Consider the following 70,312-nt stretch of genomic DNA (forward strand, 5'->3'; position numbering starts at 1 on the left):
GGTCAAAACTTAGTTGTATTTGCTGGAACAATTATATCAAGAACCAGATAGCTTCAAGTGACTTTGAAGGTATAGTGCAGGTAGGATGTCCGTTATGTTTAAAATTCTCTTAGTCTTTCGTTGACTTTTATATAATGCTAACTCCAAGTCTTGTTAGGTTTGGGATGTTACAAGAGGCCAAGTGTTTGGAGAAATGAGGGAGCATGAGAAGCGCGTATGGTCTGTGGACTTTTCACTTGTGGATCCAACAAAGTTGGCTAGTGGAAGCGATGATGGTGCAGTGAAGCTGTGGAATATCAATCAGGCAATTCTATTCTTGCACTTGGTGTATGTCAGCTTTTAACTATTTGCATCACGGTCATCAAATTGACATTATCATGGTAACCTCATACCTAAGTTATTTCAATCATATGATTGTTATTGCAGGTTGGAAGCATTGGTACCATCAGAACAAAGGCAAATGTGTGCTCTGTTCAGTTCCAACCTGATTCTGCATGCTCACTAGCAATTGGTTCAGCAGATCATAATATCTATTGCTATGATCTTCGCAACACGAGAATGCCATTTTATACATTAGTTGGTCACACAAAGACTGTGAGCTATGTGAAGTATTTACATGCATCAAATATTGTATCTGCATCCACTGACAACTCATTGAAGCTCTGGGACTTGTCTACAAGTACATCGAGGATACTGGACAACCCTCTTCAGACCTTCACAGGGCATATAAATGTAAAGGTATGCTGACCTGTTAAAGATTGGATCTTTAATTAGATATATCATAGCTCTCTGTTTTGCTATATGCAATGAATACGTTTTATTTTCATGGATCCTAGGATCGTTGAAAATATCACTTGGTTATCTACAATTTATTATCTTCTCTTTGTAAGCATTGATATAATGATATGCTCTCCTTTATCCCATTAACAGTAAATTTTAGCATATTTATGTTAGGAGCCCTTGGATTTTCAAAATCTTGTTTCTTCATAATGTTACCAGCGTAAGTTGATCTTCGTTGGTTGTTTTCGATCATTTCAAGACTCCTAGCATGAGATGGAGCAACATTTCTCATCTTGTATGGCATCTTCAAGATGTTCATCCTCTACTAGCATTGCAGGCATGCAGATTTGCAACATCACTTGCATTTGTGGCATTACAACTCCATCAAAGGATGTCAATGATACCGTCATTTGCATGTAACTGTTGTGGCCTAGAACTATCATGCACTATTATAATGGTTGTTATAAAACAAAATTGATGCCAAAATATATTGAAAGAAAATTTCAATTAAAATATTGATCAGCTGTAATGTATGTTAGTAGCTGCTATAGCAACAGATAACAACTCATATTAGTCCTACTACAGTATCATGTACGTTTATTATTTATTGTTAGTATAATTAATATAACACAATTTATCTAACAGAAGATTATTGTGATAATTATTGACAATGGTAATAGTACATTGGGATTTAATTGCTCTTATGTTGTTGCAGCAATTGTTCACATGTTTAACGACTGTTATTAAGTTATTATATAATGTATATAGCAGAAACAAAGTGCCAAAATTATTATACTGGCCTTTCTAATATAACAATCATTATAACTCCAATTTTGAATGCAAAGAAACAATCAACCACTGCCGCATTCTCATCCAGGAAATAGTAATTATATCTGAATATTCAACTGCTAGTGCCACCATCCCCCTCTCTCCCCCCCACCGGATATCCTTCCAAAGTTGTTTTCCCCATTGACCGCCAAACCCTCAAAACAAAATCTAAAAATTGTTTCTATTCTAAATGACACCTTCTAGAACTAATGGGTTGTGTACTTTTACAATTGTCTATAGTTGGTTGAGTTCAAGTGAGTGGGAACATTCATGCAGCGCCCCAGTTCTCAAGTTTTTGTTTGATAATCTATTGCTACTTTTTCAGTCTAAACATTTTCCCTGTCACTAATATTGATATCCTTTGAAATAATTAGATTGTGGCCTATGCTAATGTTCCTGCTACTAACTCATCTGTTAAAAAAATTGGAAAAAAAATCATAACTAACAACTGCTACTATATTGTTAAAATTTGAAGTTATTCTTCTTGTTTTTAAGTTTTACTTAGTTTGCTTTAGTTTAGCTTCTTTGTTTGATACATGAAGTTTTGACTCACCATGCTTTGCTTGCTTTACCATTTTTTTTTAACATTCTTTTCACCTGGACTGTACAAAATCCTATATAATGAAAGACATTTTTGTCTCAATACCACCAAATTGAATGCACAGCATTTTCTGATATTTGTTTTATTTATGCGCAATAGTATTTTTGTCCTGGTGGAACTACTTGCACGCATCTTTTTTCAAGTCAAACCTTTTGATATGCAAGTAGTACCTATTTATTTTTCTAGTAGAGTTTTTTGGCATATTGTACCAAGATTCTGCCAATGCTGTGTATTAAACCTTTTCCCTATTTGCAAATTGTCCCAGATAAAGCTATATTTATTTGCAGGAAACTCTTAGTGTTAGCATGCCATCTCCTCTATGGACCATGGACCCTAGTTAACCAAAGATGGTAAATGATGATTTTACCTTTGGTTATTCTCAACCAAGCTCCACCACGAACAGTTAAACTCAAAAAAATTTTAGGGTTCACTCAATTAGAGAACGGGTTTCCCGTTCCCCTAGTTTAGTATTTAGGGTTCACCTGGCTCCACTCAACTTCCACACCCCCCCCCCTTCTTCTCTCACCTCCTCGACCGACAAAACTCCTCTCAACTTGTGGGCATCACCATCAGAGCTTGTGGGCTCTGCCTCTGATTTTCTCAAGTAGTAGTGGTGTGAATAATATTAATGGCATAGGCACGATATCTAGAGCTCAGACGAGCTCGTGAGCCTTAGCAAGCCGGTAGTGGTGTTGCTGTTCTATAGCGATGGGGATCTCATGGATGACTTCCAACTCCAGGACCATCTCTCCTTACCTAGTGACCCCACTGCCTTCGCTGCCCAGGTCTGTGTCTCCAAACCCGACCATGCCCTTTAGATCAACCCAAAGGTGGTGACCATTCCATCCAGATGTTGCTGAGTGCTAAAGCTTGAGTGGAGGTGGAGAGGGCATGCATTTATGTTACTCCCTGGGTGGCATAGTGGTGTTTGTGTGTGTGTGTGTGTGTTGCGGGTGAGGGGTATTGCATGAACGATGCTAGTTGCCAATTCCTTCACCGGGTCTTGATGACACCGCTATCACTGCCATGGTATGCATCGACAGCTGAAAGATAGACCCCATCGTTGAGGAGTAGTGCCGAGAGCTGCTTCTTAGGTCCAAATCCTATAGATTGGGTGGCGCCTCCAGCTCATGGCCTTAACCTTCCCTTACTCCCCAACTAGATTAGTGCCGACCTCGCCTTTTCATCATCCATCAAATGCAGCAGAATGAAAGCCAAAGGTAGCTCCTTTACATGAATACACTTCAATTTTCCCATTTCCCTTATCTCAAATTGATCTACAAGCCTAGGGTAATCAAAGTTCCCATATGGCGGTTGCAGCGGCAACAAAAGGAGGCCTCTCTCTGTCCACCTAAACGCTAGCAAGAAGGAAAGAAGGGAGAAGAAAAGTAGAGGGAAAGAGGGGAAGAAGCCCTAACACCTTGAAGCAAAGAGAGAGCTAGCAACCGAACCCGCTAATGTGAAGAAGAACCCTAGATAGGGACTCCCCTCCAAAGTAATTTGGAGAGTATTTTGGTGTCTCAACCCTCAACAGTCTCCACTAACGCCAAGATTAATGGCTTTTTTGGGGTCTGTTGATGGAACTGTATTTCAAGGTACATATTGCAAGTAAGTATAGCTTTTTTGGATCAATTTGCATATAGGGATAAGGGGAGGTTTAACACCCAATATTGGCAAAATGTCGAGTGTGGTATGCAAAACACCCTTTTTAATAATATATAATTATTTTGTCAGTCTTTAAAGCATTCTTCTTGCAATACATTTGTTTTCTTTCTTTGATTCGTTTGATTCTTTTTCTACTGTTCCAGAATTTTGTTGGCCTATCTATATTTGATGGATACATTGCTACGGGCTCGGAAACCAATGAGGTATGCATTTTATGTTTCCACTCTATTTACCTAGTGCGAGTGGATGGTCAAATTATTTCTAAATAAAATCTATTCAGTGCAATATTTAGGTTAGTGATCCTTTATAGTATGTGATGAATAAGATATGACTTTAACAATTAAGACAGTAGGCTGCTTTATGCTCACACATATGCTCATCACTGGATTGAATGAGATGAAAATCATAAAAAAATGACTAGAAATCTATTCTGGGAGAAGAGACAATTTTGAGTTGTAAGAACTAATAAAACAACAGTGAGGGAAATATATGTGTTTCCCCAGAAGTGATGTACAATTTGCAGAAAAATATGAATGAATGCAGAAAAGCTACTTGAATGGCTCAGTGATCAACAAACATATGTTTCTTACAATCTCTTTTCCCTTTTCTTGTCCCTCTCTCTCTCTCTCTCTCTCTCTCTCTGCTTGACCAGTTTCAAGTTGTTGCCATTTGATTTAAAATTGCCAATTTCTGTGGTACAATCTTACGGCCTTCGTGCATGGATGTGACTTTATTGCCTATGTTGCTTGTCATGAATGACCAGGCAATCCAAGCTAAATTGAATACAGTTATTTTTCCAATAAATTTCAAGAAACAGCATGATCGCTAACGAATACACAAGTAATGTCATACAAGTACAACTTGAAGCATGATCCCTGTAGGTCTGAACATGCTTCAAAACGATGAAATGGTGTTTTGTTTTTTTGCCATTTGTCAAAGGCATTTTAGGAAACAAACAGTTTAGTCTAATTATGAAGACAGAACATTCAAAGACCACCTGGCTGGAAGATTCCTTATTTCTGCCATATGAAAGGGACATATTTCATGATTTTCTTATGCTATCGCATTGAATTTGCGTGTTATTCGGGTATGTCTGCACTCTGCTTCTGCTCCGATAACTAAGGAATTTGGTAGCTTTGACATTGAGAAATTATGTCTATACACTTTTCTGAAAATATGAGCACCATTTTGGATATCAAATATACATTCTCAGATTCTCACAGTTAACTGCCCAGTGCCCATTCCTTTGTGTTTCCTTCCTGTATCGATCATCTTTTCTACTGTTTTCGATCAGGTTTTTGTCTATCACAAAGCCTTTCCTATGCCAGTCTTGTCGTACAAATTCAGTATGACAGACCCCATATCAGGCCAGGAGGTTGATGACGCATCGCAGTTCATTTCGTGCGTCTGCTGGCGTGGTCAATCTTCTTCCACCTTGCTTGCTGCAAATTCTAGTGGGAACATCAGACTCTTGGAGATGGTATGACTCCAAAATTACAAGTGGATCACATATCAGGGGAAATGCTTGTGTCAGCACAATGATGTTTATCCTCTGAAAGTTCACAGGTCAGCAGAAGTAATCAGTAATTCAAAAGCATGGATATCTGTTGTGAAGTTCTTCAATTTGGTGGTTCCTTAATGATATTATAGGGGAAGCTGATAGCAGATGTAACATATAAAGCTAAGGAAAAAAAAGAGAGAGACGGAGGGAAATGATATGTGTAAATCATTGGTCTGGTTTGGGGTATATACCATTAGTCCATCAAATGGGGCCTTTTTACTCCAAACTACATTGTTTTTCTTTGCATGACCTTTCCATTCGACTGCCATCGGTGGTGAATGGGGTTTATGTTAATTAATCAATTAAACTAAGCCTGGTTTCCTGCTGCAAGACATGGAAAGCTGTGGTCGCGGAGCTTGGACTGTGAAGTACATCTGCCTCTATATCCTTTTCTTTAGTAAACCTTGTACAGTGTAGTGCTTGATGCCATCTTTGGCATATTCGCAAACTTTTGATCTCGAGTTGATTAGGAACGGCATCTGCTTGGGAATCACATGGCACATAGCATAATTCGTTTGCTTTTGGGGAATGAAAGAAGTTATCCTTTTTCGACCAAAGTTTCGCACTTATCTGTACCCCAAAGATGCTTGATTTAAAGTTGTTAGAGAACAAAGTTGGGAATGTCTCATCTGCTGTATCTATGATCGGTCGGAAGTTATGCGATTCCGGCCTTCTTGCTGGATGTCTTTAAGAGCTCGTTTGGTTCGCGGGAAAAGAGGGGGGGGGGGGAGTGGTTAACGGGAAAGTAATAGAATGTCTTTTGTTTGGTTGGAGTTTTCAAAGGAGAGAGACGGGAAAGTTATATTTCCATAGAAATATGATTTCCACATTTCATGGAAAAGTCTTTTCCATGAGGCGGGAATCACTTCATTTTTATTTTTTTCTAAAAAGATCCTTAAACATTAAAGAGGCATTAAAGATCTATTTTTTATTAAGGGTATAATAGGAATTATGCATAACTTTCCTAGGAAAGTAGATGGTCAACCAAACATAAACACTTTGGAAATCTATCACTTTTCCATGGTTAACCAAACATGCCAAAAGTATTTTCCTAGGCATTCTCTTCCTAGAAATCTGCTTCCCACGAACCAAACGAGCCTTAACATTCTGTTCAACTTACATCTCAATAATGTGTTTGTGAAAGTAGGCAAAAGATGGTTATAGTTTATCAAGTTGGTAATTTTTTCTTTGATCTTTATGCTAGAAGTTTGAGTTCTTTCCTTAACCGGACTTTGATGGGTTGAGCATACTTGGTGGTGGGTTTTCTGTTCTGTAGTCTATTACCTAATCCTCAATGGATAAAAAATAAAAAAAATAATCAGCAAGAATGAATGCATGTGATCTCATAATATCAAAATTATTATTTATCTTTTAAAAACTTTTCTAAGAAAATATATTAATGGCAAAGTAGATTAAGTATCATCATAAAATATGGTCAAATTGTCGGATCTTTTGTTTGTATGTATGTGTCTTTAATTGATCGTATTTCTTTTCAAATTCAATCCTAATTCATTAAAAACAATTGGATAAGCATGCGCATTACTTAATAGGACCTTTACAAGGAGATTATCAAATATGTTCGTAGGTCGCCTCATTATATGTTAAAATGATATAAAGATAATTTAACAAGAAGTTGCAAACCTACGCATGAAGTGGATGCCACCCGCTGAAAACGTCTCATACATCTATAAGAAAAATGATATGGGAAAATTGGTTTGGCCAACCCACCAAATTGAGAGCTGTTTATTTGAATATATAGAGCTACAAAAATTGTCTTCAGCGAATGTAGAGGTTACAACTTGTCATCTAATATAAACAATATTATATAACGTTGCTATTGTTACAACATAAAGAAAAACTGTGCAGGAAACTTTGTAGAAGACTTTGTAGCTGAATCGTTGATATAGTTGGAAGAATTCAAATGTGGTGGTCTAACAACATCCTTATCCAGTGTTTAGAATATGAGTTCTTTGATTATCTTTATTGTAATGAACACAAGTAGATGAGCAACTTGAATTATCGGGATTTTCATAAGTAAAGTGGATCGGCAACTTGGAAAGGTTTACTTGATCACCACTATCCTGTCTGCCAGTAATTAAAAATAAATAAATAAATTTAACTTGTAAACTATATTATTAAGATTACGATTCTTAAATTGGAAAATAAATACAATATTGGCATTTAACTCCTGTGTCACAAAACATATGTCTAAAAGCCATATATATATATATATATATATATATATATATATATATATATATATATATATATATATATATATATATATATATATATATATATATATATATATATGAGGAGAACAAGTGGGAGTTTCATCAATCATTTCACCAAAATGTTGGATGATTTCTCATGTTAAACCATTAATGGTGGAACCAATAAGCTGCGGTCCATTTTTGCAACGCTGGCTTAAGTTATATCACTCGAGTACTCGAAATTTTGTGCTTGGACTTTGTCAGATTGTTGAATGTAATCTTCGGCTCTCCCCCGTCACCATGGATTCGCATAATATTTTACTCGAAATTAGGTTGCTCACTTGAAACAAAAATAAACTCAATAAGTAGAAAAAATATTTTGATATCATAACTATTAAAATTATTATAATATAAAATATAAAGAGTATACTTTAATCGAATGAAGTTTGGGCGTCTACATTAGGGGCTCGTTTGGTTCGCGGAAAAAAAAGGAAGAAAAGTGTGGTCAACGAAAAAGTAATGAGATGTCTCTTATTTGGTTGGAGTTTTTAAAGAAAGAGACAAGAAAGTTATATTTCCATATAAATATGATTCACATATTTCATGAGAAAGTGTTTTCCATAAGAAATATGGAAAAGTTAATTTTCTATGAGCCAGAAATCACTCTATTTTTATTTTTTTCTAAAAAGGTCCTTCATCATTAAAAAGGCATTAAAGACCTAATTTTTATTAAGAGTATAATAAGAAGTACACATAACTTTCTCAGGAAAGTAGATGGTCAATCAAAATAAGTATTCTGGAAATATGTCATTTTTCTATGATCAACCAAATATGTCAAAAATATTTTTTTACATATTTTTTTAAATCTAAATTTTAAAAATTATATTTTTAGAAGAAAAAGTATTTTCTGCGGACCAAACAAGCCCTAAATGATATGATTTTAACCGAGGCTGGTTTCCACACCGAAATAAGACACAGATCGCTAAGCTAATCCGCGCTGCTCTCTGGGTGGTGCGGTGGGCCCCCTGAAAAAAACAGGGTGCAGGCGCCGCGGAATTGTTCACGAGCTCAGACGCCCCTTCTCGACGGTTCCACCCACCCGAACCTTGGCCTACGTACCTCCGCAAAGGGCCAAAACCTGACACCAAACCTGCGGGCTAATTAATGGGCGAGAGAGAGCGACAAAAGAATCGCTTTCTCTGCTGCTCTTCCTACCGTCTGATCCTGATCAAACGGATAAAACTCAACTCCTTGGATGTGCCTATCTCTTCCTGTGGGCTTCCTGTGGGCTTCCTGTGGGCGGGTGACCCTGACCCACCAAAACAAATGCGGTCCATTTTCCTCACAGGCAGAGATATGATTACAAGCCGACATGGTGGGGGCCCAGCTCATCAGGCCATGTCTTTGGATAAAGATGACACGGTGTACGGTGTACACCGTTCGAACTAGGCCCACTTTTCGAACATTCAGGATTTGAACCACCATCTCCAGCTTTTATATTAATTGATTTTTATTTTTAATCCCATGCATATTTGTTTTTGTTTTTTTTATGCAGCCTTTATCTACATCAGTCGTGGGATCCTCCACTATATTATTCGCTTCCATGTGAAGCTCAAAAGAAATCACGCTCTTGAACAAGTCTCAAGAAGTAGGTGCCCGTCGTCACAGAAATGTTATCCTCGGATCCACTCAATCATCATATCCCTTTTTTTTTTTTTTTTTTTAAGGTGGATGCTATCAGCACCCGCCTTCCATGCATATTCGTTTGGTGTAGGTTTATCATCTTCATCTATCAAAAAAGCCAGCCCACTGTTTTTGGTCTTCCAGATAAAGGTTGATTTCTAACGTTGGTCCTGCGTCCCAGTTTTACTATCCTAAGCTGGCGAACCATGAATTCTAAAGCTTGTCTTATGATGAGGTGTATTGAGCGTCCAAATTTGAGAAACACTGAATACTTGAAGACTCTTGAGACAACCAAGCAATCATGTTATTGAACTCAAAGCATACTAAGCAGACAAATTCTCATGGTTATACTCCAGTCGTCTGGTCGTAGCATCCATCATGGAGGTTTGATGATGGAGCCTTGAAAATTGTTTATCTAGACATTTAATTTGCTCAGATAATTTTTGAAAGAGTTGGTGAAGCAAAATCTTATATCTTTAAAATATCAAAAATAAAACCTAGATTGTTTCTCGTTTATCGTCTTGTGATTAGAACCTGATCAACATATCATTTTTCAATTCAAAACTTTGCTCCATAGAATAGTTCACATAATCTGTTCGACATCTTCAAATCAAGTAACTCTCCCTAGATCAAGTACTCCTCCGGAAACAAAAATGAAGCAGCTCCTTGCCTCGGCAGTGCTGGTCGAACTTAGTTATTGTGGCTCCGTCGCCCAAGCTACCCATAGCCTGAGCGGCTGAGCCCGTTTAATCCAGCAGCAAAAAGGTCAAGATAGTATTCAATATTAAAGAAAGTTAAAAAGGCTATATTATAAGTCCCATCCAGCCTTCCTTCCTATGGCCAACCTATCGATTTGGACGACCTCGGTTCGTCTCACCGTCGAGTGACCTGACCGCTAAGATAGAGATGACGACCACCACCGCCAAAAAAAAAAAAAAAAAAAAAAAGAAAGAGAAAAATCTCCATAGAACACCTTAATATCCTTTAAATAATTTCCAATAATTCTACAGGGCACAAGTTTGGTACCAAAACGTTTCCCTGCACAGCCGCGCCTAGCGTGCACCAACGTCGCCATGCACGCAATGATTTCTTCTTCCACGAGAGTGTGCGTGTCCGCTTGCCACGTCAAATGCCAGCAATGCAGGGAACTGAGTTGGCGACTCGTAGGCATATCTGCGACCGAGCAGATGAGTCCGACAAAACTGGGTGATGATAGAGAGTGGGGCCCATGGCTAATAATTGAGAAGCGGACGCGGTAACCGACGTGGATCCGCGCTGTCGTAGACCCTCATCCGAACTACTATCGGACTCGATTCCCTACCGAGTCCGGGTATTTTTCTACGCAATTCTTCGCCGCCGCGTGGCTCCTGAGCTGTCACCCGCATGTTCGCGGCGGCCCGTTCGTCCACGTTGTCCCTCGGGCCCCCGTTCCTCCTTATCGCCTCGTATAAAAACTCTTCCATCTCGGCCCCGGAGTCGGACTTGATCCGAGAAGGAGAGGGTGGGTGTTATATAGATATTATTATTATTATAGAGCTTTTTCAGGAGAAGGGCGTTAATGGAGGAAAAGGTGGCCATGAGAGAGAGGGAGTGGATACACGGTGGAGTGAGCCTTTCTGCAATGGTGTTGGGGTTCTTTGAAGAAGGGGGAGGAAATGAACTGGGCCGCGACCCATTCGAGGGTGATGGTGAATGCAGCGATGAAGAGGATGGCGGAGATGGCTCGGAAAGTAATGCTCGAGAAAACAAGGCTTTCTGGAAGACCCAACACCAGCTCCTCCAAGTAAGTTCGATGATCCATGCTTCTTCGCTTTAAATTTTGCAGAGAAAATTTATATATATGTATATGTCCGTGTGTATATCTGTATATTAGATTTTTATAAAAATATTATCAATTATTTGAAAGAAATGATTGTTAAATTATTTATAGGTTCGACAAAAAAACCTTTGAGATTGTGAACAAAAAAGCTCCTCTCATGCAAGAGCGATGGAGCTGTTTGTTTGCTCAAATGTGTTTTTATGTTGATGATATCTTTTGAGGATATATATATATATATATATATATATATATATATATATATATATATATATATATATATATATATATATATATATATATATATATATATATATATATATATATATATATATATATATATATATATATATAGAGAGAGAGAGAGAGAGAGAGAGAGAGAGAGAGAGAGAGAGAGAGACATCTACCGAATTTAAGCACAGAATTGCTATAACAAAAACAATTTAGAGTTGGTGAGATTGGTTACTATAATTTATAGAGAAAATTTTATTGCATATTTATCAATTTTTGGTCAAGTCTTTCGTGTCATTTTATTTTCTCAACCAAGATATCAACAGAGAGAGAGAGAGAGAGAGAGAGAGAGAGAGGGAAGGTGCCATCAATTGACAGACAGGCTTACTGTTATAGCCTTCGTATGTAAAAGCTATGGGTTCTTCTGTTTTCTTTTCTTTTATTTATTATCTTTGGATTTGAATACTGATCTAATTAGATATAGTTGTACTAATGGATTGCAATAGGAGGGCTTGTCCCGGGATAGCTTGGCGGAAGCGAAGGTACGGATGTCTACAGAGGATGCCGTGAAGAAGATGCAATCCATGGGACTTGTCTGCATCTGCCCGAATCGAATGGCCAAGGGATGCCGGAATTGTGCACTAAGGCACATCACCGAAAGGCTCCGGGAAGCAGGATATAACAGCGCCCTTTGCAAGTCCAAGTGGAGTCGGTCCCTGGATATCCCTTCAGGTAATTGGGAATATTCTCCTCTTCTTTCGGATCATCATGACAAGTCCAGATCATTCACATCAAGTTTGTGCTACCCCACCACATGATAGAAAGTGACAAAGTTACAATCTTTACAAACAGGTTAGGGAGATTTTTAACTAGCCAGGGTTGGATCAGACCCAGGTTTCCACAAAAAAAGTGACTTACTCGGAGAGCAATTCGCAAATATTCCATTAGCTAGGTATATATTTGGAATGCGTACCTGTCTCGGAGATTATGTTATGACGATATAGCATCGCATGTATCATTTCCCCATGACTACACGATACAAAGTAACAAAGTTAAGTGGGTGTATAGTGATCAAAGTATCACAAGCACAAAGTTGATAAGTTCGCAATGAGCTTTTGGGTATGCGTCCAAGCTTTGAATATTATTATCTTAGTGCATTTCAGATACGTTGTCTCGCCAATTCAGAATATTAGCACTTCGGATGCGACGGTATTTGACATATTATTGATTGTACGTCCACAGGGGAACACAGCTACGTAGACGTGGTGATGGAGGCAAAGAACGGCAGAAGGAACCCAATTAGAGTAGTCATAGAGCTGAACCTCCGTGCGGAGTTTGAGATGGCGAGAGCCAGCGAGGAATACAACCAGCTTGTAAACTGCCTTCCGGAGGTCTTCGTTGGCAAGTCGGAGAAGCTAAAGAATGCGATCAAGATCATGTGCTCGGCGGCGAAGAAGTGCATGAAGGATAACAAGATGCACTTGGGGCCATGGAGGAAGCACAAGTACATGCAGTCTAAATGGCTCGGAACACCCGAGAGGATGGACCCTGGCCCTGGGGCGCCGTTCCTCCCAACGGCGGCGTCCGACCGGCAACCAAAGCTTAGAGCTTCCATGCTGACCTTTGACTTGCACCGCACTGCTGTGGAAGTCATTTGACTTCTCTCGTCGCCTCGTCTGCTTACAGTTTCGGCATGCTTGTTATCCTGAGAGTTGTAAATAGGTTGAGAAAAGGAAATTAGTAGAACTGTCGGCAGACTTCTTGAGTTGCCCAAACCAAGCACTAGAGCAACGTTGTACAATTCCAAGAGTAATGACCAAGGCAAGCATCCATGTTAAATTAAACCAAGTGGTGACAGCTGACTTTAAGGCTTCATCAAGCCCAATGGGCCTAGTCCAAACGATCTGGACAAGCTTGGGCCAAGCTTGGCATTCTTGGGGGAATTGTACATGTCAACGACAGCGTTGATATCATTTTTTTTTTGTTTGTTTTTGAGGAAGCCGGTGAAACAACGTTGATATCTTATCCAAGAATACCCCAAGTTTTATGCAAAGTCCGAAGTAAGTTCACATGGAATGAATCATGAGCGAGGAAGGACGGCGTAGCTAGGGTAAGATAAGATGCATGCCCGATGTAGCTGTTTCCAATGTAAAAATGTAGGGTTAATATTTTTTTTTTCTCATGCTTCTATGGACCATATCATATCTCAAGGGGTTTAACTGAGATACTAAATCTTGGTTTCAGTGAGGGAGGGTGTTATGCAATGGCCCTTGCCTATTGAGTATCGTATCGACTAATATCGATCGAGTTATATTACTATCTTGATGACTCAAAACAGTCTTATGACTTTATTTCGGACTAACTCATACGACCTTCCTAGTTCGCCAATTTCATACTGCTACTGGAAGCAATTTGTTATGTGCAGGATGTTCTATGATAAAAGTGGCCGAGTTAAAGCGCTTCATCCAGTGTGGAGCCAACTTTGATCAATTTGCACTTGCTTCAGTCATTTGAGTTGGAATAACCTTAGATGCTATTGCTAATGAGCGGCGCAGGAGGTTATATGAATGGTTCGATTAGAACAATACTTGGCCTGGTTTTATTAGGAAGCGACCTACTCCTATTAAATTTGAATGGCATGGGTTTTTGAGGGAGACCCCAATTCCCTGCATTGACCATTAAGCTATTCTCGACAGTATCCTGCTTAGACTCCAGAGCAAGTCTGATACTTTTTGCACAGCTATTGAATCAAATGTTTTTGCATGGCAACTTTCCCTACACCTTCCGCGAAAAAAAGTGAATCCGAGATGCTGTTTTCTTGTTCCATATCCAACTGAATTTTATTGTGATTCTCTCTTTCTTTTTCTTCTTCTTTTTTGTTGATACAGAGGAGACCCACGGCCCAAAGAGAGAAGCAGAGGAAGTATCAGCCAACAAAATGTTGAGAAATCCTGCCGGGGCTGAGAGATGGTCCTGGTACGAAACCTCATGAGAACTGATTGCCTGAGCGGTGCCGAAACAGATGGGAGGCTTGGAAATTTGTAGCAACAAACTTCCACTGCCAAATATCCTGCAAAAGTGGGCTAACCTGCACTTTGGAATAAGGTGAATTGAGCCAGGAGATAACAGTAGATGAATCTCCTTCAACCCACACCTGCAAAGCTTTATAAGTGTGTATGGCTGTGTGAATAAGATACTGAGATTTTTGGAACTAGTTTGCCTGCTGCTGATATCAACCGACCACTGCAGCCTTATCATCCATTACAGAGCCACCAAAGTTAAACTTTTAAAACACCAGGGGGAGGGGGTATCCAACAGAAAGTGATGATAGGATCAGAAGAAGAAGAGGCAATACCCCAGTACCTAAAATGTGATGCAAAAGAAACTTGAGAAGGCCCAGAAGAATGAGTTGACAGATAACTATAGAGCTGTCTTACCAAAATAGACTCTTGAAACAGTCTATAATTTCTTGATTTCCATAACAATCATAATTTCTTATCAGATCAGAACTGCAGGTGTCAGTTGTAACCAATAAACTCATGAGAAAGCAAAAGAAGAGAGCTATCTGTTAGCTGTGTATAAGCCAAAACAGAAACAAAAAGAAAGAACTGTCATCTTTGAAGAGCGAACCAGCCAGCCACTTTAGCGAAACCAAGTGCATAAGCAAGAATGATGTTGGATTTGCTCTCTACCATGGTATCAGACATAATGGCATCCCATACCAGCAAAGAGCAAGGGTAAATGCTATTTAGAAGGTCGGCCAGCAAGTTCCAAAATTGCCGAGCAAGTGGACAATGGAAGAGCGCATGAGCCTCTACCTCAGCCGGGCAAAGGTCACAAGATAAACCGATCATCCCATATAATGCCTCGGCTATACAACAGTTGTTTGCAGGGTAGTCTTTTCCACAGCAATTTCCAGCGAAAGAGTTTTAACAGACATTGGGATGGGCAGCCTTCAAAGCCAACGGAAGGAAGAGAGATTACCTGAATAAGGAATGGCTGGCTGTCGCAGAGGAAAATCGATCAGGCCAAGAACCTTGGGCCAGCGGAATAGCCAGAATTCGTGACAATATATCAGCTGGGAAAATAAGAGCTCAACTCCTCCTCCTTCCAGGTGCGGGCATTATTGATGAAATCCGCCACTTTCTTACCCTGCAGAGGAGTATCCATATTAATAAATGTAGGCCAGGAGTTAGGAGGGACTGAAGAGTACCATGGATCCTGTAAAAAATACACTAAGGTGCCATCTGTGAGGTTCGAAATAAAGTTGTACTGCAGCTGAGTGCCTTGAGCTACTACTATTATTCGATGCCAAATGGATGAGCATTTAGATGGCCGATGGTAGTTCCTCCAGGTGCCGTGAAACTTGTACTTTGCAACCAAAATCTGAGCCCACAAAGAGTGCGGATTTAGCACAAGATGAGCTGCGAATTTGCTTAAAAGAATTTGTTGCTTTGAAAGCAAAGAATGAATAGCTAGACCACCAAAACACTTAGGAGAAAAAATGAGATCCCAAGATAAAAGATGACAGCCTTTGCTGTCAGATGAGTGCCCCCAAAGAAATGCACGGAACTCTCTTTCCAGGTGATGAGGGAAGCGTAGGATCGTTTCTCCTGCTGTTCCACTGCAAAAATCAGGAGCACACAACAGATAAAAACAGGAGAATTTCGGAATCCAAAAAATAGAGCTTCATCAGAATTTTCATTCACAGTAAAACCGAGCCAAAAAGAAGCAAGCGGCGGCCCTGTACATCCCACCTCTTATAGGGCCATGAACTCATTCTAAATCCCTAACAAAAAGGACTCAATAATCAACTAAACTCTAATCAAAACGGACTCCTAATCTGACTTAACTCAGACATGAATTTCAGAACAAGTTCAGACTCCCAAATAGACTCAATTCAGAAATTCTCAACATACTAGAACTCGATTAAACCAACATTCAGAAACTTGTAAACCGTGGGATTGATCTTTGGGAACATGAGATCAATCCTATTTTCCCCACAGCTGTATTGTTTCGCTCCAGCACCAGCAGAGTTTCAACAGCTGGTTCCTCCGGTTAAGTAGACAAGTCAGCAATTCCGAAAACAGCAACAGGTTCAGCAACATGTACCAAAAAAAAAAAAAAAAAAAGGCACAATAAAAGTCAATCATTGCTTCGAGATAAAGTGTCCCGAGTAGTAGCTTTAGCCACAACAAGCAATCGTCAACAAAAAAAAATATGCGATAGGGTAATGCCACATCTGCCTGGTTGATAGGCCCGAGCTTTATATTCAATAGAGAGCTGCAACAACCTTGAAAGCATGTCAAAGCACATAATGAATAAAAATAGTGATAACAGGCATTCTTGGCGTAGTCCCATCGTAGGCTTAAACCAAGAAAAGGGTGAACCATTGATGAGAAGAGCAAAAGAAGGATGACAAACACATGCCTAAGCCCTTTAATAAAATTAGGATGGAAATGAAAGTTATTAAGGACTGCAAGCATAAATCCCAATTAATCCTATCAAAAGCTTTTTCCATATTGACCTTTACAGTCATTAAGGGTTTGGTTCTGGAAGATTGCATTTGCGTAGAGACTGCATGATTTCCTGAGCAAGTTCCATCAAAAAGATTTCCTGAGCAAGAAAGATATTTCCTGCAACGTGACGGCCGAGCACAAAGTCCCTTTAGCAGGAGAAATTAAAGTTGAAAGGAGCAATTTCCGTCGGTTTCGCTTACGCATAAAATTTTTTTTTGGATAGATCAAAAAATCTAAATAATAATTTTTAAAGAGGCTTTTTTTTTTTTTGTACAATTTCATCTTCGATGTGAAATATAAGTTAGTCAAACACCTTATAAATAAATAGGAGATCGGTTCACTTCATCCATTTTCTTTCTTTTTGAGATGCTATAGCGGTATTTTCAACAGCAACAGCTCTAAAGCTTGATGTAAGCCAATAAAAATCACTTGGTAAATGATACTTACCTTACAGTACGTGCATAGCCGAGTAGGTTGCGTTGTATCATTCGTGCGAAGAAATAATTTTTCTTCTTCTGCAATATCAACCATTGGATCGCACGACAGCCTCTTCGAGATCATTAAAATAAGTGCAAAATGTGATCCAACGGTCATCATAAAAGAAGATCGATTATTTTTTAATACAACCCGAACCAGAGCCGAGCATAATGCGTACGGACAGGGCAGAAGACTTGGAACGACTTGGATTTATATTTGTGGGAGATAGTGGAAGACCACACAAACCAGTGCGCGGCCTCCAACCACAACATCCGCATTCATACCTTTAATCCCCCTTATGTGGCGTCGAACAAAATTTTAGTTGGATGCGTGTTTGAAAACTTCGTTCGTCGGTTTGACGGTATGGGTTTAATCGTCTCCAAGAATGGCCCACATAATTATGCTCGTACCAAAAGGCAAAAGCCAATGGCTAGTTGATTCGGTACTTCTCTTATGCGGCCTTCCCGTAGTTTTGGCGTGTGAAGCACTCATTTGGCGTGCATGGCACGGCCCCTACCATTATACTCCCTCTGTCAAGCTTTCAAACGCTCACTTTTGCCTTGCCAATGGCCATCAATGGCGAATACGTGTCAAGCTCAGTAATTAGGTGTTTAAGGTACATGTGAGCGTCATCGCTCGGTTCTTTTCTTCTCAATTAGGTACATGTTGTTTTATAATGAAGGTGGTCAAGTCATCCAAGTTAGGCCATTGTCAATAAAGCTTAAGCTATCCGGCAACATAATTCTAGGGTACACATCACCAAGACATGGCTAATCAATACATAATATGCATGTTTTGAGGCCCAAGCTCAATAGCAAGAAAAAGCTTCATGGACATGCTGCAAGAGACTTGATGCTTGAGGGTTATATCTGATTCACCATTTTTTTTTTTTTGTAAGAATTCGTTGATTGCCCATGGCACAAATCTCTAAGCACTTTGAACTTCGTCATTTATCTGTTTATATAGATCTTAAAGTAACCTATGGATAATTTGACAGTGGATTTGCAGAAGGAAGGTGGTTCCTTGATGCAACCCTGTACCTACGCAGGGACCTGCTTGTCATAAGTTGACGTTTCACATCGTCAATGTCGCCAATCCTCTCTTGATATATAGTGTCCTCTCTTGGAACCAGATTTGGGCCTCATAGCTTAGAAGTATATAGGAAAACTTTGAGGGATGGTTTTCATTGAAGTGGGATGTCATTTGGTGTTGACATTAAAGATTCATGTATTTACTTCTTGTTTTTTTTTTGGTGGGGCTAAAAACGGGTATTTCATATATTACGTGAATGAATACACCTCAAAAATTAAGTCACACAGTGCCCTACACAATTCGCCCTTCTCGGCCCACAAGGTGTCTCCTAACTCCTGAGTGACACGCCACATATGCTGCCATCTAATCCGCTGCCCTATTGGCCTCTTGATACACATATTTAGTCTGAAAGGCCACTCCATCACTCATCATATCTCAAATATCTCGAACACTTTTTTCTGCACTTTATGGTAGAACTACGTTCAGGTTAGGAGAATATGCAAAGTATAGCATTCAAATTATCAAAAAAAATCTGTACACCCTACAAGATTGTAGAAATCAAATATATGACCTTGCCCTCAAATAAATGATATGAAATCATGAAGGTGCTACCTGATTTGTTGGGGAGGTATCTTAGTGATTACATCAAAGACTGCAGGGTGAAAAATATATGATCATGGTTCACAAAAATCCTCATAGTTTATTCCGAACGGCCTCTAAAAATTCTTGAAAGTGATTATCTGACAAACTTCAATGCTGTAAGTCAATAATTGATAATGACATCATGTCTACCAAACTAAGGTTAAGGTTTGCTTATTCTTGGTATGAAGATGAGCAACGCTTTCAAGCAAAATTACAAGTTAGATTGGCGTGGACTTTTCATGAGGTTGGGCCACTTACCACACCATTAGAAAAAGCTTCTATTTTCCTCTAGAATTTGTTGCATGTATACTTTTTTAAATATTTGAAATTATGTGAATAATCTCAAAAATTTACGATTTGTATATACACCCTCATTAATTGCTTTATTTTGCATATATACTCTTATAAATATCTATTATATATCATAAATTTTCTAATTGCATGTATACTCTTATAAATTATTTGTTTTTATATGTACAACCTTATAAATTACATTTTTTTGCATATACGTCATATCTTATAATGGTTTATATTAAAAAAATAATTTATATATCATATCTTTATAATGGTTTATATGTAAAAATAATAATTTATAAAATATAGACATAAATAGTAAATTAATGAGGGTATATATATATATACAGATATTTATAAAGATATATACATAAAAAGAAAAAACAATTCTTTATGCTATAAGACAGGGCGGCCCAACTCTTAGGCGACGGAGGCGGTCGCCTGCCTCGGTCGCCTGAGGCGGCCCAAAGGAATGCCCTTGGCCAATACTGTGAGAAAGAAGATGTTCGCAGGGCTACAAAACTGTGAAAACATGAAAGGCTGAAAGCTAGTTGCCTACTTCGCTATGGCCTGTGGAAAATTGCTTCAGACTTCAAGACCACGAGACGTGGGAAAGAAATCCCATCGCTGTAAAGCTCTTAAGCCTGGTTACTGGTATAACATATCATCCTATGGCTTATGGCTTATGGCTATTGGTCCTATTCGGCCTCATTTTCTTGTTCTTGGTCTCAAATCCTAGCACAGCAACACAGTAGCACTGTTCTTCCTTCCTTCGCACTGAGTTCGCAGGCAGCAACCATTCCCAAAGCGGAAAAGAGAGCTCACATTGTCATTGGACGGGATGCAATAGTAGACCTGAACAAGGGGAAGAAGACGACGTATTGGAGTTGGACAAAAGTTAGCTACTCTTAAACGTTACGATGCCGTAGAATTTTAATCCTTCAACCGTGGATGTAAGTTCGAAGAAAAGCTACGGAAATGCAGGGCGGAAAGGACGCGCCCGAAAACTCGGAGTCACCGTGGGGACATGGAAAGCGTGGAATCAAATCAAGGAATGCGAAAGAGGTGGCTACTGTGACAGACAAAAAAAAAATAAAAAAATTAAAAAATTAAAAATTTGCATGAATATTCTCCTAAATATCGGATTTTGCATGAATACTCTTCCAAAATTTATATTTACATGTATACCCTTATAAAACACTTGTTTTATCATTCTACCCTTTTTTATTTTTATTTTTGCATATGTACCCATGTTATCTAACGACGTTAAAAAATTAACAGTTTCAAATTAAAATGACTAAAATAATCTTACTGGGTAGACATAGATTGGAATCCCAATAGAAGAAGAAGACAAGAGCAATAGCGTAATTTTAAAATTTTATTTTATTTTTAATTAAAATAAATATATTTTTTCTTAACACCGTTAGAACAACTATTATATTACGGGCATTTGTACAATAACAAAATTTTATAAGAGTATACATGTAAATATCAATTTTGGAAGGATATTAATGTAAAATTTGATATTTAGAAGCAGAGGTGGCTACGTAACCACGTGAGAGGCGGATTGGGTTCGGCGACGTGGTTGCCGTCTCGGCCAGACTGAGTGCGACTTCAATGCCCATTAACTACAACCGTTTCCCGCTTTATTAGCTCACCGCAATATACCAGAAACTCAAGTTAACTCCACCCCCATTTTCTACGTATACACCTCTCCCCGCTATTGCCATTTTTTGGTGGTTACAGACAAGACTGAAAAAACGTGTGTACTATAAGAAAGAAAGGTGAAAGAAGCTGCGGGAATAATAAATAATACACAAAAATAGATATAAATTCACATGGACGGAGAAAGCCGATAACTTCCTCCTCTGTTTCTCTATCTTATCTTCAACCCTCTTTGCCTTTCCCAATATACGATATTTTTTTCAGCTCTTGCTTTCCTCCGATTTTGGCTCCATCCTTTATTTTCTCCGGAGCCTTTGGTCCCCATTGTTTTTGTTTTTTATGTTTTTCTTGTCACCTTCCTCTCTCTCTCTCTCTCTCTCTCTCTCTCTCTCTCTCTCTTTTGTGTGTTTGGATCTTCTTCTGTTTCTAACTAGTTTCTTAAAGGTTATTATTATAACCGTCTTTGTTGTTCTCCAGTTGCCTTAACGGAATCCTTTAAGGAAGTCACGGTGACTCCGTTGTTCTTGTTATTGCTTCGTTGTATTCTCCCTCAAGTAATCTGGCCTTCAAACCCTTGTTCTTGCTGTCTTTCTTGTATCTGTTGTTGCTCTTCTTCTTATTTATAGATTCTAAGTTCTAAACCTTTACCCCTCTGTTTCCAGTTTCTTTCTTGGATCTGGTGTTCTTCTCCTCATTCGTTTATTCTTATTTTTTTGTATCCCCTTCGAGAATTACACAAAATCGCCACCTCTCTGTTCCTCCCTATCTTCAGTTGTTGCCTCTCTTTTGTTTCTTTGTTTTAGTTTTTCAAGGAATCCTGATTCCCTGAATTAATTCCATCTCCTTTTCTTGACAGAAGTTGTAGTATATATATAGTTAGAAGCCATACATCCTAAGTTGCTTCAAGGGGCAGGATACTTCTATACGTATACAGGATGGAATTTATTAAGGCAAGAGTTCCTCTGCTTCCAACCATGGAGAAGAAATGGGCATTATGCCCGTTGGCCTTGAGCACCGCCGTCTGTATCTTTCTCGTCGTGGCCTCTTTCAACATGGGCCACCTCTGCTCCCTCCCCAGCATCTTCTCCAACTTCCGAGACGGGAATTCGATGACCTCGAGATCCGCCTTCGTGGAATCCAAGCTTGCCGACCGCCCACCGCCGCCTGCCGGCCCGACGATTCCCCGGCTGGCCTACTTGGTCTCGGGATCCAAGGGCGACCTGGACCTCCTGTGGAGGACGTTGCAGGCTCTCTACCACCCCCGGAACCTCTACGTGGTCCACTTGGACTTGGAATCGCCGGCTGCCGAGAGACTGGAATTGGCTTCTCGGGTGGCGAATGATACGCTTCTCCGCGAGGTCGGTAACGTTCATGTGATCACTAAGGCTAACATGGTGACATATCGAGGGCCGACCATGGTTGCCAACACTCTCCATGCTTGTGCTATACTTCTCAAGAAGAGCAAGGACTGGGACTGGTTCATAAACCTCAGCGCCTCCGACTATCCTCTTGTAACGCAAGATGGTGAGTGTAGGCCTTTCGGATCTCCTCTGATTTGAATTGGTGCTTGTTTCCATCGTCTTGTTAAGAAGCTTTATTGATTTGATGTTTGTGGGTGGGTGTAGATATCCTCCACACTTTTTCATCGCTGCCCAGGAATTTGAATTTCGTCGACCATACAAGTCGATTGGGATGGAAGGCGTAAGTTGATATCATTCTATCTTTCAGGTTTCATGATGTATCCATTCTGCAGTTCCAAGTATAGAAATCATGGGGCATGACAGTGGAATTTGGTTTTGGCGGTGGTGTTACAGGGGGCAGAGGGCAAAGCCATTGATCATAGACCCGGGGCTTTATATGTCCCAGAAGAAGGATATCTTCTCGGCGACTCAGAGTAGAGAGCTACCAACTGCATTTAAGCTGTTTACAGGTAAAAATTCTGCTGGTTCTTAGTTCTTACTCATTCGAACATGTTGATATTTGTATTCTTCCGTAAGAACTTATTCTGATCCAGAAAACTAGAATTCAATATGTCGGTTAATTTAATCTGATTCACCTTGTCCCCTCTTTGGCTAGTTAAATATTCATTGCCTTTACGAGGCAAGTTAGATATCAGTTCTCCATATCATAATTGCATGCATTTCGTTGTGCTCCTATTTGCTTTGATTTTCTTGAAACAAAGGGAGCTTAGAAATCTCTAGCTACGCTTACATAGTTCCTAAATGGCAGCTATCTCATTGGGAAATATTCTACAATTCAGGGCTAGGAGAAATCTGTGCGACGATGTCGCACTTACCTGCTCACATAGTGGGCTCAAACTTATCTGAACAAATGCATTCCCTTCTATGCTGAGCAGAACAAAGATCGAATTCTATCACTTATGCTTTGGAGTTGAATGCTGCTGTTGTTGTGATTCTAACAGGCTCTGATGTAGCACTTCCCTGCTCACATAGTGGGCTCAAACTTATCTGAACAAATGCATTCCCTTCTATGCTGAGAAGAACAAAGATCGAATTCTATCACTTATGCTTTGGAGTTGAATGCTGCTGTTGTTTGTGATTCTCACAGGCTCTGCATGGATGGCCCTGACCCGGGAGTTTGTTGAGTACTGTGTCTGGGGCTGGGACAACCTGCCAAGAACTGTCCTCATGTACTACACCAATTTCGTTTCCTCCCCTGAAGGCTATTTCCACACAGTCATCTGCAACACGCCCGAGTTCATGCACACCGTCGTGAACCATGACCTCCACTACATTTCATGGGATGTGCCCCCAAAGCAGCATCCTCACATCCTCTCCCTCGCCGACGTCCCTAAAATGATCGGCAGCAGCGCACCCTTCGCCCGCAAGTTCAGCAGAAACGACACAGTACTGGATAAGATTGATGCAGATCTCCTAGGCCGGAAGAACGGGAGCTTTGTCCCTGGTGGTTGGTGTGAGGGAAGTCCGCCGTGCTCGGCAGCCGGGGACCCGACACAGCTGAAGCCGGGACCAGGGGCTGACAGGCTAGCTAAGCTTATGGAAAGAGTAGTTTACTCAGAGAGGTTTGCTTCGAAGCAGTGTAAATAAGATCTCAGAGTAACAAGGTAAATGTTACATGATAGCAGAGTACAGGAAGAGGATTCGATGTCACTTATTAGAGACTGTGGCAGAACAGTAAAATTTCAGAGGGGGGAAAAGTGATTCAGTTACTGCAATTGGGATATCTGTAGATAAGTCATCAATGAACTATAGTTCAAAGAAATCTGAGTTGTGTTTTAGTTACACTTCTTAATTGAGTGCTCGAGGCTTTTTCTTTACTCTTTTCAGGTCATCAGCAAGCATGAGATGTTAATTACACAGCTTAACTTGTTATTTCCTGCAGCTTATTGTTCCTCTCAGAAGATTTGATGGCTTTTAGTGAAATGAGCTAGCTCCACATCGCCGCAGAAGATGTTACTGTGAAACTCGGGCAATCTCAAGTTGCAGCAGCCAGCTGAAATACCTCTTGGATATCTGCTTGCTTATAGGCTGCCATTCTATTTCTAGATAGAGTAGCATCATTTGACTTCACAAGGGAGTATGTCTCATACATCTGACCGTATATGACAGCGTCATACACTCAGCCGAAATCTAACATGTAACTAACACACTGAGATTCTGATCTCTTAAAGATGGATGCTATATTTTAGAGGCGAAAGATGTATGTTTATCATTTTTGGGATCTTTGAGAATTCTCCTTTTCAAAGTGAAGTAACCACCCTACACATCTATTGAGTGCAAGCAAAGTCGTTATATGAGAGGTTAGATGTATTCGTATATTAACAGACGGTATTCAAGAATCTTTCAAAGAAAACCTTCTTTTTTTTTTTGTTAGATTATGTTCTGAAACTTCATAGGGTATTCCTTGATCTAGAGGTTGGAACATAGGCATCAGATGTTCCTGTTGATACATACAACAAAATTCAAGGTTTTAAATTTCATGGGCGGCACTATCTCGATTTTTTTATGGAATAGGATACACTGCCATTCTGTCCCATTCCAACACTTAGAAAAAGGGAAGTTCCAAGATGTGCTGCTGAGGGTCCTATTTCAATACTCAAAATGGTATCTTATTGTAGTCTCCCCCAGGTTGTCCTGTCGGAACTCGAGTCATCATATCACCTTTGAGCATCTTTAGATGACAAAACCAGCAATTTTTTTCAGAGAGCTGCGGGCAATAATGCTGTCACATCCTTAAGCATTTTCAGATCATGTTTGTGCTGCTTTAAAAAAAATGTCATTCTTCAAAAAATCTAAGAAAAATAATAAATATTTTGTTAACATAATTGCAGAAATACTACTCAAATAAGTAGAAGTAAAAATAAATTTCAGGAGAAACCAGAAAGAGTACTTTCTGGTTTTTACTTTTGTGCGCTTACCTCTGTCTTTTAAGTGCGTTCATAAAAGTCATATGTATTTCTTCTATGCATATCAAATACTAAATATTTATGAAAGTTGTTTAAAAATTATTTCTGAACATAATTTGTAAGATAAAGAAGTAACAATGCAAAATATCTTTTAAAAAAACATTTTCTTTTCCCGATCCTGTTGTGAGCCTCCTCCCATTAGTTTCTCTGCCCCTGAGTCTGAAGCAGTGGTCGCCAACTAGATCCCATCCTCTTTGCCATCGCTCTAGCCACTTACTAGATTTTTATTGGTAGAAAGTGGCAGTCAGGCCACTTTATTGGTAGAAAGGCAAGGATCAGAACCCATCATTTGCTTAGAAGTCTTCCAAACAGGTACACCAGAGAATGAAGTACCTCTCTTCGTCCGCCCTCTTTATTTTTTCTTTTTCTTTTTATTTTGATAAACATGATTGCAGTGCCACCTAAGGCTATAGGCTGAGGGGAGAAGTGTCAACCAGTGGAGCCAAGTCCCATTGTCATCATTGGAAATAAAATCAACGACCCTTTGTCCGTTACAAAATCACTAGCTAGCAAAGTGAAGGCCCAACAAAGATTGAAGCAATGGCCGAGAGGACTGGTCCCGTTTCCGAGACAGTGATTTAACTGCAGGAAGCTTACCATTGCAGCAAGAAACAGCCTTTCTGAATCTACCATGTTCTTAAAAGCATGGCAATTGAATGATCCATGGATGCTTAGAGTGAAAGATTTCAGTATATTATTGAAGCAACATAATTTTCAATAACTGGAACGAGACAGATGAATGAGCCAAGAGGTGACCAATTCCTGCGGAAAATACATGCTCTGAGGATAGAAAGTGATGGCTTTTTTATAGTCTGAGCTAGAGGATTAGAATTCTAACTTTTGACGGGAGATGGAAACGCTGAAAAAGATAGAGCCGTGAAGGTCAAAAGAAAACATTATATGGAAAAAGAAACAAGCAGAAAAGATGGCCACAGGCCACCCAAGATGGGAAAACATAGTGCATAAGAGCTTGTCAACATTCTCAAATAAATCACCTTGTCAACATTCTGATTTTGATCAGAAAAACTAACTCGTTTTTGACTCCAAAGTAGAAGCTTATCTTTAGCATTCTAAATTTTACTGCTGATTTTAAGACAACAATATGCAGAAAATAGAAGATTTCTCTCCATCTCACACCAACTATTTCATCAGAAAAAGACTCATGCTGCCAAGGAGCTCATTTAGGGTCATCCCAATCTTCGGGCCAATCAGCCCCGTCTTTTCAGTTTACATCTTCAGTAGTTTAACCGGATAAAGTAACCCCATAGTAAAACAGATAAACCAGTCGAGTATAGAAATATCCATGGAAATCAAAAAATAAAATTTTCAAAAATTGAGCAGGCAATATGGGTAAGAGTGTTAGGCAGGCAGGAAAAAAAGGGGGGAAAAAGAGAGGAGAAAAGGATTCATGACAATACCTGGATTCCAATGGATTACAATGGTGGCTGATCGACAGAGATAAAAGGCTCACACTGATCGTTGCACGTCCACAAGAAGGTTAGGAAGATCTTGACATCCAAGTCCTTCCAATGAGTCTTCTATTTTTGGACTCTAGTAAAGGTTGCCACTCATTCCCTTCCAATGAAAATGACAAGGCTCCCAATAGGAACAAACTGGTGCTGCCCAAGTCTAGTCTTCAAAGAAGAAGATCCCACTCGAGTATTCCAAAGATTCAAGAACAAGACAGGAGCGTGTAATTCTTCAAAGACTAGTAGTCAAATACCAGTCTATATATGCAGGGCTTGTCATATGGTATCACTGTTCCTATGATACACAAGTTAATAACACAATAAAAAGAATTAACAAGGAGATGTAAAGAAGTCAGGCAGATTACATACTTGGATCCACACTTCTACCCTATGTATAGGGGGACAAAAGTGGGTTTTGATTTATCATACAAAGTATCATAGTCTACTTGCTGACATGCAAAGCATATGCCGAAGTGTGCGGCAAACTTAACTAAGAACTGTTTGACATATCATACAAATAATGAGGTTAAAAAAATCGAGGGCATAGACATTGAAAACTAACATGAACCAGAATCTGTTGCCTTGCAAAAATATTATGGACATGCTGTGCATCTGAAACCACTGATGGCTTGTTTTCTCATGCAAATGCAAAGGCAGAAACAGCTGTCCATTTGACAAAGAAGTGAAATATCTATTCACAGTAAGAGAACCAGCTATTCACTAAAAAAATTACAGAAAATAGCCTGCAGTTTTATTCAGTTGGAGTAATATGAAACATCATAACTACAAAGGCAGAAAATCCATCAAGACTAGTTGATTCAGAGCAAGAAGCTATAGCAGTCTAGACTGCGGGGTCCCTGAACCATTGACATGCCAGGGTCTGAGATTCTGGATCCAATGGAACAACCACTTCTTGTGATCCCGGCTGGTCAAGTTTTGAAGCTGGCTGAGGGTTCCATCACGAGCAAGAGCAGATTCAAACTGTTCTAAGACCTTCACTATCTGCCAAAACTCGGGCCTCTTCTCTGGATGCAGAGCCCAACATTGCTCAATTAATGCTTGTAAAGGTGCAGAGCAGTCTGAAGGAATGACAGGCCTCAGGTTCTGAAAAGGGCATTTCTAGTTGTTAGGGCATCATAGCAAGATGCCAGCAATGATCTCTGCTTTTTAGTATAACTAAGAAATATATATATATATACACAATCATGGCAAAGCTTGTTTCATTGTATCGAAGAATGATGACCGTAGTAATCAAAATATAAAAAGGCGTTGCAGATCTTTTCCCTTTAAACAGTCGACGAAAGACGTTTTATGTTGAGGAATGAACGATATAGAACATAATACTATGTACTAAAAATGGCAGGCGAATGAATTCATGTACAAAGATGGCTTTTTCGAACTCAATGTGGTAGCAGAATAGAATAATGGCTGTAATGTTGTATTTTGGTCAATTTGTAAACACTGATGGAAAGGTCAATGCACTTTTCTTTTTTGGAGCAGATGTCAGCACTTCTTATGCCATTATCTCTATGTCAAGGTTTTCATGGCAGCAGAGACCTTGGCCAAGATCACAGTTTCTGTCGGTCAGAAACCGAACCAGAATTTCCTCCTGGGTGCATTATCATTAATATGCGATAATAGTTTATTTGTTACAAAAAGAATATAATAAATTATAGATTTATATTCCTGGGAATTATAAAAAAAGATACTACAACAGAAATTATTTATTATAAAATATAATTCTTATGTCTGAATATGTTATATGTTTGAAAGAACATGAGGGAATTTTTTTTCCATAAACAAACATGAGGCCTTTCATCAATCTTGGTTGTTACCAGTATAAGATGCATGTATTCTAACAGAGAACAAATCATTTGATGAACAATTTAATCAAACAATAATTTACCTACTATCTAAAGCTAAATTGCCTAATATAAAGAATACATAAAAGATTAATTATACAATGCCACCAAAGTACAATATATGTAAAGAGAAATAATATTCAGAGACAAATTTAATAGGATAACTTAAATCTTATTAGCAATTAATGTTGTAGTAAGAAAGGAAGCCACTATATCACACTAGAAATGGAAACCACTGTTGAAGTCTTAAGCTAGAGGACACAAATATTGTAATCAACTAACTCACTCAAAAAAAGAAGAAAAAAAATATTCTCTCCCTTAATCACCACAGCCATCTCCTACCAGGCCACTCCCTCACTCCTTAATTAGCACCTTAAGACTCCCACTAAACAAAAACTCTATCTTAATTTGGATTGTTTTCTCCCAATAATCCTGTCCATCCAAGTAATCAATTTTGTGATTGGTTGTCAGAGAGTTGGAAAAGATTGACCTGCAAAAGAAGGAGGGGGGGGGGGGGGGGGGGGGGGGGGGGTCCATATCTAGAGGAAACAAAGTGGAAGGGGAGCATTGCCCCGCTGGCTCTATTCCTAGTATCAGTATCGGGCACCCCCTCGATACAATGTATATAAAAATCTCGACCCTATTATCTTGATTGATATAAACCGATAAAATCCAAGATATTGACCAATACAACATATTCGTATTGACCGATATTTTTTTTTATTTTTTGTTTCATTAAATAGGCTTTGCTAACTAATAAACTTAAAATCTTGCTTAAATATAGTTCTTGATCATAGATGTACCGTATTGGCTAAGATTTTGATATCTCGACCTGAAAATATCAGTTGAGATCTTGAAAAATATTGGTTCCCTCCAAATCTTTCCACTTACCATATTGCCTGAGATAAATCGAGATCTCAGTTCATCCATTCACCGAGATAACTGATATATTGAGATTTAAAAACCTTACTCTACATATTAATAAATGGATTTTACATTAAAATGCAGGTAGTGTTTGGATAGTTAATATAGAATATTTACCTTGCAGCACACTAGCTAGCTATATAATTCTACCATGAATATGCAGGTACTGTTTGGATAGTCAATATAGAATATTTACCTTGCAGCACACTAGCTAGCTATATAATTGGAAAAAAGGCGAGTTGTTCAAAATATTGACACCAGCTTGCAAGCACGCCATGAAAACGTTTTTGGGTAATGTGATGGCTGGATGTCAGACAATGCTACCTTGATAAGTTTATTGCTATTGACAAGATTGTCTAGCATTGGCTAATACAAATTTCTAGCTTAACAAGAAAAAGATATCAGATAAAGATCTTAGAGAGGAACATCTGCGACAATAGAAAAGCATACCTTATTAACCACAGCAAAAGCAGCCTGGATAGGTGTCATGTCTTCATAAGGGACAGTACCTGTCACCATCTCCCATAACAGTAACCCAAAGCTGTAAACATCAACTTTCCGTCCATAAGCTTTGTGTTTGATCATCTCAGGCGCCATCCAGCGATAAGTGCCAGGGTCCTCTGCTAATGCATCGCAATATGCTTCTTCACATGCTATTCCAAAATCAGCAATTTTTACACAGAAGTCTTGATCAAATAGGATATTCTCGGGTTTCAAATCACGGTGGATAACCCCTTGTGAGTGAATATACTCCATGCCCCGAGCAATATCTAAAGAAATTGCAATTAGTTTTGGTAAAGGAAGGGATTTGTGCTCAAGTTTGTGCAAGAACGCTCTTAAAGAGCCTCCCGAGAGATACTCTGTGATGATGCAAAAGACTGGTGGATTTTTACATGCCCCTGCCAGCTGCATCGAACCAGAAATAATCAGATGGAGATAACACAGATCATGATATGTAATTGTATTATAATATAATTCTATGTCTTTTCAATTAAGCTTGCTCAGTGAATAGTAAAAGGCTTGGGCCGACAAGCGCAATGGTGCGAATTCGAGTCATCAGGCAACCACTTTATATTTAAATAAGAAAAGCCAAAAGGTTACGCATGTATCCCATCCGTCTCTCTCAAGAGCCCGGAGTGCCAGGACAATAACCTAATAATGGCCTTCTAATCTGACACAAGACCACATCTATGTTGCAGCAGTGTCTGTGCTAATCCACATTATACCATGTTATATGATACATACTAGGCCACAGTCGGTATTGGTACTAGCTTGTAAAGCTATATATCATTTTTTATCAGCTCATACCATAGCATATTACTGCAATATGCAGCAATTGAGCTGGCACAGATAGAAAGGTGCAAGCAAACTGCATAGATACGCAATTAAACTTTAAGTGCTTAGTTGATAGTATTCCTCTTCCCAACATTCTCGATATCCTATAAGTGCTTTATCTTCATTTTTGCTTTTCAAGTCCAATATAGTGTCATCTAAGTTAGTTTATGAGTTAGATTTCTTTAAAAGAACGCCGTTAGAACATATATGTTAGCAACCAGCACATGTTTCTAGTGCATCTTAGAATGCTACATTTATTATGTTCAGGTCACAAAAGTGTTTACATGTCTACTGTTTAGTAAAAAGGCAACTATAAGTAGCGTATATGAGAAGTAGAGAAGAAAAAAAAGTTTGTCCTGGCATCGTAGTTAAATATCTATAGCTGTTTTGCTTAGTTTCTTGATAGAAGTGATTACAGAATGTGGTTGTGTGGTACAATATGCTGATGCGCTGGCTCTTGACTGGGAAAGGCACAACACATGATTTAATTCCCTGTCTTGGAAGCAGGATTGTGATACATTACCGGGGGCTACAATTACACCCCCTAAATATTCTCTCTTCCCATGTAAAATTCAAAAGAATCGCTATGTATATTAGCCCTACCGCCACTTCACCATCAAAGTTGATCCCCAATTTCTTTTTCCTTATACATCAACTATCATCCATCACCAAAGTAATGCAGTTAAGTCTTTCCTTTTCCATAAGTATCTCTGCTCCCAACCAAATATTATAATTTCAAAATTAATCCCAGCTACAATCTAACTAACATTGTAAATAGCCCCCCCTTCACCCCACCACCCTCAATCCCAAAATCATGGTCTGCCATACCGGTCGGTACGGGCTGGTATCGGACAGAACCGGTACGGTACAGCTACATTTTTCGGTTCTGACCATTCGCAACCCATACTGGCCCGTACCAGTACGTACCAGCCCGTACCGGCTCCAAATTTCTTTTAGTTTTTGACCTGAACCAGCCAAACCAGTATAGTACCGATTCGGTTCGGTACTAGTACCGGCACTCACCGGTACGTCGGTACGGTCGGTATGGCGGACCTTGCCCAAAATAATAGTCCATAAAATCTGTGAAGGACAAGCTCCTATTTTTCTGAGCAAAGCCCATAATTTCTATCAAAAGAACTTGGGGGCATTTACAAGGCAAATTGTGAGAGAGTTAGGTTTTGGCCATGAGCCATGAGCAAGGGAGATAATCTCAACCAACAATCACCAACTAAGATAATAATAGTCCCTTTAAGAGATTCAGGTTGAAAAGTCAAGGAAAAAAAATAAAAAGATACCAATTAGAGTCCTACAAGATAAGCCCCTGCTAAGGGGCTGTCATGGATGGAAAAAGAGCTGCTGGTCTATAATCATTATTTTCTAATTTTTATATTGTTTAGAATAGAACAAACAAAACAATAAAAATCTCTAGAGAATAGCTATTTAGAGTCCAAAGAGACAAGATGCCTTGGAATGAGAAATATCATTGATTGTGGGAACTCAAAAATCTAAGATTAAAGGTGTGGAAGAGTGGTGATTGTTAAAAGACCATACAAAATGGAATTCCAATGATACAAATTATTTCCTGATATTCTACTTCAAAACTTTTGGGGGACACATTGAAGGAACTTTCAGACTTAGTGGATCAATTGTGTGCCACATTAGAGAAATTTTCAGACTCATGTATGGTATTGCTTAAAAAAGTGCTTTTAAAGTCACTTTCTAAAATGCACTTTCTTAAAAAATAGTGTTTGATAACATTATCTGAAAAGTGCATCTATAAGAAGAAATAGTCAGACGTGCTTTTAGAAGAAGCAAGAAAACCTAGATTTTGGCTTCTCTTTTTATAAAATAGAAGGAAAACCAAACATGCTGTTGGGGGGGGGGGGAACCAGCGGTGCGCATATGGCTCCCCCTTGAAACTTGTATTTATCTTTCCCACAATCCTTATATGGAAACTAAAAGTCTTATAAGGAAAGATTGGGGCTGAGGCAGGTTTTAAAAGGGAAAGAATATAATTTATTATTTTGAAAAGTGGGGAAGTGCTTTGTCCTCTTGCCATGTTGCCAATGGATTATAGATATTTAATTTATACTAGTTATATTGCACTGCTAAAGATTTTAAATTTGGAATAATTAAACTAAAATCTAAATTCTAAAGATAACTAATTTATAAAGTTTCAATGCATTATCCCTCACCTTAGTCTCATGGTTGAGAAGTATTACTCTTCCTCCTCTTTGAAAGTTCCTAGAGTCCAGATACACTAAGATATCTTTCTTAGGAGCTTTTGGAGTCTCGTCTTCTATAGAAGTCTTGCAACTTTTAAATCCTTTACAAGAGAAAACCAATCAGGGGTATTCTTAGATTTAAAATTTGGAAATTAAGCTGCTTTTTATAGTTTAAGGATGAAGAAACAGGCAGGGAGTTGGAAAAGTTATTAGAGAGAGAAAGAGAGGCAAATTTGAACGAAGACTTCCATAGATGGTGATAGGCTTTATTTTGGCATTGATTTCTTAAAAGAATTTGGCTTGCCATTTTAAAGATAAGATTTTTAAATTTCTCCCTTGAAAAGGTATCTTGTCTAGTGGAGCTCAAAATCTATTCCAAACTTTGTGTCTACTTTGTCTACTACTTAGAAAAAGCCCCAAGGCTTTTATGACTGAATCTGTGAAACAACAATATCTGGTAACACTTTAAAATTTTTATTACTATAATATTAATAAATCATGCAATTTTTATGTCTTTACTCTTTATTTAATCATAATAATGTACTTTTACCTATTATACCCTATGCGAGGTAAAAGGTTGGTATGCATAGTAGGGTTTGAACTATTGTAATTTGTAAAGTAATTATACCAACTTGAAGGGCAATCATCTTTTTGTATACTTATAAAATACTTGTAGAACAATTCATTGGTATAAGTAAATGTTAGTTGGCCTTATTAAATTTAGATGGTAATTTTATTTTATCTAGTGCATTGTAATTATCAACAGCCTACAAATAAAATATTAATAAGAGGGCAGGATCCATCTCAGTTATTGACAAGGGATATATCTGAGTGAGTGGATGATTCTAGCAGCTGGGTCTATTTAGATTGTGTTTATTATGTTGAGAAGCATAGTCCTTGATAAGGAGGACTTTGTGATCCAAATCCCTCTATATAACCCAAGTGGTCAGACTCCAAAGATGATCTATCAATTCTATCCATCAGAAGGATCTCATATCTGGAGGGGACTTGGAGCTATTAGATTGTGATTTGGGATGAAAATGGATCGGATAAATATCCATTTGGCTTCTGTATCCAAAATTTAGCATCCATCTAACATTTGTATTCATATTTATATCCATCGTAGTAAAACAGAAATAGATCCGAATACACAAATAATTAATCCGTACATGAATAATTGATTTCATTTACAATCCTATTTAGTCTCGTATAACTCTTATAAACTTCAAAGAGAAATAAGTAGCAACATCAACATCTTTTATTTGATTTTCTTTCCATATAGTGATATCTTTAATTTGGTGGATTGCATTCTTCACCATCAGTTTTTTAAGCTAAAGTATGTAACCTAGAAGAATTGTGAGGATTCACTAAAAGAGTTAGGTGATTGAGTGGATGTAATTATTTCTTTGTCGTTTTATGTATAATCATTTGTTTGTTTTAGAAAAAGTAATAAAAAATGGAGAGGTTCACATACTCATTTTGAATTCATAAAACATAGAACAAAATAATGTTCTATTGATAAGAACACCAGTGAAACAAGTATCCATTCCATATTCGATCTGTTTCCAGTGCTGATTGTGGTAGAGATGTAGGGCTAATACATTAGATGCCTTGGCGTTTGGGCTCTAAATTTATCAGCACTAAGAGGTAATTCTAAACTTTGTTCCTGCAAAAGTTAAACAAACACATTTTGCCAATTGATAATAATTCAATCCTGTTAAACATGATGATTCCTTTTGTCTGAAACAATACAAAGAGAACTTTGATAATTCCTTTAATTTCTTCTCTAGCTGATAAATATTTTATTATTTAAAGTGGATGCCATCTTGCAGTATTACATATTTAGCTGCCCCCCTCCCCCCTGCCAAATCCTTGCCCCACCCCTATGCATAACAAAAACTTCGGATTTTTTTGGCGCTATATAAGCATAACTAAGAAAATTCACAGTTGTGTTAGGTTTTTTTTAATATTTAAGCATCAAAAAAAAAAAATCTACACAGCATATAACATTACAAAGGATGAATATTAATCAGGTCAAGAGCCCCACTCATTAAAAGGTTCTAGTTACTTTTAGATCTTAGAAATAATAGTGCCTCGTACATGAAAGAGATGAAAATCATCCAAAGAAATTACTCTATGATATCCACTACCTGCCAACCCAAATTCCAAGATCTCACCCTCCATCTTCCACAAGGTATCTTATCGAGGGAGCCATCTTCAACCACAAGATGATCATCTCCTTCTTTACCACTATATAGTGCTTTAAACCTCATCCTTTTCTTTTTCTTTCTTTTCACACATCATAACCCTTTTCTACCATAGGGAAAAAAATAAGAAGAATCCTTCAATCAGATTTTCTTTTCACTCCATATCAAAAGGTGCTCAGTTTTCAGCTGAAAACTTTATAGTAGATAAGATGCTCTCAATCAGCTGTCTTGAATAAAAAAAGAAACTAAGTTTCATGACAATGCAACTTGTGGGCATATTTATCTGAGTAATTATGAGCACATAAAGACAATGTCACCTAGAAATGTGACACAGATGTCAAATGTCCCAGTGTTCATAAGAACCAGATACGGGATCTTTAAAAAAAAAACCTATATTTAGAAGTGTCCAGATAGCACTGCATAAAAATAAATACTTTTCATGCACATAATCCCATCAAAAATTCCTGTAGATAGCCATAAAAAATATAATATAAAGATCATACTCTGAAATCTCTCTCGTGGCTCAAGAAGTTTATCTGGAGCCCAACTTCACTTTTTATTTTTTAAAGAAAAGTATGGTGGGGACACCACCACCAGGGTTTGAACCCTCAACCTCTCCCAGCTGAGCTTAAGGCTGGTTGGCACCCACTTCACTAGTTTACATCTTTTATCCGGACTAGGTCCAATCAATTCATTAAGGATTCACCAGTTTACATTTCAAATGAAGTTCAGGACTGGTTGAACATCCCTGAAACTCAGTGGACAACTACAGCAAGGTGCTAGCAAACTAGGTCATATTGCATGTATCTTCTCAACATGCTGATGCAAAAAACTATTCAGGTTATCAGAAGCCGCAACAAAATGTCAGAAAAACTAAAGATAATATAACAAGTACCTTGATCACATTTCGGTGATAGAGATGAGACAGAAACGTGACTTCTCTAGCAAACTGCTTTTCCAGTCGTGCAGCCATCACTCCATTTTCGTCATCATTAGGTTGCTTGATAATTTTCACAGCAACAGGCTGATCCTTATAAATACCACGGTGTAACCTGCTATGAGCTCCAGAGGCAAACCGAAGCCCGACGTACAGTTTGGAGAGATCAACAGTCCATTTCTCTGTGGTCTCCAAGGCAGTGACTCTCCCTCCTCCATGATCAAAATATCTTGCCCAAGAAGAGTCATTCCTGCTCTTCAACTTCTCAGAGGCTTTACCTGAAGACAAATGCTGAAGAGGACTCAGATTAGGAGGTGATGGGGAAGCGAACTCATGATGCTCATGGGACTTATCGGATTTCTTCCGGCTAGGAGGTGGGGTAGAGAATCTCTTTCGCATGTGTCTAGCTTCTTTAAAGACATTTGAAATGACAGTAGTGGGAATAGGAGATTTTGACCTCTGCTTGGGCTTGTTCCAATTTCTATCATTAGTAATCATACTAGAATTGTGAGAATCGGGATATAATTCAGTCCTCCCAGAAGAGATAGAAACCATGTTTGAACCTGAACTGTTAGAGCTCAAACTAGTCTTCAAGTTCTCAGAGGCTCTAATTGAAGACAAATGCAGAAAATCACTCATTTTTGGAGGTGACGGTGAAGCGAACCTGCCACTCTCAGGGGTCTTATTAGAATTTTTCCTGCTAGGTGGTGGGCTGGAGAATCTCTTTCCAATCAACTTAGCTTCTTTAAAGACATTGGAAAGGATTGTAGTCGGAAGAGGAGATAGTGACCTCTGCTTGGATTTAGAGTTCTGTTTGCTACCATCAGAAAACAAGCTAGTTTTAGGAGGCTCATAATCTGTTATAGCCCTCCCATAAGATATAGAAACCTTACCAGACTCCAAGCTCTTTGGATTCGGGCCAGAATCTCTGTCAGGATAGAAAGAGAAATCAGAAGAGTCTAAACCTGAGCCCTCTGGCTGCAGCTTCGAGGGATTACTATCTGGTCGGAGAGATAATGGAACTGAGGGCAAACTAGGAGCCACCACACTTGTCTTCTTTGTGTTTGGGCCCAAGCTGCGATCCGATCGTACCTTAGACAGCACAGAAGGATCTGAATTCAAGCTTTTCGCTTTTACAACCGGATCATTGTCGGGTTGGAAAGAGAACGGAACCGAAGACACATTTGAAGACTCTAAAATTGACGCCTTTGGCTTGAGCCCCCTCCCAGAATAGAGTCGAGCCGACGATGGAATCGCCTGGCTAGATGAATCCAGATTCGAGCTCTTCGGCTTCGATTCCAAACTTGAACTCCTATTTTTCGACTCTAGATTCAAGCTCTTCGGATTCAATTCCAAGTCACAATCACGAATCGAAGGCGACCTCGAAGAATTCCACCGGTGATAAACGGTATGCGAAAACTTTGCCCTCCTCACCCAAGAAGTGCACTCTTCCTCCATTTTCTCCAATTTCACTCAACAATACCACCAACGAACGATCAAAACTCCAACCCCAATTTTTTCAATCTAAAGAGAATCTTAATCAAAGAAACCTCGACGACCAGAGCATGGATCTCAGAATCCCTCCAAATCCATCACGGAAACCCCGGCAGCAAGGCTTCTTGAACCCTACTGCCATCCTCATCGAATCCTACCGAGCTCCAGTCGGCCTCCCCAATCCGATTAAACTACTCCATAAATCCTACAAACAAAAAATCAAAAAATCAACTTTAATAGAAGGAAAAGGGGGGGAAAAAAAAAAGCAACACAGGTCCCATTCAACGAACGGGTCGATGAGACCATCACTGTTTTCTTATTCACCTCATTAACATCGAAATCGGATTCAAATATCTCCTTTTCTAGAAAAGTAGCAAAAAACACCACACAGGAACCCTTTTTAGCGTCCCGGCACGGGTTCCTCGCCATCGAAAAAAAAAAAGCCCGGAATTTTATCAAACCAAAGAAGAGAGGGACAGAATGAAGCGATACCTGGATTCAAAAGAAGAAGAAAAGGGACGGCGACATAAAGAGAGAGAGAGAAAGAGAGAGAGGCGGCTCCTCCTGGCGGCCCTGCGAAACGTGGAAGAAAGACGAGATCTTTTCTTAGATTTGGAGGATGGAGAGTACGGATTTGTCCCTCCTCTTGCTCTATTTGGAGGCGTATATTATACCGTACAAAATACGGTCCAGTCAACGGACTACTTTTAGTAATCTCGTAACAATAATTGCAGCGAGTTGATAAAGAGCACCTTCCTTTTTCTCTAAGACACCTCTCCTAGTATCTCCAGCATTTAATTGGAGAATTCAGAACAGAATAGGGCTCAAATACTTTGAAACTATATAATTACATCAGTTAATTTTGCTTTAATATAAGACCGTGAAAATTTAGTGTCCATTTTGGAGCCATATACGTCAAACTTTCAGATACGTATTTGTCGTCGTCATATATTAAATAATGTACCTAAAGAATGGCTCAAATACTTTCAAACCGCCGCCAAGTTCGTCATGAATGGTATGCAGGTCAAAAGCCGAAGCTTCCATATCATGCATCATTTGCTTAAATGAGAAATGTTTATTTATTTAAAATTATTGTCAAATATTCTTGACACAAACAAAGTTGCTATTCTTCGTTCAAGCAGCCCTACAAAACTATTTCTATTTCATCGCGTCACTCTCGATTCACGCACGCGCGTGGTGATGGAAAAATAGACCCCGAGGGGGTCGTTTTCCATGGTAAACGAAGAACGATGGAGTCGGAGATATTTATATTATCTTATATTATTCTTGACGAGAAATGGGGCGGTGGATGGGAGCAGGGCGGTTTTTTTTTGTTTGCTTTCGGTTTGTTTTGGTTTTGGTGCGGGAGGGAGGCTGGCGGTCAGCTATGCTTCCGGGGATTTCGCACGGGTGCGCGCACGCACGGCTACTCACTTTATAATTTAGATAATGAGATTTTATGTTCATAAAATAAAATTATTATTGAAAAGATAATAATTAAATTAATAGTAGGCTAATATAATTATTTATTTTTTAATAGTTCATGAGTTTTATAAAAAAATTAAATAAAGTTATAAATATAATTGGATAGTTGTCTACCTAAATCAATATCTATTTTTTTTTAAGGATATGGATACGAATACGGATATTAGTTGGATACTCGAATTTCTATTTATATCCAAATAAATTTGGATACGAAAACCGATTCAAATGAATATTATCCAATCTACTTTCATTTGTAGGTACTGAGGTTAAAATTGATTGCTTGCATCAAAGCTCTCATGAGATTGAGTCGGCGATAGATTTTTATCTTCTATAATCATTTCAAGTCAGCCAAATATGGTAAGCAATATACGTAGCTTCAATTTTGATGGCTATTAGGAAAAAATAGGAAATGGTTATGCGCTTCCTCAAAGGTATTTTCTCACTTAGGAAGCTCCCACCCCCATTACCTAAAGATCAACTTTGATGGCAGAAGGAGGCAATTGTGGTGGTATGGCATCTGTGATTAGAGGCATGTGTGCTTTTTTTTGTAGAGCAGAAGGATTTCGTTTTTATCTAGGGATGGTGGAGGACTTAGTAGATTTCGAGGCAACTCATATATTTAAGAAGATTGAGTGGCCTCAGTGGCCTGGCTAGTCATTCTGTCAACATATTATGGAAAACTTGTCTATTGTACCTAGTTAGCTTTGGGACATTTTGTTCTCAAACTCTTTAGATTGTATTTACACTAAGATGAGACGAGACACTCAGTGTAATAATAATAATAATAATAATAATAATAATAATAATAATAATAATAATAATAATTGCTCGAAAGTTATTTGAAAGTTTAGCAACTCTCTTTCGCTTGCTAGCAAAGATTTGATGCACTGATTGTTAAAGAATTATGTGTAACTTGATTTTATTTGAGATGACGCATATCTAGAGTACTACGGATTGGGTAGTGGCTTATGTGACCAACTATACTAAGATTGTATTGTAGAATTTCGAAAATGATCTTCTTACTCATTTTTTGAATATCTTATTTTTTTAATTCTCATAAAAGTATCCATACATGCATGGCATAGTATTTCAGAATTACTTAAAAAAAACCTTGATGCACCTAACATCTTGCGACCAGTATAAAAGAAAATATGAGTGAACTCTAAACCACACCGAATGAAGCCGGTCACGTTGGACCTGGTTTTGATCAGAGTACCTCGGACTTGGGGATGCAAAAATGTAGGTGGATAATGTTGCCAGGCGTGAGGATTTGGCTAGAATTTATTTAACTCAAGGTTGGATCCAAGAACTGAGCTGTGCTTGAATTCAAGTCCAACAGTTTTCGACAAGATCAAGGTTTTTTCGGTTCTTTCTGAATTTTTGTGATGCCAAATCCACTTGGAGTCCAGTAGTATAGAGTTTATGACTCCAAGGCCCAGAGCCCCGAATCAGGAAAAGAAATTCATAGGGATAACATATCCACAGATGGAATAGAAAACCTCGTGGAAAGAGGTAAGCAAAATTTTTAATTTATCTGAAACCAACAGTTCTTTAGGCTTCTTTTTGACCTTTTTGTGCCCTTTTTGCATAGATCAAAAACCATTCTTACTTTTGTTTTGTTCACATGGATGATATTACAAGCACAAACACATCCATCACCATTGAAACTAAGATAAAGTACACATGATACACACTTTATATGAGAGAAGAACGTATTTGATGGATAATTATAACTTCACTAATCAAAATTATTTGAAGGATATTTGATATTCACCACATTAATCTCATCAACTTCTTCCTCTCTTGATTACTTTAGAGTGATGAATATGGAGGGATGCGATAATAAAAACAATTATTTTTTTACAAGAGATGCATATATAAAAATAGATAGTAGATATATACACAAAAAGACCACGTGAGAGACGATTTTGGAGGCTCATATTAAAGAATACATAGTAGGGGTGGATATAGACCATGGGACCCAATCCATAAAAATATGTTTTAATACTAGAGATATTTTTTGTTGTTACGAAATTCCTAATATAGGCATATTAAAAAGATAAAAGTATTACTTCAGAAGGATATTATAAAGCTATTGCATATTAAACACTCAATGAAAATGGACCTAATCAATTCCACCAAGGAAAACCCAAAATTAGATTTTGACAAATCCTGCTAGAATTTGACCCACCTTCAGCGTAGGACGCAGCTATTTAATTGACTACCATTCTATCGAAGAACAATTTAGTCCAAACAATCAATATGTGAATAATTTATCACCTATTTAAGGAAATATTGAGAGCAAATCAGAATCTCATATCAATACATATCATGCTAATTCTCAAATATGCTAACCCAACTTGACCCAATAAAATGATAGTGTGATTAGGTTAAGGTTGAGCCCAAACCAAGTCACACTTTCAGCAGGCAATTGGCCACGTTCTCGGATAGGGGTTGCATCTTCCGCACGAAGGAATGATGCACCTTTTTCTTGCACGCATCTACCGTTGGATTGCGCAATGGTGACCTCGAGATTTGTGCAGTGTATGACTCAAAGGTAGAGGTGAAAATGGATTGGATCACATTCGTTCGAATCTATTTGTATATCCGGATTTATCCGGATATAAATAGAAATTTAAGCATCTAACTGATATCAAAAAATTTGCCAAATATTTCAACTATCTAATCCATATCCGAATATCTGATTCCATTTATAACTTATTTAATTTTATATGTCACTCATAATTTTTTTTTAAAAAATAAATGACCATATTAATAAACTATTAACTTAATTTATCATCCACTTAGTAATATCTTTAATTCTATAGTTATAAAGTTTACTTATCCGATTTATATACGTATTTGTATTTATATTTTTGATATCTGATTTATATCTATATCTGTTTAAAATAAATATAAATATAAAATTTTGTTTTCAACTAATACTCATATTTATATCTATATTTTCAAATAAAATAACTATAAACAAGAATATACTAAAATATTTATTCGACCTAATTTTGTGGCGCTTTGAGAGCTGTGCTGAGCGCCAACCAAGTCGCTAAAGTAGACCGATCATTCTTTTGTGCAAAAGATACAACCCGAACCCGTTCCAACCCGTTCCGAATTCATCCGGCTGAAAACCGAAGTAGAGTCCGGTTGTCGGGACTCCGACCCTAGATTCTCCTCTCCGATCTTCCCATCCGTTCTTCTCTGTAGCTCGATCGCCCGTTCAATGCTCGCTTACTGTTCGATCCAATTCCTCACAGGCCTACCGGGCTCCTCCGTGACCCTCTCTCGCCAACCAAACCTCCTTCCCCTCCGCCCGGCTGCGTGGAAACCCTGTCCACTGACATCAAAGGAAGTGAAGATGGAGCTTACTCTGACGAGGCCCGACGATTGGCACCTCCACCTTCGCGATGGCGACCTCCTACAAGCCGTCGTGCCTCATAGGTTCGGCTTTCTATTTTCTCCTCCTTGATTTTATTAATAGTCTCTGGAGCTGTAATGCTTATTCTTCGCCTAAAGAACCAGTTTGTATTGAGTGCAGTGCCGGCCATTTTGGAAGGGCAATTGTGATGCCCAATTTGAAGCCTCCCATCATTACCACGGCCGCCGCTGTGGCTTACCGGGAATCTATACTGAAGGCGTTGCCCCCAAACAGTGGCTTCGATCCGTTGATGACTCTCTACCTGACTGATAACACGAGCCCGGAGGAGATCAAGCTTGCCAGTGAGTCAAACTAACAATACTCTTTTTGTATGATTTCTGTATTTGTTTTCGAAAACCCTAGAAGAAAAATGAACTAGATTGAACAACATTTACACCACCATGAGTGTTCTGTGGATAATATTGCTCTATCCTTTGCATGAACTTGATCCTGCTACAATTATATGTTGACGATCCTTTGCGTGCCTAGAGTATGGAGCAGCATATTTAATCCTGGTTAGCATCTTTGAGATTTCCCCCGCTTGAAGAATCAGCATCTTTGAATCAAATCAGTAACCTGGTTTGTAATGGTGACATACAGTAAATTTTGTAATTAGCATCTTTTAATCTTCCTAATCTTATCCAACGAGGATGGATCGGTTTGTTTTTCTGCTTTCAACTTTGTTACGCCATCTTGCTATGTTAGTTTTTGTATCATCTTTTTGACAATGTTGATGTCAATTTTTAGGAAGGAGTGGTCTGGTTTTTGCTGTAAAACTGTACCCTGCTGGAGCAACAACCAATTCACAAGATGGCGTTACAGATGTTTTTGGGAAATGTTTACCTGTCCTTGAGGAGATGGTAGAGCAAAGTATGCCTTTGCTGGTAGGTAAAATCCAGACATACAGACACCAATTCTGGGGGTCATGCAGAAAGAATTAATGCATGTTGAAAACATTAATACAAAATGTGTAGCTGAAAAACAAGGTTATTGTAAATGTGGTTCCAAAGCATGCTTTTATCAATACCGGAACGAAATGTTTCAGAACCAAATAAAATGGGTTCACGAATAGCATAAAAAAAAATTTAGGAAAATGAAACAGCTATACCCTGCTCTATTTCAGTATATGTGATCCAACTTTGACTGGAACTGTTTGATATTACCCCTTTTCAAACAAAGTCATTTAATTCAAGCTCATAATACTTAACATATAAAATACATGCATGTATTATCATTTTGTGCTGCAATTGAGGACATATCAAGATGCCCCGATCTATTTCAATTTGAGTTGAAAACCACAAGAAATATAATATGGAAGGTGATGCTTGGATAAGTTGCACTTAAAAACTTGATACTTATATTTCAAAATCTTGCCAAATATTTTCTTAAATCTCATCATATATATGTAAAATCATTTATTGCATGTTTTTTCTTTGTTTGGATAGATGCTGGAATTTTAATTTCCCCTGTTTCTGTTATTGTTTTGACCATTTGCAGCAAAATTCTAGGAAATCTTAGATCCGTCTGAATTCAGTGCAATTTATCTATTAGAGACTTTGTAACATTTTTGAGAGTATTGCAATTTTTAGCAGGGACTAACTTTTACTAAATTGAGATGTCACCAAGAGATGATGAACTTTATGTGCTAAATTCAGAGATATGCCTTCATTTTGATTTGTGAATGAGAACCAGGTTGCATTTGCAGTTTCTAAGCCATGTACAACAGAACCAAACTTTTAAAAAATCATCAAATTTTGCTCCGAGAGTTTATAATTAAAACTTCTGGTTGATATGTACTAATGAAACTTCTGGTTGTATTATAAGTGTCAGATAAAACTTATTTTTTGAACAACTTGCATCTTGAATGATTAGAGTATGCAGAAGTTGAAAGACTGATCTTTTTTTCTTCATCATTAGTGCCCCTTGGAATTATTATTGTACCTCAGAGAACTAATTCCTGCGTTTGTCATTTCATATATATCTTTACCTACCAGAATTGTTTGTTGGGTTTGATGAAGCTCTGCCATAAAGGTTTCATTTATCCAGTTTCCAAGTGGACATTTTTATATTTCTTATCTTTAGAGTCCTTACTGCACTTCACAGTCTCTTTCCTTCTGATCGGTTACTTTGTTACCATCTGCAGTGTACTAATGAAACTGCTTTATCTTTGTGTACTCATTTTACAGGTTCATGGGGAAGCTACAGATCCAAATGTTGACACATTTGACCGAGAAAAAGTGTTTATTGAAACAATTTTAGAACCACTGGTCCAGAAGCTTCCACGACTCAAAGTTGTAATGGAACATATTACTACTATGGATGCAGTCAGGTTTATTGAATCGTGCAGTGAAGGTATCTTTTGTTATAGAATTTCGTTTTCCATTTTCTTTGTTTCTTTTGAGGGCTCAGTTTCTTACTAACACATTGTAATTCTTTAGGCCAAGTTGCTGCAACTGTGACACCACAGCATCTTATTCTCAATAGAAATTCTTTGTTTCAAGGTGGATTGCAGCCTCACAATTACTGCCTTCCAGTATTGAAAAGAGAGACTCATAGTATGTTCAATTGTTCCCTTTGCTAATCCAGTCTTTCTTGTTTCTAATATGTATGCAAGGACTTCAAGAACTTATTGCTAAGATCTAATACAATGATTATTACCAAAATTTTCTATTCATCTCCAAAGTGCAAACGCCCCCATGCCCCCACCACCACCCCTTCCCCAGCAGGAGAAAAATATTTTAAAAAATATAAGAGTGATATCTAGAATATTTTTTTATGATCACAAATCTATTTTTCTCAACTTGTATGAAAAGCTTAAAAAAATACTGTTGCTGTCATGTGAATCCCATGGTCCAAAATCTGTGTTTTTTTTCTTTTCCATTTGTGATGATATAGATTCAGGTTATATTATGAATAAAAATGTGACTAAAATAAATAGATATTTTAAATAGGTATGGGAGTCTGAAATTCGACATTATTTTATCGTGCTTTCATCTAAATGTGTGTGATTACTGCTAATGTAAACATTATTGAACTTTTGCAATGAAGAAATGCGAGAATGAAACAATTTATGTTATTATATTTCTCTGGTAATTTCAAGGAAATTAACTTATCTTTCCTACCTTTTTCAATATTTCAAAAATTTCAGTTTAATGCTTACATATTGTAAATTGTTTTTGTAGGACAAGCTATAGTGTCAGCTGTTACAAGTGGAAGCATACGATATTTTCTGGGGACCGACAGTGCTCCCCATGAGAGACGAAGAAAAGAATGTGCCTGTGGATGTGCAGGCATATACAATGCTCCTGTTGCACTGGCACTTTATGCCAAAGTATTTGAAGAGGTATCAAAACTTTTTGTTTGATGAAACTCTGAAATACATTCTCATTTGGTGGCATATGGCTCAAGCATGGTCAAAATGCTATTAGAGACAACTAGACATTGGAAGCCTTGCCATCTTTCTGGTCTCAGATTTGTGAGTTATTGTTTCATTGATGATTCATGTTTAGAAAGCTCCTGTAATCCTGCAGAGTTCAACAATATGGACCTTTTAATGCCTTACAAAGCCATTTATAAACAAGTCTTCTCTTCATCTACCTAGTTTGGATTCTTTACAACTTTTATTTATTTTCTCATCCTGATATGCATAGTATTAAAGATAATGAAGATAATTACTATGCAGTCTCTAGTTCTTTTTAGTGTGTAGATACATGAAAGGTTGAATAGTTTTACTGATGTTGATGGCATAGCTTGGCAACTGTGCTGTTGATGATAAAGATATCAGCAGAATCGATACAATTTTCTTAGACATTTTTGTCTTGCAAAGTTAATCTTACAAAATCTGTTTGATGAACATTTTTTTGGGTGTTATTTTGATTAGGCTGGTGCACTTGACAAACTAGAGGCATTTACAAGCTTCAATGGCCCAGACTTCTATGGTCTTCCAAGAAACGCATCAAAGATTGTATTGCGGCAGAGTGCGTGGAGAGTGCCAGAATCCTATACATACGCATCCGGTGAAGTAGTACCTATGTTTGCAGGACAGACTCTTGAATGGCTTCCCTCGAACAGCTGATGGCAGGGACATGGCTTTTGTTTTGTTTGAGAGGAAATTGGAAGGCGGAACATGTTGTAGGTTTTTGTTATTATTTTTATTGCAGCAGATCAATTGTGGGAGACAGAATTCTGATTGAGCGCCTGAGTTCACTTCATTTTTGAAGTAGATGATTTTTATGAGTTAGATTATTTAATTTTTTTTGCTAGGTAAGCTTTCATATTTTCTCCTGCTCCTCCTCCTGCTCTAGACCACCATTAGTCACCAAATTATTCAAATTTGGAGGAGGAGAAGGATGTACAATAAGAGAATTTACAACGAATAAGTGAAGGAGCAAATAAAGAAAATTACAAGGTTAAAGGAAGAGGAAACTGCTGCTTCCATGCGGTTCCATAAACATGTTTTCATAGTTTAAAGGCAAAGAAGACTTAAAAGAACGGTATCTTAGTGCATCAGCAAGCAGCAAGAAGGATCCCATGGATGCTCATAAAGCTGCTGAAATCTCCATCATAGTCTCCAATTATTTTTCTTTCTTTTCTTTCAATAATTAAGGTCAGCAATTATTTTTCTATTTGTTGGTCCAATTAGCTAGCTATGTCCAATCATCAATATTGGCTAGAGAAAAATTTTATGTTTCATGAGATAGACGAAGATGGCAAAAGAGAGAGTTGATTGACATGGGATGGATGGCTCTGATTAGAAAGAGAAGAGAGCCAACTGAGATGGAGCAAATCAGTATGATTAAAGGGAGGAGAAACAATAAACTGAAATAAGATTTGTGATCCCAAATTCCGAAGTTTAATTTAAATTTTAGTAGAGAAGAGAAAGGAATCGATTGAATTTCCTTTTATATATGAAAATATATATATATAGTTTTAAATGTATTTTTTTCTTTTCTTCGAAGAAGAATGGGTTGTTTCCTTTTTATAATATTTTTCTTCCTTTTACTGTGCTATCAACAAGTGAGGAAGGCTTCAAGAGTTATAGATGGGGCGCTTTTGTTTTTCTTTTCTTTTTTTTTAATGGAATTGAGGTGAGAAGGTGTTACAAACTTGCTTACTTCATCGTCCTGCATGCCGTAATGGTGCTATTGAGAAGCTCCAAATTACCAAGAAGCTAACCATGAAATTTATTGAAATCTAATCCCAACACCAACAGCATGTAGCCAAAGCTTACAGAAAGTAAATGACATCCAAACTTTTACAACAACCAGCTAAGGCGCCAGCTTTATTTTCCCAACCAGGACACCTGCTAAATCATCAAAAGGAAAGCAATAATATTAAACACTCTCTTTTTTTTGGTACATATATAAACACTCTTTCAAGTGTGACACATCTTAGAGCTAGCCGGGCCGAGCTCCGAGAAGCGTGCAGAGAAAATTGCCGCGTAGCCGGACCTAGCCACCAATTTCCTTTCATAGCATACAGAAGCTCCCTTCCCTTTGGGTCCAAGGAATTCCGGCACGATGCACGCCGGCAATGGCGTCGACACCACGTACACCTTGCACCAATTGGCCACATATCTCTTCATTAGTTTTTCGTCGAGCAAAGGAAATTTGGCATGGAGCAAGAAGTAGCCTCTGGCATCCGACTTCCCGCTCGCAGATAGGTTGCCACATTTTAAGTTAACTAGCGCACCTGCAACAACGAAGAGATGAAAATTGTTAAAGATTAGAAAAAAAGAATACTGTGGCCTCATGGGGGCATTTATAGGGTGTAAGCGTGCAATAAGCGATCGAGCAGTCGACGTAGGAGGGACACCTTGTTCCTGCGAGGTCTAAGCTCAAATGCATGCCTTTTAATTCTTTGTTTTGGAGGATAGCAATGGGACTGGCATCTTTCTAAACCAATCGTCTCCGAGAACACGCTGGGACAATCTGTTTGACGGCCACTTCACACTTCTATCGACCAGCTACACATGCAAGGCTTGTGAAAGGCTAAAGAGGCAAATGATATGCAGGTGCAATGCTACTAGATGCTGTGCTTTTGCGAGAGTTAATGCTATACATACAGTAGGAGAAATGCATGGGATTCGCTAGCATAGATCACAGGGTTATATGGGCTGCATACCAGTAGACTCGCAGAGTTTCCAGCCAGCTGGGATGGCCAATATGTGGTAATATATATTATAGAGCTCTTGTAACAGGTTTTTAGCTAGACAGCAACATCAAGAGAAGGTGGTGGAACAAACCGGGAAGAGGCGAAGCATCCTTGGGCTTAAGATAGCCCGGGAGCTTGCACCTACAGTAGACAACACCTTCAACCGAGACGTCGTGCGTCGGCTTTGGGGGCTTGCGTGCCGGCGATGGTGGCGGCAATGGTGGCGGCGAGGGTGGCAGTAATTTTCCCACAGGACCACACTTGGCAGGAGAAGGAAGAGAGCCCAGAAAAAGAACCAGAAACTGAAGCCCAAATAGGAGTCCCCTCAACCAAGCCATCTTCCCAGTACGAGTTCCTAAGCTCAGCTCCCAAGCCCTAATGACCAACATTGGAGCCACAAAGCGAGCATTTATAGCAGTCAGTTCTAGGTTCTCAGCCGCTCGGGTCGATAAAATTAAAGCCGCGTCATAGAGTGCTCTGAATTTATTTATTGTAGTAAAAGTATGGGTTTGGGCTTAGGGTTGGAGCATTTAATTCACGAGAGGGTGATCCAGAGAGAGGGATGTGTATCGGCCAGTTGGTGCCGGGCTGGCCATTAACGGAATAAGTTGGAGCCCGCCGCGCTGGACACGGACTAGGGTGCGAGACGTGAGACTTTCCGGGCCGGTGCGACGTGGCCCGGTGCAACCAGGCTCGGTTGCGGGCCTTGCGGCAACCGGCCATGTGCTTGCCTTGAGGCCTCTTCTTCCTTATTTTTATTTTTAGGTTATAAAATAAGCTAGTTTATCCGACAAAAAGCATGAGCACCCGGTGCAACAAGGATATAACAAGTTGGCTTAGTAAATTAGACCAAGACTCGGATACCTAGGGGCCATCCATTATATGTGTTAATTATGTATAACATAGGAATTAACATCTGCCATGGTAATTCTGCTTAGATCCTGTTACCTTCCATGGTAATTTTGCTTAGTCCCGTCCCAGTATGGCTCTTGGATTTTCACATTGAGATCCATGCTACAGGAGAGAATCTTCTTTGGTGCATGCACAGAAAATTTTTGCCCTGCAACCACTCATTTGCAATTCGGCACATTAAACAACTTAGTTTCCTGAATGAATGCCGAAATAATATATCGAGAACCCTGAACATGTCATTGTAAAGCTTATATGCCAGAAAAACGTTGGAGTTTTAATTATTAACAGCAAAATTTAAATTTTTCTTATCCCCTAATCTTTAGTTGTTTTAAATGTTGTAAAAAACTCTTTCGTAAGACGCTTCTTTCAGAAGAATTATGACTCTTTGAAAGAGAACGGTGACTTTCTAAAAAATACGGTGTTTCTTAAACATTATGTATCTTCGGAATCATCATATTCAGAGTCTATAAATAGACTTCTCTGGGATTAATCGTAATCCAATCCAATCTCTCTCATTGGCATTCTGTCTTCCGAGAGTTTCTTCACCGATAGAGTTCTTTTAATTTTCAACTTTCTGCTTTCTATTTTTTCTTTTTTTTTGGAACAACTGAACGAGTCGGTCGGATCAAGCCTCTCTAGCGGTCGTGCTCGTTAGAAAAAGATCGGGTTGAGCCAGGTTGTTGTACTTTGGAGATGAGATCGCTGCAAATCCGCACGTAGGGGGCAAATCACGTTCTTAAGACACTGTATATCACACGTCTCAATTCAAGCAAACTCTTTTCAATCTTCAGAATTTCTTTTAGTAAATTATTCTCTTATAAAATAATGGTATAGCAATTTCTAGGCAATAGTTTTTCAAAATGTGAACTTGATTGTACTAGAAATTGATATATATATATATATATATATGTGTGTGTGTGTGTGTGTGTGTGTGTGTTTGTCAAAATTTAATTTGATAGCATAAAATTAGATTTAGTTTAATTGTATAGAAATTTAAAAGCATTAACTTTAGTCACAAGGTTGTTTTCTTCATAAAAAATAATCTTTTAAGAAAGTTATATTGCTCTGAAAATTGTGCAAATAGATTTTTGCAACTTTAAAAACTGTACAAAAAATTTTCTGCATATTTAAAATTTTTGCAGAATTTTTTGCATCTTTGAAAATAGTAAAAAAAATTCTGCAGATTAAAATTTGTGTAGAAAATTACTGTAGCTTTAAAATCTGCGTAGATTTTTTAGAGCATTAATTTCTGTGCAACCTATTTTTGTAATATTTAATTTATGCAGAAAACTCTTACACTTGTAAAAGCTGTGTAGAAAGAAGCTACAACGGCTGAGAGATGCTTCATGTGTTATTTCTACGGTAATTTGTAAATATGCTTCTTTTGTTATTTCTATTGTAAAAGAAAAATCATTTAAATTGGGCACATGCTTCCTATTGTAATTTGTAAAAAAAAAAAAAAACAATAAATGGAGCATCTATTGTTCTTCTTGTATTATTTCTTTTCTAATTTTTTTTTTTCGTTATCTATCTTGTGCTATTAGAAGAAGCAGAATTTACTGGAGAACGGAAATTGGATTTTTTAAAAAAAATTAAGTTAGTTTTTTTTGGCCCCAAAAAAATTAATTAGGCTTTTTAAATATTTTTTTAAATAAATAACTCTGAATAAGTATTGCCGATGCTTTAAAGCGTCTGCAAAGCTTCCGTTATTGCCAATGTTTTTCAAATGCGTTGGGGGCAAAATTACCGATGCTTATAAGTGTTGGTATAAGCTTTAAAAAGTGTCAAAAAATATAAGTTTTTTTTTAGTGAAAAGAATGTCCCTGTGGATGTGAAGGCATATACAATGCTCCTGTTGCACTGTCACTTTATGCCAAAGTATTTGAAGAGGTATCAAAACTTTTTGTTTGATGAAACTCTGAAATACATTCTCATTTGGTGGCATCTGGCTCAAGCATGGTCAAAATGCTATTACAGACAACTAGACATTGGAAGCCTTGCCATCTTTCTGGTCTCAGATTTGTGAGTTATTGTTTCACTGATGATTCATGTTTAGAAAGCTCCTGTAATCCAGCATAGTTCAACATTATGGACCTTTTGCTAACCTGGAAAGCCATTTATAAACAAGTCTCCTCTTCATCTACCTAGTTTGGATCCTTTACAACTTTTATTTATTTTCTCATCCTCATATGCATAATATTAAAGATAATGAAGATAATTACTATGCAGTCTCTAGTTCTTTTTAGTGCATAGATAGATGAAAGGTTGAATAATTTGTCTGATATTGATTGCATAGCTTGGCAACTGTGCTGTTGATGATAAGGATTATCAGCAGAATCGATACAATTTTCTTAGACATTTTTGTCTTGCAAAGTTAATCTTACAAAATCTGTTTAATAAAGTTTTTTTTTTTGGTGTTATTTTGATTAGGCTGGTGCACTTGACAAACTAGAGGCATTTACAAGCTTCAATGGCCCAGATTTCTATGGTCTTCCAAGAAAGACATCAAAGATTGTATTGCGGCAGAGTGCATGGAGAGTGCCAGAATCCTATACATACGCATCCGGTGAAATAGTACCTATTTTTGCAGGATAGACTCTTGAATGGCTTCCCTCGAACAGCTGAAGGCAGGGACATGGCTTTTGTTTTGTTTGAGAGGAAATTGGAAGCCGGAACATGTTGTAGGTTTTTGTTATTATTTTATTGCAGCTGATCAATTGCGGGAGACAGAATTCTGATTGAAGGCCTGAGTTCCCTCATATTTGATGTAGATGATTTTTATGTGTTCAATTATTTTATTTTTTTGCTAAGTAAGCCTTCATATTTTCTCCTTCTTCTCCTTCTTCTTCTTCTTTTTGAAGATGGAGGAAACCACCATCAGTCAGCAACTTTATTCAAAAATGGAGGAGGAGAAGGATGTGCAATAAGATAATTAATTTCCATCGAATAAGTGGAGCAAATAAAGAAAATTACAAGCATAAAGGAAGAAGAAACTGCTGCTTCGATGCGGTTCCATAAACATATTTTCATAGTTTAAAGGGAAAGAAGACTTAGAAGAACAGTATCTTAGCGCATCAGCAAGCAGCAAGAAGGATCCCATAGATGCTCATAAAGCAGCTGAAATCTCCATCACATGCAGTCTCCAATTATTTTTCTATCTTTTCTTTCAATAATTAAGTCACCAATTATTTTCTATTTGTTGATCCAATTAGCTGGCTATGTCCAATCATCAATATTGGCTAGAGGAAAATTTATGTTTCATACTAGATGTTGACATGTGCAATATATATATGAGAGAGACGAAGATGGCAAAAGAGAGAGTTGATTGACATGGGATGGATGGCTCTGATTAGAAAGAGAAGAGATCGAGCCAACTGAGATGGAGCAAATCAGTATGATTAAAGGGAGGAGAAACAATAAACTGGAATACGATTTGTATGTGTCGCTCTCATATTTGTACCACTAACATGATAGGATATGGTTGCTACCCGACAAGTGGAACTGTGGAAGGTTAAACTAACCATGCATGAAATTTATGGAAATCTAATCCCAACACTAACAACATGTAGCAAAAGCTAACAGAAAGTTAATGAAATCCAAACTTTTGTTCCTACAACAACCAGCTTTTCAGGCGCCAGCTTTATTTTCCCAACCAGGGCACTTGCTAAATCATCAACAGGAAAGCAATAATATTAAACACTCTTTCAAGTGTGACACATCTTAGAGCTAGCCGGGCCGAGCTCCAAGAAGCCTGCAGAGAAGAGTGCCACGTAGCCGGACCCGGCCACCAAGTTCCTCTCATAGTATACAGAAGCTCCCTTCCCTTTGGGTCCAAGGAATTCCGGCACGATGCACGCCGGCAATGGCGTCGACACCACGTAGACCTTGCACCACTTGGCCACATATCTCTTCATCAGTTTTTCGTCGAGTAAAGGAAATTTAGCATCGAGCAAGAAGTAGCCTCTGGTATCCGTCTTCCCGCTCACAGATAGCTTGCCACATTTTAAGTTCACCGGTGCACCTGCAACAACGAAGAGATGATGATTGTTTAAGATTAGGAAAAAAGAATACTGTGGCCTCATGAGGCCATTTATAGGGTGTAAGCAGCGTGCATTAAGCGAGCAGTCGACGTAGGAGGGACACCTTGTTCCTGCGAGGTCTAAGCTCAAATGCATGGCTTTTCTTTGTTTTGGAGAATAGCAATGGGACTGGCATCTTTCTAAAACAATCTCTCAGAGAACACGCTGAGACAATATTCTGTTTGACGGCCACTTCACACTTTCATCGACCAGCTATACGTGCAAGGCTTGTGAAAGGCTAAAGATGCAAATGATATGCAGGTGCAATGCTTTTAGATGCTGTGCTTTTTGCGAGAGTTAATTTTATACAGTAGGACAAATGCATGGGATTAATTCGCTAGCACAGATGATAGGGTTATATGGGCTGTGTACCAGTAGACTCGCACAGTTTCCAGCCAGGGATATAGGGCCGGCCAATATGTACTAATATATTATAGAGCTTTTATAACAGGTTTTTCGACAGCAACATGAAGAGAAGGTGGCGGAACAAACCGGGAAGAGGCGAAGCATCCTTGGGCTTAAGATAGCCCGGGAGCTTGCATCTACAGTAGACAACGCCTTCAACCGAGACGTTGTACGTCGGCTTTAGGGGCTTGGGTGCCGGCGATGGTGACGGCGAGGGTGGAAATAATTTTCCCACAGGACCACACTTGGCAGGAGAAGGAAGACACCACAGAAAAAGCACCAGAAACTGAAGCCCAAACAGGATTCCCCTCAACCAAGCCATCTTCCCGGCACCAGTTCCAAGCCCTAATGACCAAAATTGGAGCCACCAGAGAGAGCATTTATAGCAGCCACTTGCTAGATTCTCGGCTGTTCGGGTCGGTCAAATTAAAGCGACCTCATGGAGTGCTGTGAATTTATTTATTGTAGTAAAAATATCGGGGTTTGGGCTTAGGATTGAAGCATTTAATTCACGAGACGGTGATGTGATCGGCCAGTCGGTGCCCGGCTGGCCATGCGCGGAAATTTGGGAGCGAATCAAAGCGTTTGGTTTTTTTAACGGAACAAGTTGGAGCCCGCCGTGCTGGACACGGAGTAGCGTGTGAGACGCGAGGCTTTCCGATCGCGTGGTGGAAATCGGGCCGGTGCGACGTGGCCCGATTGCCATACTTGTACTTGTTAATCATATCGAACCCAACACTCAACCGGCCATGTCCTTGCCTTCAGGCTTGAGCCCTTTTTCTATTTTTATTTTAGATTTTTTATATTAATATTCTTTAAAACAATTTTAAATTTGCATGAATATTTTTTAAAATTTATATTTATTTCTGTACCCTTATAAAATACTATTTTCGCACAAATACGATTCTTCTAACACCGTTAATTAAAATTTATTTTAATTAAAAATAAAATAAAATTTTAAAATTATTTTTTTATTTTCCATCATAGTCGTCTTATAAATATTTTTTTGCACATCTATCCATTAAGAATATTTTAGTTATTTTTAATTTGAATCTATTAAATTATAAAATAAGTTTGTTTACCTTATAAAAAGCAGGAGCAGCCGGTGCACCAAGGATATAACAACTTGGCTTAGTAACTTAGACCAAGACTCGGATACCTAGGGGCCATCCATTATTTGTGTTAATTAAGTATAACATAAGAATAAGCATCTGCCATGATAATTCTGCTTAGATCGTGTCACCTTGGATGGTAATTTTGCTCAGTTTCATCCCAATATGGCTCTTGGATTGTCACATTAAAATCTATGCTATATGCGACGATCTTTTTTGGTGCATGCACTAGAGAATTTTTATCCTGTAATTCGGCGCATTAAATCATCTATTTTTCTGAATGAATGCCGAAATAATATATCCAGAATCCAGAACATATCATTGCAAAGCTTATATGCCATGAAAAGAGGTCATTTACTTCTTCTATAATTGTACAAATACATCATTTTTGATTATTTGTTGCAGATTGGGGATATCACGATGACTAGAGAAGGAAAATATGCAGTTGAGTTGAATTGGTACCTATGGAGGCGTCAAATTTGATGAATGCGACTTTGTTTATCAGAAGGAAGCAGTTGGTTGCTCAAGGAAGATCCGTAGAAACAGAACTATGGCTTATGATTACTTAATTGTGATTTTTTCTCCTCCCACTGATAGACTTGTGCACGTTAAAAGCCGGATGGCCTTCGATTTGGACATGAGTGAATATTTCTAAGGAACAGCAGTTTGTTTCTGTTGACTAATCTTAATGAGTTCATTCAGATAGACCGTGGAGTCTGTGACCAATACATAATGGGCTACAAGCTAACTCTGTTCATGAGAATCTCTGCAGCTATAAAGCAGCCATCAATGCAAATGTAGATATACCCACTTCTCAAATCTTGCATTTTCGATCTTATGGCTTCCTATTTGCTCATGAAGCAGTTTGCCTTCGATCATTTTTTGTTCCATGGGCCATCAGGGATTCACATGACGAACTTTTGTCCTTCTTAAACCTTTCTTCTTGTGATCAAAAGACTAGGACCATTTCCGTGCTGTGAAATGATGCAAGTCTCATCTCTCTGAAGACTCTAACTTGGATTATAAGGCAAACATGGTGATGGTTGGAAAAGGCATCACTCTTTGCTTCTTATTTCTAACTAGGTGCAACTTCTTTTTGGTCATAAAGCCATGTAGCTCACTGTGTTGCGTATTAAAGCATCTAATGTGGGCAAACTAAAGCATCCAATGATCGAGTGGAAATTGGCTGGAAAGTGGAAGTCGGCATCACAAGCAAAGGTTGACCATTTGTCAAGTAGAGGAGATAAGGAGAGGATTCGGACCAGAGAATAATTAAAAATTGAGGGGGCATGTGGAGTAAAGTCTCCATTCTATTTTTTTGGTCACCTTTATTTCTTTCTGGTTGTGTAAAGGGAATTGTTATTATAACATGGGAGTGAAGATTAGTTGTTCTTGTGTTGATGTGCTATCCAAGTAATTAGTAATTCATTATAATATGAATTGTTGTTTAAAAATTAATTGAATATATACGGTATCATCCTTCAACAAATACATCATTTAAAATTATTTGAGTTAATAATATGATGGATGATGAGTTTTAAACTTCAACAATTGGCCATGCCAAATTCTTTGTATGGAATGGTCTGAACCACATCTTATCATATCAGTCAAAGGGTGTGAGTTTAAAAGTTGGTAACATATTATCACATTTAGTGATTTTTGTATGCTGGACCCTGCATAATGAAATGAGAAAAATTAGCAAGATGAAACATAGCCCATAACCTTCTTTTGATCAAAGGTTTCATTAAGACCATAACTCCTAGTATTTTAAGCCCTTTCTAGACTGGCATCTACCATTATAATGGAAACAATGGTTGTTATTGGCCATTTTGAAATAAGCTAATTTTAAGTTATATTATATGTATTTTTAAATAAAAAATATCATTGATCTATTAAATTATATTTTCTTCTATAATTTTAATATTCGAATATAATATCAACACTTTATATATGATATGTTATAATAGTATATTTTACATAATTAATATTTATATTTTAATATAATATCAAATATTATATGTGATATTATAAATTATAAAGTAATATTTTGTATTATAATATTAATGTTAAATATTAATATGCTGATATCTTTTTTGATAGTATTGCAATAAATATTATATATTTGATATAATAGATAATAATATTATAAAATATTCTTATATAAATTAATTTCAAAAATATATTTTAAAAGCATGAAATAGGCATAAATAATGGGCACAAGCATATTACAAAATGGTTTATATCTGAAAAATAGGCTGCATAGCCTATTTCAAATCTATGCCCATTTCATAAATAATGTTCGCTTATTGCAAATGGACATGAAGTAGTTTATAATCACATACATTCTATAAATAATAGTTTGCTGAAATAAAATTTCAGGATTTATGCTGTAACCAAACATCATTTAAAAGTTTATGTAAGTGGGCACAGTGGAAGGGCATTGAGGGTGTTAAAGGCGCCGCCCCTCTTTATTTACTTTCGGTTGGACGCCTTGGCGAGGGGCGAGGCCTCGGGGGCACCTGCCCTGCCCTCTCAAATGGGAGATGTCAAAGATCGCGCTCGCTCACACACCTTGCATGGGAAAGGAGGGCCCCACTACCAAGTTGCTCTCTGGTCCCTATCGAACAAAGTGGACAAATTACTGTGTCAGGCCAATCGAATTGACCTCTTCAAATACGGACTAGAAATTTGATTGCAAGTAGGGCTGTTCATTTTTTTACTTTCTGGCCATTGGCGATGGGATGGGATGGGCTGGCTACAAGATAAATAGACCTTAGAAATGTGTAGGGGAAATTGGGCAAGGGGTCAATGATCCTGACGTGAAAGACTGGGTCGAAGTTTTCTCTTTGTTTTCTTGCAACGCAAAGACTTGGTTGTGGTCCGCTCCACATCAATTTCTTAAATTCCTGGTCCAAGGGGCCTCCTTCCGTAACCTGCCCGGCCAATGACCAATTCGTGGCTCTAGCCATGTCTCGCCACGAAAAAATGATTGATTTTTTTTTTCCACAGCATTAATCATTAGATCGTATCTTGTATAGATCTTAAAATATTTTAAAAATTTTCATCTATCCATCTGTATAAATTTCAAAGCGATTATTGCATGATTCAATGCTGATTTATGAAAATAGTTGAATCCTTCTTTCACGCAAAAGATGCAATCTTAGTCTTACGGAGGATTGATGTGGCGAGCCAATTGAGAATTTACAAGAGTCTGTCAAAATAGTCATTATACTTTTATAAAATTTTCTCATGATGAGTTTCATATTAATTAATTGCTAACTAGTCCGTATCTCTCTGCTCAGAAAAAAATCTAAGATTCAGATAACGGCATGGTCATCGTATTTCTCGATGAAAAATAAAAATCCTGTGTAGAACTTGCATATATTAGGGTTAGAATTCGCTTAAATGGGTTCCATTAATCAAAAAAAGATAAAAGAAGAAAAAAAAAAGAGACCGAAAACCTACTTTAACAATCATCAATTATTGATTAGTGGGATCCGTCTGAAAATAATAGATAATTCAAGTTTATAGGACTAAATAGAAATAAAAATTTGGAAAGGATCCAGCTACCCTTTCATGTTGGACCTCCTTGTTAATGACTAGATGGACAGCTATGAGATGCTTATATACGATTGCGTAGCAAACAAACTAGTCTTGCGTCTCAATCCCACATCAAGACGTCTTGTAAATAGAAATCACATGAAATATGTTAAAGGGAGCCTGAAGTCAGAGCAAGAAGGTACAGGAGCCATGCGATTCCTGCTGACATGACATCTAGTGATCGGTCCAATTAAGTGCAAATTTATTACGCTCATTTCAGGCAAACCAATCCAACCCTCAACCAGCTCAGTCCGGTCTTTTGACTGCAGTGGAGTACTCAAATGGTTTGATTTCTCGCATGGATGGATGGTCCCACCAAACTCGAACCAGAAAGACCTTTCCCAAATGCTAAAAGGAAGCCAAGCCAAGTGCTTGCCATCCTCATAAGGGGGACATGATGGGCTCCGAGCACGAGCCAAGTGCTTGCCATCCTCAGCTATTCTCCTGCCATTACCACACACTTCACCAAGTTGACCGAGCCATGACGCCACCTCTAAAATTTCCACACGCAGAAGAGCAGCATTCTCAAGCCATTTCCAAGTTTTAGAAAATTCTTTTACTGCCGCATGGAACGAATTGAAGAAAATTTCTCCCTATGCTTCCCTAGCCCTGCTCCTCTCCACTGGGCTCCAGAGGACGTACCCAGCCCAAAGAAAGCCTGTGCCCTACCTGGCTCGTCCCATTTTCTCACATAGGAGGGGAAGGAAAGAGACGGAACGATACAAGATTCCTTTGGCACTCCTTCCAATCAGCTCCTGACAGGCACCAAGTGGCCTTCTTCTATCACTTTATAAGTTAATAAAGCTAGTGTCTTCCTCTAATGATGTTCTTCAGAGAAAGGTTAGGGAGGAGCAATGCCTAAATTTTTCTCCATCCACAGAGCTGCCCGTATAAAACCAGCTCTCAGGTTGGCAAAGATAGAATATTTAACGGTTGCTAATCAATAAGATCTCTTTTTTTTTTCTCTTCTCTTCTCTCTGAAAAATATGGTGAAGCTACCCAAAGAAATTAGTAAATTAGCGCGCATGAACATGGAAGAACGCTTGGAGGAATAAGAAAGTAAATTTTCTCATCGAGTCCATAGGTAAACAAAATCTTATAACCAGATTGAAAGATACAAGAGATAGAGGGAGAGGAGAAAAGGGGAAAAAAACACCACCTTTTGCCCTTCCGGATACCATTCATTTCATATTGGCGGGTTGGTCTGTATGTATCACAGAGAGAATACCGGAGGAGCGAATCAGAGAGAGGAAGAAAGGTAACTCAAATTGGATACAATGGAAGCAGAGGCCTCCCGTAGCCAGCGCCATCTCTCTCCGAGGAAAAGAAGAAGAAGAAGAAGAGATAAAATCCGAATTGGACGAAGTAGTCATAATATTTTCGATAAGGATGCAGCAATCTCAAGCAGAGGAAGCTGAGGCGGAGGAGATTCGCGGCGACGTCACAGGGAAGAGCGGCAGCAGCCGGGGTGGCTCGGCGTCCCTCGGCGTGTTCCTCGGCGACGGGTGCAAGTAGAACCCCTTCTCAGCGATCGCCCGCTCCTCGGCCGACATCGCCGGCGACAGCGACGAGTCCGTCTGCGGCGACCGGTTGAAGGGATCCGGGATCAGCGGCGTGACCGGGCTGAGGACCAGGGCCGAGTGAAGATCCAGCATGCTCGGCGAGAGGATCTCCGGCTGCTTCCTGGGGGAGAAGGCGCCGCCGGCCGGGGAAGCGGGGGCGGAACTGAGGAAGGTGGGGATGAGCGGGCTGATCATTTTGAGATTCTTGAGGCTGCTGCGGCGTTCGTAGAGCTTGAAGACCGGTTTCTTGGGGCCGGTGGCCTTGGCGGCGGGCGGGATCGGGTTCTTGGGTGGCGGGGGTTAGCGGCGGCGTGCTTGGCGGCGGTCTCGGCGGAGCCGGTGAGCATCTGTACGACCTGCTTGAAAGAGGAGGTGTCGGCCTGGATAAAGGTGGTGGGGTAGGGGTTGGATTCGATGGATCTCGGAATGGATTTCGGCGTTGGAGGCTGTAGATTTGGAGGCGATGCAACCTGTACTGCCGCAATTGTCGCTCCACCTGCGGCCGCTACTCCTTTGCTGCTGGTGCTGGTGCTGCTGCTGCTGGCGGTAGAATTTGGGGAGGTGGGGTGGGATGACAGCTGCTCTCTTTCCTGAGGATTTTGGTTGTGGTTTTCCATTGATCCTACTGTTAAAAATTGGGGGAAAACAAAAAAAAGGAAAGAAAGGTAGAGAGGAGGAGGATGGAGTTGGGGTTGTGGTGATACTGGGGAGAAATAAAGAGAAGAGAGAGAGGAGTTAGAGCTGCATAGTTTGTGTGTGGAAGAAGGGTTAATGAGATGAAAAGAATTGGTATCTCTCCTCTCTTTTATTTCTCTCTCCTGGTGGTGTTGGGATCTGTTTGGTTTGTTCTAGGAAAATGCCCAATACCTTCCCGGAAAATTGCTGTTTTGGAAATGCATGGAATCGGTGCCCAATTGCCCTCGCGATGCCGATTCCAAAAGGGCCGAGAGCCATTGACTTCAGAGCCGCAGGCCCCTTTGGTCGTAATTGTGTCGTAGCTTCGATTGGGATTCCCACTCTGCCCTTTTTATGCCGCAACGCGTTGTTCCCAAGTTAATCATGGTCGTTGAAGTGGTAAGATCGGTCAGGAGAAACCGTAGTGTACGGTCTCTCTCTCTCCCTCTCCAATGCACGCTTTTTTTGTAGTCTGGAATTGATGAGTGCCAGAAAACTTGGTCGCCGAGAAAAATTTGAAGGTCTTCGGAGTAGCTCAATAGAAGGTGCAGCCGTGGAAAGTAAAGGACGGAGAAAGAAAAACAGCTTCTAATCCTATTCAATGGTCACTGGATAAACATTTCTCCGTTTATCCGCTTGAATTCATTTGCAAATGCAGGGACCACACGTCGAGGCCCAGAAATTGCTGCAGGAAAATATGGATCAACCACTACTTGGAAAGTTTGAATGGCATCTACGAGCATTTGTGGGATTTCTTAACAAGAGCAGATGTTGCATATCTCCCCCACTCACTAAAGACTTGGTTGGTTCGCGGAAAAAGAAGGAAGGAAGTATGGTCAACAAGAAAAAAAAAGTTTTCAAACGAGAGAGATAGGAGCTAGTATTCCATAAAAAAAATTCACGAGGACATGAAAGAGGTACATTTTCATCGACTAAAAATTAGAATTTTTTTTACCAAAACTATTCTTAAGCCATCAAAACCCATAAATAAAGCCTTCTCCTCTATTAAGAATATAATAGATACTTAGTACAAATTTTTCACAAAAGTAGATACCCAACTAAATATAAGCTACTCTGAAATATATTAATTTTTTATGATCAACCAAATATACATGCCAAAACTATTTTTTAGTTTTTTTTAAAAAATAATTCGGCAAGAAAAAATAACTAACTTATTTATGCTTTTGCTTCGGTTTCCATAATTTTTTATAGTGGCTTTTAAGATGTTTAATTTTACAGCCTTTTGAAGGGCAAACCTGGCAATCCATTAAGTTATCAGCATAGCCACTTAAGCAATTTAAAACTTTCTGAAAGCCTAGTTATGTTAAAATGTTAAGTTGGGTGGTGGTTAGGCTCTCCATCTTACTCTAACCAATAATAAATGAGGGTTTGATTAGTAGAGTTCCCCATCAACGTTGGGTGATTTAATGCCAAAGTTTTGCGTGGAGTGATGGGCAAAAGAGGAGGTGCCAGTGTCGGTGGGGACCAAAGTCCGCACCCTCCGGGGGGCAAACGACGTTGTAAGGCTGCTCATTATTGTTTTCTCAAACACCTGACACCTCTCATTATTATCCAATTACTAAACTCCTATTTTCCCTTCTCTCTCCACACACGCTTCAAGAGGAAAGTGAATCCAAGTCGTTGGTACGTAAGATCCAAAAGACAAACCTCCATCCCCCTATTTTCCCTTCTCACTCCTATTTGCTTCTTTTTTTTTAGCAAGTGAAGAGTAATTGAGAGGGGCCAAGGCATAGGCAGCTCAGGAAGATTCAATGGAGGGCTGAGAACGATTCCAGGACGAGGCAAGGAGTGACTGTGTTCCCTCGAACAAGAATCCCTCCATATGTGCAAAGGAAATTTTTTTTTTTTATTTAACCATATATTCCATCGTACATATCTTAAAATAGAAATCAAAGAGTCAAAATTAAATGAAACTCCCTACTAATAGAATCCTACTATTTCAAAACTTGAAAGAAAAAAAAAAGAAATACATAAAGTGTCTGCTCACAAGACAGTCCATTCTTATCTCTTCTTCCTCATCAAATTGTCCTTCCCTCTCCATCTATGTACATGGTGTTCGCTACTATACAATCTATAGCTAAATAATCCATATTTGACGACTTTATGATATTGTAGGTTTCTTCATATCTAGTAGCAACTCAATACATATCAGATAAATCGATATACGGTTTTCAGAAGATAGTATTTAAGAGTACACAATATATGACCAAACGAGACATGCATAGCAAATAAGTCATATAGTAATTTAATATACGCCTCTAAATAAATAGATATACAATTTTTAGAATGTGAATTTTACTAGTATATAGTATATGGTCACGTGATACATATTCGTTGGCTTTTTGATATATATTGTAAGTTTCTTTGATACATTACCAATAACAATTTAATGCATACCTCCAAGTAAATCGACATATTGTTTCTACAATATGGTGTTTACTAGTACATAGTCTTTGACCAAGTGATGCATATTTGGCAAATTAGTAATCAAACAATCTAATATATACTTTCAGGCAATCGATACGTAGTTTTTAGAATATGGTGTTTACTAGATCACCATGTAATTGAACATATCTCAACCAAATGAGCTTTTAGTTTTCATGCTTACCATTCCTTTTCTTTAATGCCCCTCCCTCCTTGGATGCTTGGATAGTCACAAGTAGGATGCTTGGACGGTCACAAGGATAAAAGTAGTTAAATTCTTTGATTTTTATGATTTATGACTTGATGAAACGCTTGAAAAAGTCATGAGGAATTGAATCCGTCAGGCTTTTTTTTTTTTTTTTGCTCGTTTGCGAAGAAGGGACGCGGAAACTCGATATCTATAAAAAGTTATGAGGTATTAAATAAGACAAGCGTTTTAGAGCTATCAAAAACTCATAAATTATTACATGATTAAAGTGATGCACTGAAATTGTCGTTTGCTCTTGCGATGGACAGTGTTGCCTTTCCTATCCTTGTTAGTTTACACATAATTTAGTACAATTGTGCAAAAGTAATAGCTAACCATATGTTTCAGGAGTACAGACTCACCACAATTCATCCCCATTCCCAAAAACCATCAAATCCTATTTCTCGTTTCACAAAACATTAAAGTCTTGTTAGAAAAATCACTATTTTTTTTTTCTAAAGAAAACAGATTGTTATTTAGAACAGCACAAATTATAACATATTTATTTTCTTTCTAGGATCATTATTGAAATCTTAAGTTAATCCAACCAACATACTTGTAAGACTTGTGGTTGGCAGCCATGCTGGTTTGATGTTGTCAATTCTTGATAAGGAGGCCTTTGACTCATTTTCATGAATTGAATCGTGGTGGTCTTAGAACCCCTGCCATCTCTATGTTTGCAAAATCTTCTTAATCTAAGAATATGATCAAAATATCTGTTTCTGCAATTATTCTAGTAAGAGATGGGTAGCAACATATGGGGAACTCTCAATCAATCATGATCATATAGTTTTAATGATAAATCTATAATTATTTTCTTAATAGTATGTTCCTATTTATGAAATACTTAGAAAATGAAAGCTGTCAATTCATTGTCATCGCTTCACTCAAAAAACCAAAATGATAGTTGCTTGTCATACAGAATTTAAGATACTCCTATGCACAATCAATAAACAAATGGGAGATAGAAGACGCAATTGAAAATAATACATAGATTGAAATATTTTTTCACTGAAAGATTTTAAAACAAAGACGTAGAAGTCAAATTGTCTCCCACTGGATCTCAAAGTTAAATTAAAGTATATTATCAGGTTTCCATCAATATACTTTCCCCTGGTACTGACAATAGGGCACAAAAATACTTCACTTTTTTTTTCCAGAATTTTCTCCTCAGCTGTTTGACATGGTTAATTCCTTTCAATATTTATAGGAACTGATTGTTGACACTCCCACCATGATTCTATAACGTGTAAAGAGAACAGAAAACGTGGATTCTTCTCGACTATTACATAATGAAAGGATAATTTTCTTGCAATATCTTTATTAAAAGAACAATTTCTCTGTTAGTATAATTTTAGAGATCACATAATAACTTGCAATCCACAATACTTTTTTTATTAGCATGATCCTGTATCAATCTATATTATTTTTTTTGTTAGCATGATCTTGTTAAAGTGATTCTAAGGATCACATAACAACCTATATCACCCATAATATTTTTCTTTCTTAGCATGGTGCTATATCATCCTATATTATTTTTCCTATATAGAGCATGTACACAAGTATATACGACCTTTGAGATGTACCGAATATGATAAAATAGAGAAATAAAATCACTTTTCTCTCTCTTTTTCTATTTTCTTTTTCTTCTACAAATATTTTAACATGCGATCAGATCCACCGATTACCTAATCTCATCTATTCTGCTTTTGCTATAGTCGTTGTTGCCATGTTTAATAGTTTTGATGACCCCTATTGTCAATTTATCATTCTTTGTTTTTCGGTAAATCAACACCCGAAGGTCCTCTATTTTCTGGCAGATTCATAGATCCTCCATTTTCTGCAGATCCTCTATTTACTAATGAATCAACATTCGAAGATCCCATATTTCTTAGTAGATCTTCATATCCTCTATTTTCAGTAGATTAACATCCGAATATCTCTTATTTTCTAATGGATCTGCAGCTTCTCTCCTCCACTTTTATCCTTAGCTTCAGATCTTCGGTCGTCTCTCCTCACCGTCACTTGGCTCCTTTCTTTCTATCTCTGATTTTATTTGCTGCCTCCGACTCCTTCACCATCCAGTTCGAGGTCTCTTGTTCCTCTTCCATAGTGCCTCCATCTGTGAGGATTGTTGACCTTCGATTTTCTTTTAACTAATCATCAGTTCTTGCTGCAACTATTATCTTCCATGTATCTTCTTACTGCCACATCGTCTAAAGTAGCCATAATAAACGACACAATATTCTACTACATTAGCACACACAAGACATGTCATCCAGCCTCATTATCGTTGATTGATTGTGATATTCTGTTACATCATCGTCTGTCCATCCGCAAAGCTTGTCGCAATAGCTGTTTTGCCATATCACTACAATATGAGAGCCACGTTGGCTACTAGTCAGATACAATAGTCCATATCATCAAATATATTTGCCAGCCACATCAATTTGCGATATTATCAAACAAGTTAATCAGTTACATAGTCAGCTATGTTAGTGGACATTGTTGAGGTCTGGGTTTCCCTGACCTCAGACCTTAGCCCCCACTGAACTGGAACAGGGAAAGGAGACTGCGTCCCCACGGAAGGTATTGTCCGCTTTGGAATAGGTAGAAGCCTTTCTCACGATTTTGCCCTTTAAAAGGCACCTCCTGAGGGAAGGATAATCGAGCCCTCTTTTTAAGGCACCGACCTTTCCGCTATTTGGTCGATGTGGGACTAAGTCCGAGACCCTTTATTTCCACAACATCAGCTCCCCCAGCGAGAAGGTTTGAGCCGAGATCAAGGGCCCCTACCTGGCGCGCCAATGTTGAGGTCGGGGTTCTCGCGACCTTAGACCTTAGCCCCCACCGAAGTGGAACAGAAAAAGGAGACTGCGTCCCCACAAAAGGTATTGTCCGCTTTGGAGCAAGCAGAAGCCTTCCTCACGGTTTTTTCTTTTAAAAGGCGCTTCCTGAGGGAAGAGTGATCGAGCCCTCCATTTAAGGCACAGATCTTTCCGCTATTCAGTCGATGTGGAATTAAATTCGAGACCTTTTATTCCCACAACAGACATATTAGCTTGCTGCATTAGTTAGCTACGTCAGCATTGCTAATTATATCAGTTTACTGCATTAGCTCTTTGATCTGCCGCATCAGTTTTTAAGCTACTATATCAGCATCTATTCTGACATATTAGATTTTGTATTATCACATCAGCTTGATATATGAGTCTGCCATACTGATTTTTGAGTTGCTACGTCAACTCCTGATCTACTATATCAGCTTGTGAGCCGCTATAGCAGCTCCTGATCCGCCATATCAAACTCTACGCTGCCACATCAGCCTTTGGTCTATTACTTCAGCCTCTAAGCTGCCATGTCAACTTCTAATCTACCATCACGTCAATTTTTGAGCTGCTATGTTGGCTCCTAATCTATCATATCAACTTCTGAGCTACTACTTTATCTTTTGATCTGCTGCGTCAATTTCTAAGTACATTCGCGATCTAGTTTCCAAACTTAAGTTGGTATCTACAGTGTCATATTTAGTTTGACGGTGGATGTTAGCGTAATTTTAAAGATCACGTAACAAGCTACATCACCAAAAATATTTTTTTATTAGCATGATTCTGTATCAATATATATTTTTTTATTAAAATAATCTTGTTAGAGTAACTTTAGGGATCACGCAGCAATCTGTATCATCCATAATATTTTCTTTTATTAACGTAAACCTTTTGTTTTCTTTATATAGAGTTTATACATGCATATATGACCTCCGAGGTATACCGAATGCCATAGGAAAATAAAATTATTTTTTTTTCTTCTATAAATTTTTTAACACTGTATTTTACGTTTAGACATAAGTACTTTCTGACCAAATGATGACCACCCCAACATCCCAGCAAACTTTGTGACCTTGGGAAAGCTTTGATAAGATGAATCAGCCTGGGTCCATGCGTTTGTTTCCGGTCCTTCCACCTATTGATTACGATTCCCTTCTTTTTTTGGGGCAATTGATTAGTATTCCTAACCCATGGAAATGGTGTTAATGATGCTTAGTTGGACAAGGCCGTATTCTTGGTCTTTTTGAGGTAATCGATTATTATTCCTAACCCGTGGAAATGGGCGTTAATGCTGCTTAGCTGCACAAGGCTGTATTCTCGGTCTACAAATCTTTTTTGACTAAACCCTCACCAGCCTTGGCAATTAGTGCACAACCTACCAAACCAAAAGCTGAGCTACTGTGGACAAAATATTAGGTTCAGAATGGACTAGAAACCTCATCAAATCAATTCAAGCTCACCTCAGTCAAGATGGCATTTTGAAAGGATCACTGTTTCTGTAATTCCTCTCAATGATATTCTTGTTGTTTCTAACTTTTCATTGGAGGTTAAGTGCTTGAATGGTCCTGGTAGTTGGTAACATATAAAGAAAACTAGTAGAAATTTAGCGAGCTATACAGATACGAACAGTAGATAAGACTTTAATGCTCAGAAATGGTCCTCGTAGTTGGACCGACAAATAGGAAATGCGTTTTAATGCTCAGAAATGGTGGAAACAGTGTCTGTCTTTTCTTTATGCCCTCTTTCCTTTGGTTAATATATATATAATATGGACAATTGGGAGAATCCAACGTTAAAGGCCTGTTTGTGGCAAGCAAACTCTATTGCCAAGTTGGAAAGACCCATGCGAGCCCTGTACACTCCAAAATCAAAGAAAGCTTCAACAACCTCCACAATGGAAAAATAGTTCAACTTCTTTCGCACAAATATAATTCCATCCCTCATCCTCTTCGTTATCAATAAATTTAACTTTTACATCTAACTCGAAATCAAAAGCAGAGATTGCATAAATCTTCAAAAAATAAAATCAGGTCTATAACTGCATGAGATTGCATGAAACAATTCAGCCTAATATAAAACTACGCTCAGTCTCAACCAGCCATAAAATACCTCATTTAATGTTTATACCAAGTTTAACCCCCAACTGGAAAGCTGCAATTAAAATGTCAGCTGAGCTATCCACTGCTCATTTAAATTAAGTAACAAGAGAAAGTATAGATAGACAAGTAATCTAATATCCATGCCACCTTTAATTACTTCAGTCAACTGACATTCAAGCCTTTTATGCCAAAGATTTCAACTTTAATGATGAATAAAACAGGTTCAATCCCATGATCTCAAAGTTGCACCTAGGACTGTCAAACAACCATGATATGCGCCCGATGCTTTTCAGGATCTTCTAGAAGACGGCAAGGCGACAGAAAACACTTGTAACATTTCTATTGGATGATCCATTGCCCGAATCCAGACACCCATTTCTCGAATCCTGGCACTAAAGCCCACAACTGGGAATCCACTTCGATCAACACTATCGAATGTCCCACTCAGGAGCCACACCTTACAGTCCCGGTGAAGTAAAGAGTGGAGAATGTGATTCTCTAATTGGAAAGTTGATGCTGACAATGGCAGAGGAAGTCAAAATCATATGGACCAAGTTCTGGGTTGTCCTCCAAGATAATAAGCAAAATAGTTGAGAACAGGGAAAGTCATGAATGATGCCAAAAATCCTAGGTCCCAAAAAAATGATATTTGAAGTTCAGAGCAACGGCATGGCAAGGAAGATGAAGGATAACTTCCTTCAAAACATTGTCCTGATGCACTAAAGATTAGTAACCAATACCCTGGCTGCAATTCCTGTGAATAAAAATTATAAAAGAATAAAACGGCAAGTGAGTGAATGACATTTTATCTTTAGTTTAAACAATGACAAGCAAGCATGATGCTTGTGGTGGTTGAAACATTACACAAACAGATAGTAGCTCAGAAGTCAAGAACTCAACTTCATCTGGAGGGAATAATTAGCTTGGTAAGCTGTCAAAGCAACCAGCACAAAATCTCTGTCCAAGAATATTTACCAAGCTGATGGATTATGGAAACAGACTGCTGGAGGTTTACTATAAACCAGTAGTCATCCTTGCCTAGTTCTTCGATTGCAGGTACGTGTTAACGAGAAACATTTATCTAACGAGATGCATGGGAAACAGAGGAAAGGATCACCATCTTCCTTTCTTAGCAATCAAGTTGTGAGTAGGCAATCAACTACCACTAAACTTCAGAAATTTATATATATATATATATATAGAAAAAAGAAAATGTTATAGAAACAACTGGAAAAATTGCAGTGGTTTCTGAAACACCCATATGCTTACCCCGCTCCCAATGAACAGCTTCATCAAAAATGAAATAGAACACAGACTCAAATGTCTCATCCAAGTTCAAAGCAACTTGAGAAACAAACCAAAATAACCAAATT

General features: G+C 38.4%; 7 protein-coding genes and 1 pseudogene across 14 annotated transcripts in view; 4 read left to right on the forward strand and 4 right to left on the reverse strand.

Annotated features, from left to right (window-relative positions):
• The window catches only part of LOC120112296 (protein SPA1-RELATED 4-like), an 11,999-nt gene extending 6,232 nt beyond the window's left edge, over positions 1–5,767 (forward strand). For 2 of the 3 annotated variants that reach the window (XM_039131137.1, XM_039131138.1), the window contains 5 exons: positions 1–80; positions 158–304; positions 427–738; positions 4,018–4,077; positions 5,169–5,767. The exon at positions 1–80 is cut by the window's left edge. In XM_039131137.1, the coding sequence (XP_038987065.1) occupies positions 1–80; positions 158–304; positions 427–738; positions 4,018–4,077; positions 5,169–5,360 (791 nt within the window). In that variant the 3' untranslated portion in view covers positions 5,361–5,767. Of the gene's footprint in view, positions 81–157; positions 328–426; positions 739–4,017; positions 4,078–5,168 lie in introns of all 3 variants that reach the window. The other variant, XR_005513768.1, reaches the window with a different exon arrangement.
• Positions 5,768–10,802: 5,035 nt separating this feature from the next.
• LOC103708935 lies at positions 10,803–13,413 on the forward strand. Its single transcript, XM_008794049.4, has 3 exons — positions 10,803–11,114; positions 11,885–12,110; positions 12,621–13,413. Exons 1-3 carry the CDS (start codon positions 10,890–10,892, stop codon positions 13,034–13,036), a joined length of 867 nt encoding a protein of 288 aa, XP_008792271.2. The 5' UTR covers positions 10,803–10,889; the 3' UTR covers positions 13,037–13,413.
• Positions 13,414–21,260: 7,847 nt separating this feature from the next.
• Positions 21,261–24,733, forward strand: LOC103708936 (beta-glucuronosyltransferase GlcAT14A-like). Of its 4 annotated transcripts, none has more exons than XM_026805336.2 (5): positions 21,261–22,531; positions 22,633–22,708; positions 22,822–22,937; positions 23,576–24,092; positions 24,316–24,733. In XM_026805336.2, exons 1-4 carry the CDS (start codon positions 21,943–21,945, stop codon positions 24,073–24,075), a joined length of 1,281 nt encoding a protein of 426 aa, XP_026661137.2. In that variant the 5' UTR covers positions 21,261–21,942; the 3' UTR covers positions 24,076–24,092; positions 24,316–24,733. The 4 variants fall into 4 exon arrangements, with proteins under 4 accessions (XP_026661137.2, XP_026661138.2, XP_008792272.2 ...); XM_026805337.2 differs by having other exon boundaries at positions 24,371–24,733; XM_008794052.4 differs by having other exon boundaries at positions 21,263–21,561; positions 21,864–22,531; positions 23,576–24,681.
• Positions 24,734–27,481: 2,748 nt separating this feature from the next.
• Positions 27,482–38,537, reverse strand: LOC120112297 (probable serine/threonine-protein kinase DDB_G0281745). Of its 2 annotated transcripts, none has more exons than XM_039131139.1 (4): positions 38,400–38,537; positions 36,372–38,112; positions 30,160–30,615; positions 27,482–28,027 (listed from the first exon to the last, which is right to left on the reverse strand). In XM_039131139.1, exons 2-4 carry the CDS (start codon positions 37,869–37,871, stop codon positions 27,755–27,757), a joined length of 2,229 nt encoding a protein of 742 aa, XP_038987067.1. In that variant the 5' UTR covers positions 37,872–38,112; positions 38,400–38,537; the 3' UTR covers positions 27,482–27,754. The 2 variants fall into 2 exon arrangements, with proteins under 2 accessions (XP_038987067.1, XP_038987068.1); XM_039131140.1 differs by lacking the exon at positions 38,400–38,537 and adding an exon at positions 38,232–38,381.
• Positions 38,538–42,492: 3,955 nt separating this feature from the next.
• Positions 42,493–47,084, forward strand: LOC120103756 (dihydroorotase, mitochondrial-like). 2 transcript variants are annotated; one of them, XM_039131142.1, is made up of 7 exons: positions 42,493–42,845; positions 42,927–43,124; positions 43,570–43,706; positions 45,009–45,174; positions 45,261–45,377; positions 46,005–46,165; positions 46,703–47,084. In XM_039131142.1, the coding sequence occupies exons 1-7, from the start codon at positions 42,812–42,814 to the stop codon at positions 46,895–46,897; spliced, it is 1,008 nt and encodes a 335-aa protein (XP_038987070.1). In that variant the 5' UTR covers positions 42,493–42,811; the 3' UTR covers positions 46,898–47,084. The 2 variants fall into 2 exon arrangements, with proteins under 2 accessions (XP_038987070.1, XP_038987069.1); XM_039131141.1 differs by having other exon boundaries at positions 42,943–43,124.
• Positions 47,085–47,981: 897 nt separating this feature from the next.
• On the reverse strand, positions 47,982–49,344 carry LOC120112575 (non-classical arabinogalactan protein 31-like). The gene is made up of 2 exons (XM_039132157.1): positions 49,067–49,344; positions 47,982–48,513 (listed from the first exon to the last, which is right to left on the reverse strand). Exons 1-2 carry the CDS (start codon positions 49,311–49,313, stop codon positions 48,197–48,199), a joined length of 564 nt encoding a protein of 187 aa, XP_038988085.1. The 5' UTR covers positions 49,314–49,344; the 3' UTR covers positions 47,982–48,196.
• A 4,054-nt stretch (positions 49,345–53,398) lies between these two features.
• On the reverse strand, positions 53,399–54,708 carry LOC120112576 (pistil-specific extensin-like protein). The gene is made up of 2 exons (XM_039132158.1): positions 54,459–54,708; positions 53,399–53,908 (listed from the first exon to the last, which is right to left on the reverse strand). Exons 1-2 carry the CDS (start codon positions 54,691–54,693, stop codon positions 53,592–53,594), a joined length of 552 nt encoding a protein of 183 aa, XP_038988086.1. The 5' UTR covers positions 54,694–54,708; the 3' UTR covers positions 53,399–53,591.
• A 5,427-nt stretch (positions 54,709–60,135) lies between these two features.
• On the reverse strand, positions 60,136–61,498 carry LOC103708941 (annotated as a pseudogene).
• Positions 61,499–70,312: the final 8,814 nt, after the last annotated feature.

The sequence above is a fragment of the Phoenix dactylifera genome, chromosome 11 (assembly GCF_009389715.1).
Source record: "Phoenix dactylifera cultivar Barhee BC4 chromosome 11, palm_55x_up_171113_PBpolish2nd_filt_p, whole genome shotgun sequence".
Lineage (NCBI taxonomy): Eukaryota > Viridiplantae > Streptophyta > Magnoliopsida > Arecales > Arecaceae > Phoenix > Phoenix dactylifera.

Coding starts and splice junctions, on each gene's coding strand:
- LOC103708935 (XM_008794049.4), top strand. CDS start 10,890: ATGGAGGAAAAGGTGGCCATGAGAGAGAGGGAGTGGATACACGGTGGA. Junction 11,115..11,884: donor CCCAACACCAGCTCCTCCAA/GTAAGTTCGATG, acceptor GGATTGCAATAG/GAGGGCTTGTCCCGGGATAG. Junction 12,111..12,620: donor GTCCCTGGATATCCCTTCAG/GTAATTGGGAAT, acceptor GTACGTCCACAG/GGGAACACAGCTACGTAGAC.
- LOC103708936 (XM_026805336.2), top strand. CDS start 21,943: ATGGAATTTATTAAGGCAAGAGTTCCTCTGCTTCCAACCATGGAGAAG. Junction 22,709..22,821: donor AGTCGATTGGGATGGAAGGC/GTAAGTTGATAT, acceptor GTGGTGTTACAG/GGGGCAGAGGGCAAAGCCAT. Junction 22,938..23,575: donor TGCATTTAAGCTGTTTACAG/GTAAAAATTCTG, acceptor TGATTCTCACAG/GCTCTGCATGGATGGCCCTG.
- LOC120112297 (XM_039131139.1), bottom strand. CDS start 37,871: ATGGAGGAAGAGTGCACTTCTTGGGTGAGGAGGGCAAAGTTTTCGCAT. Junction 30,616..36,371: donor ATCACCGAAATGTGATCAAG/GTACTTGTTATA, acceptor GGTTCGATGCAG/CTGGCAGGGGCATGTAAAAA. Junction 28,028..30,159: donor CTTTTGCTGTGGTTAATAAG/GTATGCTTTTCT, acceptor TGCCCTTTTCAG/AACCTGAGGCCTGTCATTCC.
- LOC120103756 (XM_039131141.1), top strand. CDS start 42,628: ATGCTCGCTTACTGTTCGATCCAATTCCTCACAGGCCTACCGGGCTCC. Junction 45,175..45,260: donor TATTGAATCGTGCAGTGAAG/GTATCTTTTGTT, acceptor GTAATTCTTTAG/GCCAAGTTGCTGCAACTGTG. Junction 46,166..46,702: donor ATGCCAAAGTATTTGAAGAG/GTATCAAAACTT, acceptor TATTTTGATTAG/GCTGGTGCACTTGACAAACT.
- LOC120112575 (XM_039132157.1), bottom strand. CDS start 49,313: ATGGCTTGGTTGAGGGGACTCCTATTTGGGCTTCAGTTTCTGGTTCTT. Junction 48,514..49,066: donor GGATGCTTCGCCTCTTCCCG/GTTTGTTCCACC, acceptor TCGTTGTTGCAG/GTGCGCTAGTTAACTTAAAA.
- LOC120112576 (XM_039132158.1), bottom strand. CDS start 54,693: ATGGCTTGGTTGAGGGGAATCCTGTTTGGGCTTCAGTTTCTGGTGCTT. Junction 53,909..54,458: donor GGATGCTTCGCCTCTTCCCG/GTTTGTTCCGCC, acceptor TCGTTGTTGCAG/GTGCACCGGTGAACTTAAAA.